The 72,089-nt window shown below is 45.9% G+C and overlaps 1 protein-coding gene across 1 annotated transcript; it reads right to left on the bottom strand.

Moving 5' to 3' along the window:
* Positions 1-42,005: 42,005 nt before the first annotated feature.
* On the bottom strand, positions 42,006-43,531 carry LOC149465138 (vomeronasal type-2 receptor 26-like). The gene has a single exon (XM_089673626.1). The coding sequence runs from the start codon at positions 43,502-43,504 to the stop codon at positions 42,512-42,514; it is 993 nt and encodes a 330-aa protein (XP_089529752.1). The 5' UTR covers positions 43,505-43,531; the 3' UTR covers positions 42,006-42,511.
* Positions 43,532-72,089: the final 28,558 nt, after the last annotated feature.

Consider the following 72,089-nt stretch of genomic DNA (forward strand, 5'->3'; position numbering starts at 1 on the left):
CAGTTTGGCCACAGCCCACAAAACTAAAGCTCCGTATACACAATGAGAATATTGGACGAACGATCGTCTGGTTTTTTGGGGGGTTGCGTCCTAGTCTCATATCGAAAGTGAAGAGGCTGCCAACGTTACGAACATTCTTGTACAACAGAAAGAAAATTCGGGAGTGATGTCATGTATTTGTATTGTATTTTCGGATGAAAACTGTACCAATTAAATCTTACGATCTGATATCATATGAGACACATTTTGCCCCTTCATATAGCTGTGTACGGACAATCAGATTATCGTACGATCGCTTAAAAAGCGGGAATTTCCGTACGATTTTCTGATCATGTGTGCTAGGCTTAGCACTTCTTAGACAACCATAAAAAAAGTAACTTGATAGGCAACTGCAGATCGCATAAATGACACAGCAGACTGCTGAGGATATCCGGTAAACATGTTCTGGTTCCCTGGAGGTGCAGAGTTGAAAAGTGCTGGAAGAGGGGTGCAGAGGTGGAAGGGGAGAGCAGGGTTGCAAAACGGGTAATTTTGGAAGAGAGTGCATGATGAGCAGTGCTGGATCAGGAGTACTCGAAGAGGATTTGGGGGGGGATGGGATAGTACTGAAGGAGCATTGCAGCTTGTGCAGAGGTGAGAAGCGTTGGAAGAGGATTGCAGGGGGAGCAGTGTGGAATTAGGGTTCCAGGGAGTGCAGAGGTGAGAAGCGTTGGAAGAGGATTGCAGGGGGAGCAGTGTGGAATTAGGGCTCCAGGGAGTGCAGAGGTTAGAAGCGTTGGAAGAGGATTGCAGGGGGAGCAGTGTGCAATTAGGGTTCCAGGGAGTGCAGAGGTGAGAAGCGTTGGAAGAGGATTGCAGGGGGAGCAGTGTGGAATGGTTACTACAACAAGTTCTTCCCTTTTCGTGGTCCCAACATGCTATCCCATACCTAGGCATTAAGTTGACAGCCTCCTTATCTGATCTATATTCTGCTAATTATTTACCAAATGCTCGCTCACCTTACTGGTGTCCCTGCTCACTACTTTTGCACGTTGCAGCGTCGTGCCCACGCATATACCTGGGGTTCTGTCCGCCCTCGAGTTTCCCATACTACCGTCCACATGCCTAAGTTAAGTTATATTTTGCAAAATACTACCAAGCAGCTCACCTAGCAGAGCTCCCTAAATATTATGCATCCCATGAGATCCCACTATGGGTTGTTCTAGAGTCAGTCGATATTGATCCCTTCTCATTAGCCAACCTGGCTTTGTCCTTCAGATCGTTGCGCGATCCAGAACCCAGTCACCTCACACTTTGTTGCCCTTTGGGATAGACTAAACTCCTGATACCCATCCAGTCGCCACACAGTCCCCTTCTTTCCCATCTCCGCAATCTGGCTTTCTCTCCTGCCTGGTCTTCCCCAAGATCCTTCATACTTTGGTCCTCAGCTAATCTCCTTAGGGCCCATCATTTCTTGACCAACACAGGTATCAAATCCTTCCCATCCCTCCGAGAATCTTACTCCCTACCTGCATCAGAAATCTTTCGCTACCTTCAACTTAAGCACTTTTATTCCCCCCTCTCCACTACCTCAAGCTCTGTTAGATCCATGACCCTCTTTGAAAGCGCTTGCAAGAAAGATCCGCACAGGCGGGGCCTCATCTCTGTTCTTTACGCCCTACTTATGACCCCAGAGTCTTCCCCCGGCCCCTCATACGTCACCAAGTTGAGCCCAGAAGAATGGGACCACATTTGGCAGGCAACTAAATCCTCCTCACAGAACGTGGTAGCGGTTGAGACTAATTACAAGGTCCTATCTTGGTGGTACTTAGTCCCGGCTAGGATCGCAAAATATACTCCAAGTTACTCCCCAAACTGCTTTCAGGGCTGTGCGATGACAGGAACGTATCTTCACATTTGGTGGTCCTGCCCAGTAGTCCATACTTTCGGAGATGTGTCTTCCACATGCTATATACCTTCTTTCAAAAGCCACTGTCACCTACTCCAGACACCGCTCTACTCAATCTGCGACCTCCTTCAATCTCTAAGCTCCAGTTTAGGCTTTTCTTGCAGATCACAACCGCAGCCAAACACATTATAGCAAAATCTTGGAAATCTCCATCACTATGTATATTGGTGGTTCGGAATAAGGTGACACAGGCCATGATACATGCCAAAGTGGAAGCTACCATCACAGACACAGTCCCCAAATTTAATGTCAGTCTGGTCTCCTTGGATTGATCACTTTCTCCCTCGGGGTTTTGATGAATAGTTGCTTCTTCCTTAATACCCTTCTTTACCAGAAGATTATCCGGTACCTTGGTCCGGTCCCATATCCCCCTTTCTGTCTTGGAAGTCACACACTCTGCCTGTCCCCCCCCCTACTCTTTTATTCCTCCTCTTCTCCTCTTCTCCCTCCCTCATTATGGTTCTTTTTTTCTACATTTGCAATACCCGTACTACTACTATAGGCCCTAAGGCCTCATGTCTTTATCCGTTATCCATATTGCATTTTGCTGTATGTTCCATACCCTTAAAATCCAATAAAATTGTTTGAACAATAAAAAATTCATATTAGTGGCCCGCGGGATTTAAAATGATGAATTTAGAAAAGGAAAAAAAAAACATTCCCCATAAAGCTCAGTAGTTTATACAGAGCACAGTGCTGTGAAAAAGTATTTGCTCCCTTTTAGATATTTCTTTTTTGCATATTTGTCACACTTAAATTATTCAGATCATCAAACAAATTTTAATATTACACAAAGATAACCCGAGCAAATACAAAATGCAGTTTTTAAATGATGATTTCATTTATTAAGGGAAAAAGGCGTCCAATCCTGCCTGGCCCTTGCCTGTGAAAAAGTAATTGTCAGCCCCCCTCATATTAAACCATGAATGAACTGGGATTCACCAGATGTTTGGAAAGCTGAGTTACATTTGCCACGCCAAGGCCTAATTACTGTCAGACTTGCTGAATCAAGAAATCACTTAAATAAAAGCTATCTGACAAAGTAAAGATCACTAAAAGATCTCAAAAAAGCAACAAATCAAGCCGTGATCTAAAGATATTCAAGAACAGATGAGAAACAAAGTAAATGGCATGTATCAGTCTGGAAAGGGTTATAAAACCATTTCTAAGGCTTTGGGACCCAAGCAAACCACGGTGAGAGCCATTATCATAAATGGAGAAAACTTGCAACACTGGTGACCCTTCCCAGGATTAGCCGGCCTACCAAAATTACTGCAAGTGCACAACGACGAAATATCCAGGAGGTCATAAAAGAACTCAGAACAACATCTAAAGAACTACAGGCCTCACCTTCCTCAGGTAAGGTAAGTGTTCATGATTCAACAATAAGAAAGAGACTGGGCAAAAATGGCCTCCACGGGAGAGTTCCAAGGCCAAAGCCAAGTGCTGACCAAAAAAGAATACAAAGGTTCATCTGACATTTGCCAAAAAGTTGAACTTTTTGGAAGGTGTGCGCCCCGTTACATCTGGAGTAAAACAAGCACAGCGTTTCATAAAAAGAACATCACACCAACAGTCACACGTGGTGGTAGGGTGATGGTCTGGGCCTGCTTTGCAGCTTCAGGGCCTGGAAGACTTGCCATAATTGATGGATCCATGAATTCTGTGCTCTACCAGAAAATCCTGAAGGACAATGACCAGCCATCAGTTCCTGACCTCAAGCGCACTATGCAGTAGGACACGGGTTATGCAGCAGGACAATGATCCGAAACACACCAGCAAGTCCATCTTTGAATGGCTCAAACAAAAACAAAATGAAAGTTTTGGAGTGGCCTAGCCAAAGTACGGGCTTAAATCCGATTGAGATGCTGTGGCTCCACCTTAAAGAGGCCGGTCATGATAGAAAACTCTCCAGTGTGTCTGAACTAAAACAATTGTGCAATGAGGAGTGGGACAAAGTTCCTCCAAAGACTCATCGCCGGGTATCGCAGATGCGCGATTGCAGTTGTTGCCGCCAACGGTGGAACAGCCAGTTATTAGATTTACGGAGCAATTACTTTTCACATAGGGCCAGGTGAATTTGGCAGCTTTTTTATTTTTTATTAAATTAAATCATGATTTAAAACACTGTATTTTGTATTTACTCGGGTTATCTTTGTGTAATATTAAAATCTGTTTGATAATCGGAATCATTTAAGTGTGACAAATATGTTAAAAAAAAAAATCAGGAAGGGGGCACATACTTTTTCACAGCACTGTAGCTGTCACGGTCTAGCCTGTAGTTTCCTGTTTGTGAAATGCTTACAGTTACATAGTTACATAGTTAGTCTGGCTGAAAATAAACAAAAGTCCATCCAGTTCAACCGTTAAAAAAAGGAAAAAAGTTATAATCCTCCACCCACAGCTGATCCAGTGGTCTGCTAAACCTGGGATTTCATTCACATGCTCTGCTGTCTTCCGTGTTGGCCTATGGGCATCGCCTGCTCTGCTGTGGATTAATATCCCCTTCCCTTCTATCACTTCCTGTCCTGCTTCCCCCTGTATATAGGCATGCTCAGTGCAGCTGGCGTTGCCTGAGCGACTTCCTAGTTTCTCTGTGATTCTTATTTTACTTGTATTCTGTGCCTGACTACCCCTGTACCGACCCCAGCTTTGTCTACCATTTTCCTGACTTCAACTTGTCTCCTTGGATCCTCTTCTGTTTCCTTCCATCTGTACTTTGCACATGTGAGTGGTCTCTTCTTCATCAGCTGGGCATACCCGGTTCCAGTTTGCTGCAAGTCCATCCCCACCATCAGGGGCCCTGGTGAAGAAGCAGACTGGGAACCCCGAGTTGGATTTCTACCACTCTACCGCTCACTACCATAGAAACCTGACATTTGCTTTCCAAAATGGGGTAATTTTGTAGGCGTTTCCTCTGTCTTGGTGCTCCAATGCCTCCACAAATGTGAAGGGTAGTCAGGAAATGACATGTGTAGTTTATGTTCCTTTACAGTCCAAAGGTGCTCCTTGGATTTTGAGTGTATTTTTAATAAACAATCTGGTTTTAAGAATTTCAATAGAGAGCACTATGGTTTGTTTGTTTTTTTTTCTTCTGAGTGGCAATGCTGTACATGTTCCCTGGAGCTGGCCCTGATGATAGGGAAGACCTTGTGGAAGATGGATTCAGTTTTTGTTGATGCTGAAGACTTTTAATAGACTAGTGTGTTTTTTTTGCACATCCACGGGCACTATTAATTTGCAATAGTATTTATTTTGTTAGATCCGGCACTCCTCTTTAAGTTTGTTCTATTAGACCGCACCTCATGTGTTTGTTCTACATAACCAGGTATAGTAGAGTAGTGCAGGTTTATGTTTCATACTGATGTACTTCTGCAGAGGACACGATGAGGACCTGTCAGTTAGTAAGAGGCTCACTACCTCATCGTCTGCTTACACAGCTTTCTCTCCTCTTGAAGCCAAGTCAAGGTCAGGCAGACCAAGATTGTCGCCACAACTGCCAGAAGCATTGTTCAGGATAGAAAGAGAATCCCCCCCCCCCCCCCCCCCCCACACAGGTGACCTCAGGAGACGGCTGCTCTCATCATATTGTGCTTCTTGGAACATCTACACTGTCTTTTTCCAGAGCAACCTGTATTTATCCTGAGACTGTAATTCTCACCCAGTGCTGCCCACCACTAAGCCACTGTGCTTCCAACCAGGGGCGAACTGACCATTTGAAAACTCGGGCACTGCCCGAGGGCCCGGGGTCAGTAGGGGGCCCCATGAGATGCCCCTGGTACCTTTTTCAGAGGCTTTTTTGAGTTTGGGCAAGGACACAGGGGCCCCATGATCCCCTATTGCCCGGGGGCCCCATGAGTTGTCAGCCCGCCCCTGCTTCCAACCACTAAGCCACTGTGCTTCCCACCACTAAGCCACTGTGCTGCCCACCACTAAGCCACTGTCCTGCCACCCACTAAGCCATTGTGCTGCCACCCACTAAGCCACTGTGCCGCCCACCACTAAGTCACTGTGCTGTCCATCACTAAGCCACTGTGCTTCCAACCACTAAGCCACTGTGCTGCCCACCACTAAGCCACTGTGCTTCCAACCACTAAGCCACTGTGCTGCCCACCACTAAGCCACTGTGCTTCCAACCACTAAGCCACTGTGCTGTCCACCACTAAGCCACTGTGCTTCCAACCACTAAGCCACTGTGCTGTCCACCACTAAGCCTGTGTGTTGCCCACCACTAAGCCACTGTGCTTCCCCCCACTAAGCCACTGTGCTGTCCACCATTAAACTACTGTGCTTCCCCCCACTAAGCCACTGTGCTGTCCACCATTAAGCTCCTCGGCGGTATGATTATTTCAGATTTTTGGTGCTGAAAGCGGTACATTATATTGCATGGAAATATGTATTTTTTTATTGTAGGCTTGTCATTTTTAGGAATAACTCACTGAAATCTGTCCAAACAAGAGTCTAGTAAAACTTTCCGGATATGATAAAACTTGAAACACGAAATCATAAATTATAATTTAATAATCATAAAAAATAATAATATACTAATAATAAATGTATTTCAATAATATAATCAAACCAAAAACACTGAAATGTGAAATATAGCGCCAAGTTGGCACATCGTTGAGCTCAGTCGCAGAATCGTTTTCAGTGTCTGATGATGAATTTCCCCCACCAATCATTATCACTCAATTCTGCAAGTGGTTCTGATTTACTATCGCTGTTCTCTAGCCGGTCTAAAACCGCGTCTGACCTAAAGGGACGCTTTTTGGACTCCATGGACGTTTCTCAGTTTCCAGGCAGAAAGAGCAGTAATAATGCAGGCAGGGGACAGGACAAAGCACTCGGGACACAATGTATGTGAAATGGTTTGAAACAGCAATGTTATACGATGTAATATTCGTTTACAAAAAAATGACAGTTTTTGCCATTTTTAAATCTGCCACCGGTTCTGGCCCCCGTACATCCCGACATCACAGGGACCGGAACATGGAAACCGGATGCCGGCATTGGCTGGAGGAGATGGCCGGGGACGCTGCAGGGAATCCCTGAGCAACTCCGCATGGTAAGCCCGAGTGTAGCTGGAGGGGGGGGGGGGGTTACCGCTTGTGGTACTGAAACTTTACCCCGAGCTACACTCAGGAATACTGCCAGGGAGGTTAAACTACTGCGCTTCCCACCACTAATCCATTGTGTTGCCCACCACTAATCCATTGTGTTGCCCACAACTAATCCATTGTGTTGCCCACAACTAATCCATTGTGCTGCCCACCACTAATCCATTGTTCTGCCCACCATTAAACTACTGTGCTGCCCACCACTAATCCACTGTGCTGCCCACCACTAAGCCACTATGTTGCCCATGTTATAGCAAAATATAAAAATGGTTAGATGGTTATTATAATATGTTTGCATACTTATAGACTTCCTCTGTGGCCTTTGGTTCATGAAACACATTGGGCAGTGGCAGGGGCAGTGACGTCAAGACGCACACGGGAACCGGAAGTTGACCGGCGGCCATTTTGGAAAAGGGGAAAAGACTGTGTGTTTGTCCCTGGACATTTTCCTGGATGTCTGATCCTGGAAGGAGGGATGGAACTTATTCTGTGAAATTCTGGTAAGTAAATGGTAGAGCCCTGAATGAAAGTTTAGAAGAGATATAAGACAACGTGGGGAAAACTATGTTTGGAAAACGTCTTTTTTATTTAACACTTGTTGTCACCCCTGAATTTCGCTCTGCAATACAAAAATTGCTGATCTCCATGGGAAACAATACCTATATCTGTTGTGGTAAGATCTGTTACCCTTGGATACCGAGTAATGTCCAGGGCTGGTGCTATGTAGCCAAATTAGTGCCAATTATGGCAGCTATAGACCAGAAGGAACACCAGGTAAAAGCCAGTACATACCCAAAACACCAACTAACTCTGAGACAGAGAAGGGAAACCAAACAAGAAAAGGTAGATCTATTCTCTACGGGGGATAAGGGTTGGTCATGGTTCCCTACCTACACGGGATGGGGAATAACACTCATGAACAAAATAAATAATTACACAAACATTATTGATGATATACTGGAGAGGAACTCTAAGGACATGGGGTTGCTAAATACCGAGACCAGAGCTATTAGAGAACAGCCGGAGATGCAAGAATTAGCTATTGAAAGCATGAGTGCTGCTCTGACAGGTCTGTGTGAGATGACAGAGGATTCTGAATGTTGTACTTGGATATATAATACCACAATGACTGTTCCAGATTATTATGAAATAATAAAGCAACACAAGGAACAGGTAGATGGTTTAATGCAGTGGTCGGCAAGCCGCGGCTCGCGAGCCACATGCGGCTCTTTACAAACTTAAATGCGGCTCTCCTGTGTGCCGGGCGCCCGCTCCCCTCCCTCCTCTCGGGCGGGCGGGCGGCCGGGCACCCCCCCCCCTCCTCCTCTCCTCCTCTCCCCCTCTCCCCTCCCCTCCTCTCGGATGGCCGCCCCCCTCCCTCCTCTCGGGCGTCAGGACTCTGCAGCTGTCAGGATGTAGGCGGGGCAGCCAGGATGTAGGCGGGGCAGCGTGACGAACTCTTCTCCTCTCACAGTCCTCCCTGAAGACCGGAACGACGCGGGAATACGAGAGGAACGCGCGGAGCAAAGGTAAGTGAATTGACACAGGGGGGACTTGGGGACTTAATATGGGGGATGAATTAATATGGGGAATGAATTACTATATGGGGGATGAATTACTATGGGGGATGAATTACTATATGGGGGATGAATTACTATATGGGGGATGAATTACTATATGGGGGATGAATTACTATGGGGGATGAATTACTATATGGGGGATGAATTACTATATGGGGAATGAATTAATATGGGGAATGAATTAATATGGGGAATGAATTACTATATGGGGGATGAATTACTATATGGGGAATGAATTACTATATGGGGGATGAATTACTATATGGGGAATGAATTACTATATGGAGGACTTACTATATGGGGAATGAATTACTATATGGAGGACTTACTATATGGGGAATGAATTACTATATGGAGGACTTACTATATGGGGGATGAATTACTATATGGAGGACTTACTATATGGGGGATGAATTACTATATGGAGGACTTACTATATGGGGAATGAATTACTATATGGAGGACTTACTATATGGGGAATGAATTACTATATGGAGGACTTACTATATGGGGAATGAATTACTATATGGAGGACTTACTATATGGGGGATGAATTACTATATGGAGGACTTACTATATGGGGAATGAATTACTATATGGAGGACTTACTATATGGGGAATGAATTACTATATGGAGGACTTACTATATGGGGAATGAATTACTATATGGGGGACTTACTATATGGGGAATGAATTACTATATGGAGGACTTACTATATGGGGAATGAATTACTATATGGGGGACTTACTATATGGGGGACTTACTATATGGGGGATGAATTACTATATGGGGGACTTACTATATGGGGAATGAATTACTATATGGGGGACTTACTATATGGGGGATGAATTACTATATGGGGGACTTACTATATGGGGGATGAATTACTATATGGGGGACTTACTATATGGGGGACTTACTATATGGGGAATGAATTACTATATGGGGGACTTACTATATGGGGGATGAATTACTATATGGGGAATGAATTACTATGGGGGACTTACTATATGGGGGATTAATTACTATATGGGGGATGAATTACTATATGGGGGATGAATTACTATGGGGGATGAATTACTATATGGGGGATGAATTACTATATGGGGGATGAATTACTATATGGGGGATGAATTACTATGGGGGATGAATTACTATATGGGGGATTAATTACTATATGGGGGATGAATTACTATATGGGGGATGAATTACTATATGGGGGAAGAATTACTATGGGGGATGAATTACTATATGGGGGATGTATTTTCAGTTTTAAAAATGTGGCTCTCAAAATAAATTTCAATCGTGGTTTTGGCGAGATTTGGCTCAGTTGAAAAAAAAGGTTGCCCACCACTGGTTTAATGGAAGAAGCTAGAGCTATAGGAAAAGATGGATGGACTCCTTTTGATTGGCTAGGATCAGGATTTGGTTCCGTCTTTTCATGGCTGAAAGGTATCGCTGTAAGCATAGTCATGATATTGCTTTTTGTTTTATTTTTATACCTATGTTTTAAATGCTTATTATTATTTTGCATTGCTTGAATTACCAAGCCGTAAAATACAAATGAAGGTTTGTACAAAAAGATGAATGAGGTAAAGAATTGAGATCATGTTCATGATCTAAGAGGGGATTGAAAGGATCTAGATAACCTCAGTTTTGTTGATGTACGCCATTTTAAGTATTAAGTTAGCTTTTTGCAGATATATTATTATTATTATATCGAGTTTATATAGCGCCAAAGGGTTTGCTCAGCGCTGTACAATAGATTAGAAGTTTAATGAAACTGTTTTAGTTGCTCAAGGATGTATAAACAAAAGATAACATGACCATGAAACTTTCTTTGTTCAACTAATTCTCAGAAAGCTAGCAAAAACAATTTATACCAAGAAATGTATATGTCATGTTTCATGTAGTTAGCTCATGATGGAAATTTATATTTAAGTATTTTTTATTGAGAAATTTTGAAACATACAACATAACAGAGAACAACGGTATAAAGGGTTCACAATTAATACAAACATTGTATGGATAGGAAAAGATGGAGTGGAGGTACCCCGCCAGTTGGCCGGGGTAGATTGTAAAGTCTTGTCTTGGTTACATGAAAGGTATGCTCTAATTTTGTGAACCTTGCTAAAACTTTGGTAGATATATATATGGGGGAATTAGAAGGGGAAAAGGGGGGAAAGGGGGAGGTGAGGGCACCTAAATTATCAGAATCGTGTAACGTGGATGTTATAAAATCATTTTATTGAGCAGGGTATGTCCGCTCGTGACTTCCTTGCTTCTTTAGATAGTAGTGATTGTTTATATGGTGAGTTTAGGCCTCGTACGTTTAATGATGTAAGATTAATCATTAGTAAGCATGGTTCCAAGCTTTTCCGTAAACTGGTGTGGTATTTGAGAGAAGCGTATGATTTTGTATTTTTCAAGAAAATAGGTATTCATGTGGGGGTGATAGGATTGTAGATCAATCGGAGCATTGAGGGGAGTGTTCCATGATGTGTCGAGGTAATTAACACTTGGGTCCTGAGTGGGTGTCCAGTGGTGCCAAGGTAAGGGAAGGGTAAGGATATAGAGAACAATAAAAAAACATTTGCGAAAAATGCAAATATGTTGAGTAGCCAACATTGCTACTTCAAAATTGGGGGATTCGAATGGACTTGACCACCAGGGGGGGTCAAGCCAATTGTAAACACGTAGTACGAACTTCAATGGGTCTAGGCCGAACGCCAGAGATATCGAATTAAGGAATGGCTCCTGGGAGAAAGTGTGAGCATGTTTCAGTAGGAAATATGTCTTGTAAAGACTATGTTGCTTCCATAGAGCTATGCGCGGGTTCCTGTGATTCCGCAGGGAGGATATTCCAGGTTTTTAGTAAATCCAGGCCTGCCTCCAGTGTTTTAATAGTAAAAATCCTACCATGTTGCTGCACCGTTAATTTGGTGGGGAACCCCCATTGGTAGGCTATGCCGTGGTTTCTGAGGGCCTTGGTGATGGATATCATTCTTTTTCTGTTGAGGAGGGTAGCTTTAGATAGATCAGCATATAGGCGGAGATTTGTATGTGAAGGCGGGAGTGGCGGTGGATTTCGGGCCGCCGACATAATTTTGTCTTTTACATGGTAGAAATGAATGCGGGCTAATACATCTCTAGGGATGGATGCTGGTAAGAAGGAGGGTTTTGGTAGGCGGTGCGCACGGTCAATTGCGATCTCTATGTCAGAGAGTGATGGAAGGAGAATTTTGATGTAGTGCTGTATGTATGGTAGTAAGTCGTCGTTGGCGACAGATTCAGGAATCCCTCTGAACTTAATGTTGTTGCGGCGTGATCTGTCTTCCAAGTCGGCTAGTTTTTGGTTGATTTGCTCAATATCAGTTGAGTGATCTGCATGTGCGTCAATCAAGTTGTTGTGCGCCGTGATTATGTCTCCCATGCTATTTTCAATGTGGCTTATTCTGTGTTCCTGTTGTTGTACTATAGTTGATAGCTGATTGAGTGACGTAAAAATATCGCTGTGTAAAGCTTGGCGCAAAGATGTAAGCATGCTTTTCATGCATATCTCCGTCAGAGGTAGGTCAGACGCAGGGAATGCATCTATGTCAGGCATGGCTGTATGAGCAGGTTGTGATGAAGGATTTGAGGCCTGATATACTGTACTGGGGTCCTGATCTAGCCGTGGCCTGGATTTAGCTGGGCTGAGTGATGTAGGGGACAGTGGGGGTGACAACTCACCAGGGTCCCCAAGGTAGAGCGAGTGCTGCAGCCTGGAATCTTGTTGCTGGGACATGTAGTCCTCCTGCTGGGCGCTGCTGATGTCTCCCTGCTTACAGCCGTGGGCGCCATCTTGGATTCTCGGCCCGACGGCCGGGAAGAATTGGGTCAGTTTCCTGGGCTGATCGGAGGTTTTTTTCCTCCGTGGCATAGCTGAGGAGGTGCGGGCACCTTATATTAGTGCAGCGGAGCCTGTGTGGAGTCCCAGGGCCGGTGTGAGCCGCTCAGGTACTGGCGGGTGGACGGCGCTGCTTTCAAAGCACGTCCACCATCAGAGCCGGCCGCGCATGCGCCCCCCTCATGATGGAAATTTAGAAGTTACAGTTTGAAACTCGCTCCCCCCTCCCTTATTTTTTTAAGTATCATATATAATCTTAGTAATGTCAAATAAACTTTAAACATATTTCTGCCGTTATTTCTGTGTTCAAAGGGTGTTCCCAGAATTCTGCTGATAAACCAGGAATCTCTCCACAGACCGGGGATCTCTGAGGGGATAAAGAAAATCATCCTTTCACCACCCCTCTGAGGATTGCAGTAATCTATTGGCCTCCTGGACCCGTATCCCACTTCCTCGACGATTTTTCCACCTGGCTACCCTTCTTCCTCTCCTCTAAGCTACCCACCATCATCCTTGGTGACTTCAATATCCCTATCAACGTCAACAACCCAGCTACATCCCAACCCCTCCACCTAACCTCTTCTTTTGCACTCACACAGTGTACACAGTCCCCCACCCACATCGATGGGAACACCCTGAACCTTGTTTTCTCTCATCTCTGCACCCCCCACAACCTCCCAAACACCCCTTTCCCTCTCTCTGACTACAACCTCATTACGTTCTCCATCTCCCTGTCCTCAAACACCTCCCCCCCAAACGTCAAACCATCACCAGCCGTAACCTCCTTAACCTGAACCCGGCCCCTCTCCACTCTGCAGCTGACCGACTTTATGACAGTATCCTTCCACTGTCCTGCCCTGACCTGGCCGCTACTGCGTATAACAACTCGTTGTCAGCTGCCTTAGACTCCCTAGCACCCCTAATCACACGTAGCATTAGACCACGACCACTTCAACCCTGGCAGAATGACCACACCAAAAATCTTAAACAACACAGTCGTGTGCTGGAGCGATTATGGCACAAAACCAGATCCCCTCAAGCGTTCACCCTTTACAAATCCGCCTTCCTCACCTACACCTCCTCCCTCCATGCGCCAAACAAGCCTACTTCGTAACCCTCATCAACACCCTCTCCTCCTGTCCTCGCCGGTTCTTCTACACTTTCAACTCCCTACTCGCTCCCTCCCACCTCTACCCAGTACCTCACTCACCGCCCACGAGATTGCCAACCACTTCCAAAACAAGATTGACACAATCACCAATGCTCAACCTACCTCCCCACCTAGCCTCCCTCCCACGATAACCCCCTCAACTCTCCCCTCCTCTGACCCCACAACCACCCTGACCCCCACCACACCTAACATCCCGCACACTAAAACCCCCCCAACACTCCACTCCTTCGGCCTTGCTACCACTGAAGAGGTCACTAAGATCTTCTCAAACCCATCTCCCTGCTGCCATTTACATCCAAACTCCTCGAGTGCTTAATCTATAATCACCTAAGCTCCCACCTCAACAACAACAACCTCCTTGATCCCCTACAGTCTGGCTTCCGTCCCCTATACTCCACTGAAAGCACCCTACTCAAAATCACCAACGACCTGCTAACCGGCAAAGCTAATGGCCATTACTCAGTCCTCCTACTCCTCGACCTCTCCGCGGCCTTTGACACAGTTGACCGCCCCCTCCTTCTTAATAAACTACACTCCCTTGGCATCAGAGACTCCGCTCTCTCCTGGCTCTCCTCCTATCTATCCCACGCTCCTTCAGCATTACCTATAACCTCCCTCTCTCTCCCCCTCTCTGTTGAGGTCCCCCAAGGCTCTGTCCTCGGACCCTTTCTCTTCTCCATCTACACCTCCTCCCTTGGCCAACTGATACACTCCCACGGCTTCAACTACCACCTCTACGCCGACGACATGCAAATCTACCTCTCTACCCCTCGCCTCACCCCTTCAGTCTCCGCCCAAATCACCAGCCTACTGAACGACATATCAGACTGGATGTCACTCCACTTCCTCAAATTGAACCTTTCCAAAACCGAGCTCCTAGTTTTCACCCCAGCCCACACCCCCCCCCCCACCTTCTCTATTAAGACCAATAACGGCACCATCAGTCCCACCCTGCAAGCCAAAGTCCTAGGTGTCACTCTAGACTCAAATCTGACCTTCCAACCCCATGTCCAATCGCTGGCAAATTCATGCAGGCTCCACCTCTGCAACATTTCTAAAATACGTTCGTTCCTGACCCCAGAGACCACTAAACAACTCATACACTCCATTATTATCTCACGACTCGACTACTGCAACTCCTTCCTCACCGGCCTACCTCATCACAGACTATCCCCGCTTCAGTCTATCCTGAACTCAGCGGCCAGACTCATCCACCTTACCAACTGCTCTGCTTATGCCACCCCCCTCTGTCATTCCCTCCACTGGCCTCCACTCAGTGTCCTCCACCCCCCTCTGTCATTCCCTCCACTGGCCTCCACTCAGTGTCCTCCACCCCCCTCTGTCATTCCCTCCACTGGCCTCCACTCAGTGTCCTCCACCCCCCTCTGTCATTCCCTCCACTGGCTCCCGATTGCCCAACGCATAAAATTCAAACTTCTAACACTGACATACAAAGCTATTCATAACACTGCCCCAAACTACCTCACCGACCTGATACCCAAATACCACCCAACCCGAACTCTTCGCTCCTCACAAGACCTCCTACTTTCTAGCTCCCTGGTCTCCTCCTCCCATGCCCGACTACAGGACTTCTCCAGGACTTCCCCCATCCTCTGGAACTCACTAACCCAATCCATCCGTCTGTCATCTACCCTCCTCGCCTTTGGGTGAACCCTGAAAACCCATCTCTTCAGGGAAGCCTACACCACCCTCACCTAACAGCTGATCTCCTCCACTCCTCCTACCACTCCATCCACCCACAGCCACTTCCTCCTGTACCACTATCCCCCCTCCTAGATTGTAAGTTTGAAAGAGCAGGGCCCTCGAACCCCTCGTGTATTGTTTTGTTACTGTATTGTCTCATGTTCTGTCCCCCACTATAATGTACATTCCAGTACATCCCATACACCCCCTACATCCCCGTACATCCCCATATATCCCATACATCCCCTACATCCCCTACATCCCCATACACCCCATACATCCCCTACATCCCCTACATCGTGTACACCCCACACATCCTGTACATCCCATACACCTCCTGCATACCATACACCCCCATACATCCTGTACACCTCATACAGCTCATACATCCCATACACCTTTTACATCCCAGTACACCTTGTACATCCCATACACCTCATAAATCTCCGTACAACCCCATACATCCCATACTTTCTGTACACCCCGTACAATTCGTACATCCCTGTATACCTCATACATCACATACACCTCATACATCCTGTGCACCTTAACCTCCGCAACCTTAACCCTGCCCCCCTCCACTCTGCAGCTGATCAACTCCATGACAGCATCCTCCCCCCGTCCTGCCCCGACTTGGCTATGACTGCCTACAACAATGCGCTGTCAACAGCCCTTGACTCACTAGCGCCTTTAACCACATGCAACATCAGACCCCGACCGCTCCAGCCCTGGCAGACTGATCACACCAAAACCCTCAAATGACACAGTCGTGCCCTGGAGCGACTATGGAGCAAAACCAAATCCCAACAAGCCTTCACCCGCTACAAATCTTCCTTTCACACCTACACCTCCTCCCTCCATACTGCCAAACAAGCCTACTTCCTGACCCTCATCAAGGCCCTCTCCTCCAATCCTCGCCGACTCTTCTCCACCTTCAACTCTCTACTCTCTGCACCCCCACTCCCACCCAGCACCTCACTCACTGCCCTTGAGGTTGCCAATCACTTCAAAAACAAGATTGACACAATTTGCAAGGACATCGCCGCAACTCACACGCTCTCTCAACCCGTCCCCTCTCACACAGCTACCCCCTCATCCATCCTCTCCCTCGACATAACCTGCAGGGACGTCATCGCTGCTCAAACTCCCTCCAAACCAGTTCCCCCTCACTCAGCTACCCCCTCATCACCCCTCTCCCACGGCCCCACCACTGCTCTGACCTCCACTTCCACCCCACCCTACATTCCTCATACTGAAGGCCCCCCAACACTTTCCACACCTTTGACCTTACTACCATCGAGGAAGTCTCCAAGATCCTCTCTGATGCCCGCCTCACCACCTGCCCCCTCGACCCTATCCCCTCAAAACTCCTACGACCTCCCTCCCTCTCCATCCTACGCTCCCTCACCCACATCTTTAATCTCTCCCTCTCCTCCGGCACTTTCCCCTCCCCTCTGAAACATGCACACATCACCCCCATACTTAAAAAGCCCTCCCTGGACCCCAATGACCCAAACAACCTCAGACCCATCTCCCTGCTCCCATTTATATCTAAACTCCTAGAGCGCCTAGTCTACACCCGCCTAAGCTCTCACCTCAACGACAACAACCTCCTCGATCCCCTACAGTCCGGGTTCCGTCCCCTACACTCCACCGAAACTCCCTTTCTCAAACTCTCCAACGACCTGCTAACCGCCAAAGCTAATGGCCACTATTCAGTGCTCCTACTCCTTGACCTCTCTGCGGCCTTCGACACAGTCCACCACCCCCTCCTCCTCAAAAAACTACACTCCCTCGGCCTCAGAGATTCTGCTCTCTCCTGGCTCTCATCCTACCTGTCACAACGCTCCTTCAGCGTTACCTATAATGCTACCACCTCCCCCTCACTCCCCCTCTTTGTTGGGGTCCCTCAAGGCTCCGTCCTTGGGCCCCTTCTCTTCTCCATCTACACCTCCTCCCTTGGCCAACTCATACACTCTCATGGCTTCAACTACCACCTCTATGCCGACAACACACAAATCTATCTCTCAACCCCCCACCTCACCCCCTCGGTCTCCGCCTGAATCACACACCTACTGAGCGACATATCAGACTGGATGTCGCTCCACTTCCTTAAACTGAACCTCTCCAAGACCGAGTTTCTTGTCTTCTTCCCAGCCCAGACACCACCCCCCCTTGACTTCTCCATCACATCCAACAAAGCCACCATCAAACCCACCCCGCAGGCCAGAGTACTTGGTGTCATTCTGGACTCCAACCTATCCTTCCAGCCCCAAGTCCAATCTTTAACAAACTCGTGCAGACTCCACCTCCGCAACATCGCCAAAATCCGCACGTTCCTAACCCCAGAAACCACTAAACAGCTCATCCACTCCCTCATCATATCATGACTTGACTACTGCAACTCCCTCCTCACTGGCCTACCTCTCCGCTGGCTATCCCCGCTTCAGTCCATCCTGAATACGGCTGCCAGACTCATTCACCTTTCCAACTGCTCCATTTCCGCCACCCCCCTCTGCCAATCCCTCCGATGGCTTCCGATTGCGCAACGGATCAAATTCAAAATCCTAACACTGACGTACAAAGCCGTCCACCATACTGCCCCGAACTACATCACCGACCTAATATCCAAGTACCGCCCAACACGCACGCTCCGCTCCTCACAAGACCTCCTTCTCTCTAGTTCCCTGGTCTCCTCCTCCCATGCCCGCCTCCAGGACTTCTCCAGGGTGTCACCCATCCTCTGGAACTCCAACCCATCAGATTATCACCTACTCTCCTCTCCTTTAGGCGCACCCTGAAAACCCACCTCTTCAGGGAAGCCTACCCCACCCTCTGCTAACTTGCCGACCTCCTCCACTCTTCCTACCACTCCATCCCCCACAGCTATCTCCTCCTGTACCACCATCCCCTCCCTCCTAGATTGTAAGCTCCAAGGAGCAGGGCCCTCGATCTCCTCATGTTTTGCATTGTATTGGTATTGTTCTGTCACATGTTCTGTCCCCCTTTGTAATGTACAGCGCTGAGCGAACTATTGGCGCTTTATAAATATTGTATAATAATAATAATGCACCTCATACATCCTGTACATCCCATACACCCCCTACATCGGCCTACAGCACCCACAGACGCCAGCTTACATCCTACACATCCTTGTAGATCCCATACATCCTCGTACACCCCTACATCCCCATACATCGTGTACACCCCCATACATCCCCATACATCCTCATACACCCTGTACATCCCCATACACCCCCATACATCGTGTACACCCCCATACATCCCCATACATCCCCATACATCGTGTACACCCCCATACATCCCCATACATCGTGTACACCCCCATACATCCCCATACATCCCCATACATCGTGTACACCCCCATACATCCCCATACATCCCCATACATCGTGTACACCCCCATACACCCTGTACATCCCCATACATTGTGTACATCCCTGTACAGGCAAACAAATAACACTGGCAGATCTGCATGAGACCTGCACCACCATGGTGTAATGCTTTCCAGGCTCCTGCAGACAGCAATAATAAATGCACATTTTTTTTACCTGCAAAAAAATGCATTTATTATTTTTCACTAAAAGTTGAACTTTTCCTTTACAATTGCTGGCAAATTACATTTCATTTTCAGCTTCTTAAAATAAAAAAGCACAAAACCCATACAAAGGCATAATCTAAAAGAATGTGGCGCTACCAATATATCCCAAAAACACTAAAGTGAAAATAAGTGCCTTAACAACCTTCATAAAAAATAATATATGCAATAAACCACGTGAATCAACAATAAATATAATAATCATCAAATGGTCACGGTGATCAAAATAAAACTAATAATACATATATACCACAACACAACATAGTATATGAATTCTGTGTATTAATAATATAGTGAATAATTCTTAATGATAAAACCCACACATGGATATAATTTAAAATAAATTATTATAATAATAAAAAATAAAAACTGTGGTAACATGTGCAAATACAGTGCAAATACCACTCTAAAGAACAACCAAATAAATATATTGTGTAAAAAATGTCCGATAAGTGGGTGACACCACTACTGCAATTCCAAACAAACGTGACCATATAATAAAGTGACTCCAGGTGCAGAAACTCCAACACACGGCTAGATTAGCCTCTCACCTCCAGGCTTCGACCCGTAAGGGTCAAAGCGTATAGTGGGATCAAACCCTCAGATCCTTTCAGCATACACTGGTGTCCACTGGTCCGCTCTCCCCATACTCAGATCTCCTTCTCTAGGGACGACAATCAAGCAGTGGCTCCTCTTATGGGGTATGAGGATGTGCCAGTACAGACATAAACACAATCTCCTGTCTTAATTTGAGGACACAGAAATCTTGGGGGTCCACACCCATTCAGAAGAGAAAATTCCTGTTTGAAAAACCGCACATGCACAGTGCACTCTTTCCTGTTGCTGCAGACTCTCCAGCCACACATCAGAGGCATGCTATGTATTTTGTAGACCTTTGGAAATGTCTTAAAAAAAAAGTCAGAATCAGAACGTCATCAACCTGCAATTTAACCTTTTTCTTTTTTAGCTTTGTAGCGCACCCTACACAGTGTTTGAGTCTGGTGTGGATTTTAAGGGGGACCTCACACCTAAAAAAAATGATTGGGTTTACCCCTAAAAATCCATTTCAAAACCCTAATCATGCAGCCTGGTTGGCCAGGAAAGGTGGTGGGAGCCCTCCTGAACCATACAAAAGAGAGTGGGCCAGAACCATACCACCACCTGGCAAAGCATCTTGTCACCATGTTGATGAGGACAGGGCCAACGGTTCCTAGGAAGGTGGCAGGAGCCAGCACCCACTGCTTCCTTAGTGACCATTAACAGAGAGAAGCGGCCATATAGAAGCAATAGAAATACCACGTCTGTGTATGATGCTTGGCTCCAGCTGAACAGGGGGCTGACCAGTCTGAACCTAGATTTGCTCTGTGACTTTGCCAATCTTTCACTGCTGGTGAATCAATCACTGTCATTTAAAGCAAATTCAGCAGAAAATCACCTGCAGTGAATATTTGTTGAATGTCATATTCATTGCTTTATACGTACAGGTGAAACTCAAAAGATTAGAATATGGTGCAAAACTTCATTTATTTCAGTAATGCAACTTAAAAAGTGAAACTAATATATGCGATAGACCAGGGGCAGACTGATAACTCATGGGGCCCCTGGGCAATAGGGGATTATGGGGCCCCTGTGTCCTTGCCCAAACTCATAAAAGCCTATGAAAAAGGTACCAGGGGCATCTCATGGGGCCCCCTACTGACCCCGGGCCCTTGGGCAGTGCCCGAGTTTCCAAATGATCAGTCCGCCCCTGCGATAGACTCATTACATGAAAAGCAAGATAGTTCACTGCAGCGCCGCATTTCTTCCTATGTTTGGGGCAATACTCGTCCTCGTATACTCCGCTCCACCTTATATCGCCCTAAGCTCCATGGAGATCTAGGCTTACCTGATATCGGCAAATACTACCAAGCAGCACATCTAGCACAGTTGCCTCAATCCCATGCGACCTTTGAAATCCCTCAATGGGTTGCCCTTGAATCAATAGAGTGCAACCCCCTTTCTACCGCTAACTTACTTTGGTTAAAGCCAATGGACCGCCGTTCTATAACCAACCCCATTACCTCCCACTTCTTATCTTTATGGGACAAACTGAAAACCTGCTATCTCCTCCAATCGCTACATAATCCTCTGCTCTCGTTTCTTCGAAACCCAGCTTTTCCCCTGGCCTGGCAGACACCTCTTTCATTCAAGGCATGGACCTCTGCTAACCTGCTCCGTACACATCATTTTCTACAGAGGAATAGGTTTAAGTCCTTTGCCTTGCTACGGGAAACGCAGTCTTCCAGCTTCCGAAATATTTAGATACTTACAGCTACAACACTTCTATGCCCCTTACGCAACAATAACCAATCAACCAGCCGCCATGTCTCTCTTTGAATGAGCGTGTTACAAAGACCCACACAGACGTGGTCTCATTTCAAGCCTATACTCCCTCCTCGCGACTTCGGCTGTCACATCCCCCCCTCCTTATACCCATAGATTGGGGGGACTGATTTAGATAAGCAATTAGATTCATCTGAGTGGGACCACATCTGGGCCAACACAAAATCCTCTTCGCAGAACATAGTTGCACTAGAAACAAATTATAAAGTCTTAACACGCTGGTATCTGGTCCCAGCGAGAATTGCAAAATATACCCCTGATTACTCGCCCAACTGTTTTAGAGGCTGTAAGGACCCAGGAACATACTACCATATGTGGTGGGATTGCCCGGTAGCCCGTACCTTCTGGGTTGAAATTTTCACTATGTTATCCACACTTAGTGCTACCACACTGCGACCCGACAACAGCTTTACTCAATCAACGCCCTCCTGGCATCTCCAATTCGCAATTCAAACTCCTTATGCAAGTCAGTACGGCAACCAAGCAGGTTATAGCGAAATCCTGGAAATCCCCCTCCCTAAGCGTCACAGCCGTTAAAACCAGAATAATACAAGCTATGATACACGCAAAGGTGGAAGCCACAATTCTTCATGCGATCCCTAAATTCTTACATATATGGAGCCCCTGGGTAGAGCGTTTCCTCCCGCCTAACTTTGATGAATCACTCCTTCTCCCTTGATCTGTATACTGTGCACCCTAGGTATTGTCATTGACCTTCCTTACGCAGTGCATAGGTGTTGCAGTACACTTAATTAACATTCATGGAGTCATCGTTGCTGTTCCTCCCTCCCCCCCCCCCTTTCCCACCCCTGTTTGTCCCTCCTCTTAATTTCTCCAACCTTCTTTAATGCCCCAGTGAGCCATTACCCCGATTGGCCGAAACTACAACGTCTTTTGTTAGCAACTTCTAACCACTTGTTTTTATTAGATATGTAATGACATTGGTACTGTGACCTTTATTCCTTATGTCTTGTTGTCACCACAATGTCCACTGTACATTGGTAATGTCTCCTTGTCCTTGTCATTTTGCTTTACTGTTAATAAAATGTTTGAACAAGAAAAGCAAGATAGTTCCAGCCGTGATTTGTCATCATTGTGATGATTATGGCTTACAGCTCATGAAAACCCCAAATCCACAATCTCAGAAAATGAGAATATTCCATGCAATCAATAAAACACGGATTGTACATAGAACAATATCGGACCTCTGAAAAGTAGAAGCTGCATATGTACTCAGTACTTGGTTGGGGCCCCTTTTGCAGCAATTACTGCCTCAATGCGGCGTGGCATGGAAGCTATCAGCCTGTGGCACTGCTGAGGTGTTATGGAAGACCAGGATGCTTCAATAGCGTGTAATGAGTCTATCTCATATGTTACTTTCACCTTTTAAGTTGCATTACTGAACTGACTTACTGCTGTGTTGTGAATAGGCTTGACTGTGACCATGTCAGACAACAAAAAAGACAAATTCCTGGCTCTAACTTGCCAGCCAGCCTGCAAACAAACCAAATTAACCTGTCTAGCAGTATGTGTTAAAAACAGGGATTGTTAGTACACATTTGCACACATTTGCAAGCTACAGAGCCTCATTATGGCACCCAGTATTCTGTAGTTCCTAACTCTCCAATTTTAAGAGCCCCCATAGTAGAGGGACATGTATTTAATGGATAGACCAAGGACAGATGGACCTGAGGGAGCCCACCCCACCTTAAAGGTACAGGAGCGCACTGGACACCCAGCATGTAGCACAATGGCAGCCAAGGTGTCCAGTGCACCCCATCCCCAACAATTCAACAGTACAAACAGTAAGCTACAGAGCCTCGTCACGGCACCCCAGTACACCTGCCCTTGGTCTATCCATTAAATACATGTGCCTCTACTATGGGGGCTCTTAAAATTGGAGAGTTAGGAACTACAGAATATCGGGGTGCCGTGACGAGGCTCTGCAGCTTACGCATGTATTTGCAAACATATGCTAACTAAACCCCTGTTTTTAACACATACTGCTAGACAGGTTAATTCGGTTTGTTTGCAGGCTGGCTGGCAAGTTAGAGCCGGGAATTGTTCTGTTGTGTTGTTTGACATGCGTCGCCCTTCCATGTGCTCCTTGCTGTGAAGGCCAGTTATAGACTGGGGCTGCGGCCATTTGTTGTACTGTTGACTGTGACCATCCCTGAATAGTAGGAGACTATACAAATAAGCTATTAAATGACAGCACACCTCATTCCCTCCTGGCAGAAAGAGAGACATCAAGATTTTCATTCTGCAGGAGCCATCAATAGGCACATGATATGACCAGGGGTGGACTGACAACTCATGGGACACCCGGGCAATAGGGGATCATGGGGCCCCTGTGTCAAAGCACACCCTAAAAAGTTTATAAAAAAGGTAACGGGGCATTTCATGGGGCCCCCTACTGACCCCGGGACCTCGGGCAGAGCCTGAGTGCTCGAATGGTCAGTCCGTCCCTGGACATGACTATCTATCAGAAATCCCAGCACGGCCTGAAGACAAAGTATTATGCAAGTCATAGTTATTAAATGTATTTTTTGGTGAAACACAGACTGGAATCAAGTAATCAGAAAATGTATAAAACATCATTAGAAACATTTGTACATTTTCATAAAATATTACAGTGAAAATGAAGACAAAGCATTATTTTTTCTCTTTGTTGAGTCAGACAGACAGAGCAAAGATGATGAAAAGAGACTTACAGGTAACAATAATAGAAGCTTAAAGATGAATTAGACAAACTGCCTTCATCTAAATGTTTAAAAAATTGACTACTAAAGTGAGCAGAAATCAGTCCTCCGATAATCACGTCTCCCTTCTGGTAATATTCAGACTCAAACAATGACTTTTGCATGTTAAGTCTACAGCGAGGTGCTGATCTCCAGGTCAATACGATGCCATAGTATGTGATGTGAAGGATGAGGATTAGCAGGTAACAGACACAGAAGAGCGGAGAACATCTCATGGCACACAGCAGATCCTCTCAGTCACCGGCAGATCTGCCCAGGAGGAGACACAATCACCAGAACTTTATACACATCGACTGAGACCGATTTACACTACAGAACAAAGAACGGAAGAATAGAAACATCGACTGAGACCGATTTACACTACAGAACAAAGAAGGGAAAAATAGAAACATCGACTGAGACCGATTTACACTACAGAACAAAGAAGGGAAGAATAGAAACATCGACTGAGACCGATTTACTCTACAGAACAAAGAAGGGAAGAATAGAAACATGGACTGAGACCGATTTACACTACAGAACAAAGAAGGGAAGAAAAGAAACATCGACTGAGACCGATTTACACTACAGAACAAAGAATGGAAGAATAGAAACATCGACTGAGACCGATTTACACTACAGAACAAAGAACGGTAACAGTAACATCAATCTGAAAATATGAAATCTATATCCAGCAGTGTAGCTGATCTAACAAAGTTGGTTTATTCTTATATTTCTTACTCAGTACACCTTCAGTAGTTCAGAATTACAATTATTCAATTATAAGATATATTTCCCTAAATATATATATTTTTTCTAGTAAAATATTTTACATCCCAGGGTGGGGATGTCCAATAGGGGCGAATGAGTCATATATGATTTGATGTGTTGGGTGTTTGGACACAAGACCCACTCTTCTAGGGAAAATTCACAACAAAAATTGGTCAGTAGAATGAGCTATGGTGTTTAATGAGTTGGAGGGACATGCTGATTAGGATCTGTATTGGTACAGAATTATTGAACCCCTTAGCACTCCGTTGTACAGGATTGGTAGATCCTTTCTGCAGTCTTTCTAGCTGTTTCAAAATGTTCTCACCAATTTACCTTTACTCTCTATTTCATTAGCAATGCTTATCGGAACACAATATTCAGAAAACTCCCCAACAGGGGCAAAGCACTAAAACATTTCACGATTGTCTACACCAGCCTTTCTCAACCTTTTCAACATAGAAGAACTCTTGAAGTAACTTTCCGGTCTCAGGGAACCCCGGCTAAAAATGGCTATATCTATATTATTATACAGTATTTATATAGCGCCAAAAGGTTTGCTCAGCGCTGTACATTATAGTGGGGGACAGTACATGAGACAATACAGTAACAAAACAAAAACACGAGGGGTTCAAGGGCCCTGCCCTTTCGAGCTTGCAATCTAGGAGGGAGGGGATAGTGGTACAGGAGGAAGTGGCTGTGGGGGATGGAGTGGTAGGAGGAGTGGAGGAGATCGGCTGTTAGGTGAGGGTGGGGTAGGCTTCCCTGAAGAGATGGGTTTTCAGGGTGCGCTTAAAGGTGAGGAGGGTAGGTGACAGTCTGATGGATTGGGGTAGTGAGTTCCAGAGGATGGGGGAAGTCCTGGAGAAGTCCTGCAGTCGGGCGTGGGAGGAGGAGACCAGGGAGCTAGAGAGTAGGAGGTCTTGCGAGGAGCGAAGATTACGGGTTGGGTGGTATTTGGGTATCAGGTCGGTGAGGTAGTTTGGGGCAGCGTTATGAATGGCTTTGTATGTCTGTGTTAGTAATTTGAATTTAATGCGTTGGGCAATCGGAAACCAGTGGAGGGAATGACAGAGGGGGATGGGGGATACGGAGCGGTTGGTAAGGTGGATGAGTCTGGCCGCTGAGTTCAGGATAGACTGAAGCGGGGATAGTCTATGATGAGGTAGGCCCGGAGAGAAGGGAGTTGCAATAGTCCAGACATGAGATAATAAGGGAGTGAACAAGTAGTTTAGTGGTGTCTGGGGTTAGGAACGAATGTATTTTGGAGATGTTGCGGAGGTGGAGCCTGCATGAGTCTGCCAACGATTGGACATGGGGTTGGAAGGACAGGTCTGAGTTTAGAGTGACACCTAGGACTTTGGCTTGCGGGGTGAGACTGATGGTGGCGTTGTTGGTCATGATGGAGAGTGTGGGGAGGACGTGGGCTGGGGGGAAGATTAGGAGATCAGTTTTGGAAAGGTTCAAATTGAGGAAATGGAGCGACATCCAGTCTGATATTTCGTTCAGTAGGTGGGTGATACGGGCAGAGACTGAAGGGGTGAGGCGAGGGGTGGAGACGTAAATTTGCGTGTCATCGGCGTAGTTGAAGCCGTGGGAGTGTATCAGTTTGCCGAGGGAGGAGGTGTAGATGGAGAAGAGAAGGGGCCTGAGGACAGAGCCTTGGGGGACCCCAGCAGAGAGGGGGAGGTGGTAGCGTTATAGGTAACGCTGAAGGAGCGCTGGGATAGATAGGAGGAGAGCCAGGAGAGAGCGGAGTCTCTGATGCCGAGGGAGTGTAGTTTATTAAGGAGGAGGGGGTGGTCAACTGTGTCGAAGGCCGCGGAAAGGTCGAGGAGTAAGAGGACTGAGTAGTGGCCAATAGCTATCACAAGCTTTTAGCATCAGAGCAGGAGTTTAATACCGTTGTGGAACAAGAGGACGGGTCCAAGTGGAGAGCTAGAATGCCTTAAAACAGTCCCTGGTGGAAGCAAAACATTTTCTCTAAATGGTGACTGGTACCAACTAAACTGGGGAAATATTTCCTGACTCCTCCCTCAGTTGCAAATGAGAGTGCGACTAAAAGGGGATGTGTTAAATGTATGGGGATGTAACAGCAAGTAATGTTACTGGCGCTGCAGGACTCCCTTTCATCCACAACATGGCAGCAGCAGGTGTGCTTTTTAGCTTGTGATTGTCTTTAGGCTGCGGCATTCTGGGATATGTAGTTTGGAGGAGGATTAGAATCATTGCCGTTGACTAGAGCATCCAGTGATGCCTGAGATCAGGAGAAGTCTTAAGAATAGAAAAGCCCATGAAAGAGCTGGGCAGTTGTGGAGAACACCAACCAGTGGCTGAGAGAAAAAGGTGCTGTGCTGAGTCTCGCTGGGAGTGGCAAGAGCCGCTGATCTGCAGTATGCTGATCGCTGATGTACCCTGACCCAGCAAGCTAGGCTTTGTTTTGCCATCAGCTGCTCCAGTACCCTTTCTGGATCAAAAGTCTGTGAACCAGGCTGCTGCTATTCAGACCCACTTAAGGAATCCCAAAGATGAGCTGCCAGAGTGTTGTCATCTTTCCTGCCACAAGTAATAGTCAGCAAATAAAGGAGGGCCCTCCCAACATTCAGCCAACGGATACAGGAGGATTCCAGACAGAGAGAGTGGTGAGTGGGTCACAGACCTACAGTTAGTCTGAGCCTTTGATGGTGTCCACTTGCAAGAAGTTGACATGTCCTTCTCCCAATGTCTTCAAGGGCCCCAACCTAGCCGGTAGAAGATTCACTTTAAGGACTATAGTTAGACAACTTTATCCTGAAGGCATAAAGTTTAACTTTAAATTCTTCTCCTCAGGACTAACCCTAGTCCCTTGTCTGAGAGCTCTCAAGTGGCATAGCCTGATCTCTGTTATTACTTTTGTGGTCTCTTGTGGCAAATCATCTCATATAGAGAACTACTGTTTATGCCGTTGGGGATCACAGTATATGCTGGAATTTAAAATCTCTGCAAGGGACCCTGTGAATCTAATTGTATAACATTCTATTATTCTTTCATAGAGTTGTAAGTCTAATTCTTGTGTGCTTGTCAAGGTCCACAGAAAGATAAACTGGTGGTATCAGTGGGACTGAGGCCTCACATAGGGCTAAACAAGAGCAGAGCACCAAAATCAACCATTGGCTCCTGAGGGTGAGGCACTACATGTGGGGGCTGGTCCAGGATTCCTCTGCTGTATGTGCCAGTAAGTCATTTAATGAGCCAGAAGATAACATGGAGCCCACAGCAGCTGATAAGTGGTACCAAGAACAAAAACTGGAACTGTGTGGTGATTGGTATAGTGTACCTGGGGGCACATGGTCTGAAGAACAGGTGTGACAGACACCAGTAGCGTTGGTCCCTGACCAACAAGTATTCATCCTTAAATGTGAAGACAAATCCATACACTCGTCACACCTGTGTCCTGGCAGAATGGAAGAAAGGGATTCCTGCTGTGCTGCAAGGGGGAAGACTCCAACTGGCTGATTCAATTGAAGTCCAGTTAATCCAATTAGGCAGACCAAGAGCAAATTCAGAAAGCTCTGGGTGAGCCACATCTGACCCAAAAGTAGTCACCTCCACTGCTGCCTTTATTAAAGGACTCTCAGTTTCTCTTGTGGCTGAGTTTGGTAAGCCATTAGAAGGTCTTCAATTCAAGCCATCGAGGAGTGGTAAGGGGCTGACAATGTCAAGAGTCAGAGAGTAATCAAGAGGCTACGGGGTCCATATTTAGACACAATCTAGAATCTAAAGAACGATAAGAAGCACAGCACCTGAATGCCTGGAGGCTCTTTGAGAAATCTATGTGAGAGTCAAAAATTGTACTGAGTTTATATATCTCTCCAAGCATACTTGACAACAAGAGAATGAGAAGCTGTCAGACTATGTCAGGTGACTAGGCAAAATTCTTCACCAAGTTATAGTGAAAGGTGGTATGGAAGTGGAAGCTGCCATTAAGGCCTTTTATAGCACGTTCAGAAAGGGGCCCAGCCTTTAGATCCCATTCAGTCCCAGCTTAGGGCTAGAGATCCAAATGACTTACTAATGTACTTTAAATTAATAAAGACTATCAGGGAGGAAGAAGTTCTCATTGCCACTGAGTCAGAGACCCCCAAAAGATATAAATCTTGTGCCACTACTAATTTCTCTCAAGTTAGCTTGAACACTGGTCCCAGAAAAGGGGTATCTGCACTTACAGACATGATGACTTTGGCCATAGCCCAAATGTCGCAGAAGAAAACTACTCTACAGCAGGATTTATGTAAAATCCAAAAGACTGTAGACAAGTGGTGGAAGCTCATACTAATATGCAACAGTCACTGACTGAAGTGAAGCAGATAGTGATGACATTGGCTCAGACAGAGAGGAACCTAGTCTATGCCCAGTTAGAAAGTGCTATCATTGCTGAGAAAAGAGATACATCTAGAGCCCAATGCACTAGCGGGAAGACCATGGCCGAACTTACAGCTGAAGTTGTGAAAGTACTATTGAAACTATCCCTTGGTTTGGAGGAGGGAAACTCCAAAGAAGCTAGCTGAGGCTTGGAAACTGTCAAAAGCTCCATATCCCAAGAAACTTAAAAAAAGGGGCTGGGGACAATGGAGACAGTCCCCAGTGACCCTCCTGGAGAGCAGGGCAATCCTGCTTACTGGCACCCAGGCACAGGGAGTTGGTGCACACCCTCATTCCAGAATTACTAATACATCTCAAGAGAAAGCAGCACCAAAGAAGAAAGGTAGCCATATTTGTACTACCGAACCTGGCCCAAACAAACTTCTTGATGATCTAGGGCAGGGGTAGGCAACCTGAGAGCCGCAGGACTACACGTTCCATCATGCTTCTGCAAGTCATAGCTGTAACTGTTAGTTTTTTAATCTTTGCAATGCCTCATGGGAAATGCAGTTCCACAACAGCTAGAGAGCCACAGGTTGCCTACCCCTGACCTAGGAGGTCCTGTTATCTCTATCCAAGTAGAAGGAGTCTACACTAAGGCACTGATGAATACTGGAACTCAAGTGACCCTATTCTATCTAGACTTCTACGAAAAGTAATTGAAGCCTATATCACTCCAGTAATTGGATGAATTAAATGTCTGGGGAATCAGGACTCAAACGTTCCTGTATGATGGGCATGTCTCTATCAGGTAAGGTCTCGATCAGGTAAGGTCTCTATCAGGTAAGTCCTTTATTAAAAATAATAAAAAATCCCCTGAAGTAGATCCAACGTCAATCACAATGCCTGCCACCACCACCGACCCGGAAAAAAAAAAATCTGCTCTGCCACCGCTGCTGGAAAAAAGAAGAGGATAGATATGATTTGGGGACAGCACCCACGTTATTTTGAGTTGTACAATGAGAAGGAGTGATTGTGGTAATACCAGGTTGTGCCCAACTCATTGCCACGTTACCCTTTGTCCCTCCACCAGAATGACGCCCTCCGTGTGTCCCAGCCAAATTGTGGATGCCCTCATGTGTTGTTACCACCCTCAATTGATTCTAAAAGGTAGGTGGTTTCTTGTCCTACGTATGTGTAAGTGGCCCATCACCCTAATGACATATTGCTTTTCCTTGTATTTTTGTTGGCAGAAAAAAATATGAGAAGATCGATAAAGAAATGACAAATATGAGGTATTAATAACATTATTATTATTCTTCTTTAGGATTTATATAAAACCAACTATTTGCGTAGTGCTTTACGAAATGAAGGCGGACATTACAGTTACAATACAATTTGGTAGAAGAGGAAACAGAGGCCCTGATCATTACAGCTTACAATCTAGGAGGAAGGGTTGAGTGATACAAAAGGTAATAGATTACAATTACAATACAGTTTAATACAAAAGTAATAGGAGGGCCCTATTCATGAATCTTACAATCTAAAGGGGAGTGGGGGGTTACAAAAGGTAATTTACGCAGTAGCTGATCTGATAGTATATATTTTTAGGTAGAGGTGGGTTAGGTTTTCCCAAATAAATGAATTTTCAAGGATCAGTCATGGTAGGGGCTAACTGGACATAACTGAAATAGGTAGGAATGGAATCAGGAGAGAGCAGAGTCATGGAGGCCAAGGGAGTGGAGTTTATTGAGGAGGAGTGGGTGGTCAACTGTGCCAAAGGCAGCAGAGAGTCTAAAAGTATAAGTATGGAGTAATGGTGTCATTAGTCCATTGGTTTTAGCAACTAGTAGGTCATTAGTAAGATTTACAAACAAAGGATTTCCCAGCAACACTTACCAGCCAGCCTGAAAAACAACCAATTAGGCCCTTTCTTACAGTTTGTGTTAAAGCAGAGCTCCACCCAAAAGGGGAAGTTCCGCTTTATGGATTGCTCCCACACTCCCCATTAAGGATTGACACCTTTGGGGGGAGGGTACCCGAATTTGACAGGCACCCGCTCCCAATTCCGGTCCTCCCTCCCTGTAGTCTTTTTGGACACGTGACAGGTCCCAGAAGACTGCAGGACCATTCATAAAGCACAGCGCTACTTGCGCACGTGCAGTGGGTACCCGGCTGTGAAGCCGCAAGCTGCACAGCCGGGTGCCCACACTGAAGATGCCAACCTCCTGGAATACAGGACAGCCAGTGAAACGGGCTGCGGGGGACACACCACGGGACCGAGGGACAGGTAAGTGGCTGTTTTTTAAAAGTCAGCAGCTACAGCTTTTGTAGCTGCTGACTTTTATTTTTTTGACAGCGTGAGTGGAACTCTGCTTTAAAAACAGAGGGTTGTGTTTGCACACATTTGCAAATACATGTGTAAGCCGCAGTCCTCTGTATACTGTGGATCTAACTTCAAAATTTCCAAAGCCGCCATAGTAGGAGCACATATATCAATGTGATTGTAGTCATAAAGGCAGTCAGTAGAAGAGTGAAGAAGGGAAGGGTTGAGTCTGTAAAGGTTTTTATGGGTAACTGTTTGCTGGTTGGTGACATTGGCAGTTGGAGACAGGGAGAGTGTAAAGCAGATAAGATTGTGATAAGAGAGAGGGAAAGGGGTATTAGAGAGGTTGCAGGAAGTGCACAGGGGAAGAACACAAGATCAAGGGTGTTGTCATTGGAGTGAGTGGTGGTTTGTGTCCATTTAGTTAGGTTAAAAGTCGAGGTTAAGTTGAGTAGCTGAGAGGAGGCTGAGGTGTTAGCATTGACTGGAATGTTAAAGTCACCAAGGATGATGGAGGGCACTTCAGAAGAAAGAAAGTAGGTTAGAGCAGCACAGTGGCTAAATGGTTAGCACTTCCACCTGGCAGTACTAGGATCGCTGGTTCAAATCCTGACCACGGCACCACCTGCCTGGAGTTTACATGTTTAAGCCGTGTACCGGGGAGGGCTCCCCAGGATACAGTGAAGTCACAATTGAGGAAAGCAACCCCAACACCAGCTTTTTCCACAACAGAATTTTACTTAGATGTGGCAAATAAACACAACCCCAAATGCTGGGAACATACAACAGATTTACATACACCCAGCCCAGAGGCTGAGACCCTTGTGCTGCACGGCACCTTCTGATGGATGAAGGTAGAAGGTGTAGTAATTTACCTACTGGGGGCACAACTAAGCTGCCACACCTTACCTGTTATTACCCTACAGAGCAGGAATCAGTGTATGGGGGTACGGTATGGGCTAGCCTGCGGTGCAGCACAACAGCTTACAATCTTACACAAATCTACAGTATTCCCCCTCCCATAACTGGTCCTGTAGCACATGCCTGAGTATTCCTTCTGAGCAAAACGCCAGTCTGGCTTGAGTTTGTGGGATTTTATCAGCTCTCCAATGTGAAACTTTAAGTTGTGGAGTCCTTCCAATGATCAGTAACAACACGTGTGGCCTGACACAGACAGAGACCCTAACTAACTAACTATAGGCCTGGACTCAGTCCTATGGGCACCATCACTGAAATGAGGTGCGTGCACAATCTTACCGACCCGGGTCTGCTTCACATCCGCTGGTGACTCTGAACAGAACAATGTCTCTCCACCGAGCATGCAACACTATCAGCAATGTATGTTGCTTTGCTCCTCTGTCCTCATCAGCTTCTTGGCAGCAAATCTTCCCCTCTTTGAACAGGATTAGCGTCTTGAACACCATCAGCTTCACTCAATGGGATTTCTGATTACGGAGGGCTTTCTCCACAGCTGGATGGCAACGGATTATCCCATCACTCGGCCTTCTCTCTCTCTCTCCAGTATGGATTCTCCTTTTTCTCTCCCTGTACACTTCTCCTTGAGAAAACCCCGCCCCTTATTGAATACAGAAATATCTATGCAGTCTGAAGCTGTGTTAAAAACAGTGACATCTTGTGGCTAAACTGCAGAATGTCAGTGTTCAAACAATGAAAGCTGTTTCCCCATCTCACACATGTTCTCCCTATGTCTGCGTGGGTTTCCTCCCACTCTCAAGACATGCGGGTAGGTTAATTGGCTCCTGTCTAAATTGGCCCTAATACAGTCAGGTCCATAAATATTGGGATATGGATACAATTCTAACATTTTTGGCTCTATACACCACCACAATGGATTTGAAATGAAACAAACAAGATGTGCTTTAACTGCAAACTGTCAGCTTTAATTTGAGGGTATTTACATCCAAATCAGGTGAACGGTGTAGGAATTACAACAGTTTGCATATGTGCCTCCCACTTGTTTAGGGACCAAAAGTAATGGGACAGAATAATAATCATAAATCAAACTTTCACTTTTTAATACTTAGTTGCAAATCAGGAGCCAGGTTTCAGTAACAGCAAATTAGTTGAGGGAGTTGGAGAGGAAAAGGTCACTGACAGAGAAGGGTTTGTTAGAGACTGACAGAGCATTCCAAAGGACTCATAAAGGAGGGACTAGCTTATATAGTTACATAGTTAGTCTGGCTGAAAAAAGACAAAAGTCCATCCAGTTCAACCAACTGAAAGCAGGGGAATTGTGGGTGAGGATTGTGGCTGCTGCCAGAGAGGAAACACAGCCAGTTCTGGGCAGTGAGACGTTTATGGTGGAGGACCAGGGTCTGGGGTGATATCCCTGGAAGTTAGGAATATTGTGGGAGGGAGTGAGGGAGGCGAGAGGAGAAATATGAGGGCAAATTCCCCAGTGATTTGGAAGAGATGACATTATCTGGGCTCAGAAAGAGCAGGAGATGACAAGTGCATCCATTTTGAATGTGCAGAAGTGAGGGTGATATGTATAGGTTGCGGGGTGGAGGAGAGGGGTAAAGAAACGAGAGTCTGAGGAGAGTGGACATTATTACAAAAAAGAAGGTCAGTGAGAGCATGTTAGAGGGGAAAGAGAGGGGAAAAGCAGGATGAGGAAGAGAGATACTGTAAGAGATGAAAGGACACTTGCAGACTGTTTGGAGTGGAGCATGAATGCTTCTACTTGTGTTTATTGATGCGCCTTTGTCAAAGTACTGTATTAAATGTTCCAAACACTTAAGGCAGAAAATGGCCCTTTACACAAAAATGGCCGTGCTTACCCCTCATCTGCCGCCCCAAAGAGTTTTATTGAATTTATCATTAGATGGGGGTGGGGGAGGTTTGAATAATTAATACATTAAGAGCTAATAAAAAGTACACATTGGTGAAAGTGGAGGTTTTCTACCCTAAACAAATTGCAAAGCAGGATGAAGACAACAAGATAAGGGTCTGGAGAAAGGAAAATACGAAAGTATCAGGTAAGGAATCATTACGCACATGTCTGTCTATTGCTTCTGTAGCACCCCCCTAGGTATGTAGGGGGAGCTGGCTGATTGTTTTTAGCTAGAACAGCCCGGTCAAATTTTGGTCAGAGCTGAGAAGCTCTCCAGACCAGCGCTCTGGAACTTCCCCCTGATCTGGAGAAGTCTCTAGAAGTCAGTGGGCGCGGGGGTGAGGAGTGGCTGGTCTGCACTCTCAAGGGATCCTGGCCAATTTGCAAGAACGAGGCTTGGCATGGGGTCAGGACATCCCTTAAGAGTGATCAAGTCTACACAGCAGCAGAAGAGTTTAGGTGGAAGATGGAGTGAGCAGGATGGAGTGTGGAGCCTGGGAGGGGGTCAATGCAGAGGGGCTACCTACAGGCAGAGGAGTTGAAAGGGAGGATCTCTCAGCCTCACCGTCCCCTGAGAGAGGACAGCCTGGGAAGCAGGGAAGGAGCCAGCCCAGCAAAAGGCCTTGAAGGTAGCCACCAACCCAAAAGCTTGCAGGACAGACTGAGTTTGTAACCCCACACCCCCTGGGTGGCATAGGGGAAAGGAAATTTGGGAAACCTGACTATCCCATATATGGGACTGCTTTCATTTAAGATAGCAGCTTCTGGGACCTCTTGGCCAGGGATTCCCTCTGGCAGCTGGGTGAAGAGGACATTTCATCTGAGGTCTGAGGAGATGCACCAGGAGAGGCTGGATGGCTCTCCACAGAAGAGAAAACATGTAAGGGATTTCCGGCAAGACGAATCGTGATTAGAAATGCGCATGCGCACAGGAACTCCTGGAGAAGAGTTGTTGGTTGTGCACATGCGCGCAGAAATGCGTGATCGCGCACACACACACGGCAAAGATTGGCACCAGATGGCCTATTTAAAGAGAGTCTCTGCCCATGTTAGATGCTGACTGGTCTTCAGCTCCCCCATGTCCTGCTTGTTCCTGTGTGATTCCTTTGTTGCTGACCCGGCTTGTTCCTCACCTGACTCTGATTGCTCTCCTGATTGATACTGGTTCCTGACTTCGGCTCTGTTCCTGACCTTGGCTTTCCTTCTGATTCTATACCACGCTGCAAGACTGTTGATGACCCCGGCTATTCCCATGACACTGCTCCTGTCTCTTACCCTCACTACCTGCCTTGCTCTGGTGCACGCCTGGCAATCTACAAGACCCGCTCTGCTTGTTACTACTGTGCCTGAATCAAAGGATCATCGGTCTTCCAGAGTCATCATCTGCAAGAGCTGCAAACAAAAACTACTGGCGTTCTTGTCCCCCTGGGTCCTAGACTCTCTCTGTTCCAACTCCGATGGGGTCAGGGCTAGTGACACAAGTGAGGCCAACCTCGTCATTTCAGTCTCCCATCAGTTACGTGACACAACCATTATTACTGAATGAAACCGATTCATTTAGTCTTTTGTTGTGAATAACTGTGACTGGGCAAAGCTCATCACATGATACAGATGGGCTGTGATTGGTCCTGTCTGTACCATGTGACCGTGTAGCATGTGACCAAAACCAAATGTTTTTTTCAAAATTTTTCATTTTTATTAAATTTTTTTCTTTTTTTTATACTATTTTTTTTTTCAACACACTGTGACCAGAGCAATACAGTGTTACCATAGTGAGATTGTACTACTCTGGGCAAGTGATCAGGATTTTTTTTTACACATTATAATTGCCAATACCAATGTATTTAATTGATATTAGCAATCATTGTTACTGAATGAAACCGATTCATTCAGTCTTTTGTTGTAATTAGCTGTGATTGGGCAAAGCTCATCACATGATACAGATGGGCTGTGATTGGCTCTGTCTGTACCCTATGATCATGTACCATGTAACCTTTGTGACCAAAACCAAACTTTTTTTTTTTTAAGTTTTCTACTTTTATTTAATTTGTATTAAATTTTTTTACCATGTGAGGCCTGAAAAGCCAGGATAGTACAAGTACCCCCCACATGACTCATTTGTGGACGATTCAAACGATTTTTGTTTTTACATATTGTCACCAGTCCAGTACAGTGTTATCATATCACTGGTGTGGTGGTGATCAGGGGCACTGACTGGGGTGTAAAAAAAAACAAAAGATGAAGAAGAATTTAATTTAATTTTTTTAAATTTTTTTTATTATTTTTATCTTTTTTATTAAACTATTTTTCTACAAATTTTTTTCAATACACTGTAACCGGAGCAATACAATGTTACCATAGTAACATTGTACTGCTCTGGGCGAGTGATCAGGATTTTTTTTTTACACATTATGATTGCTAAGATCGATGTATTTAATTGATATTTGCAACCATTGTTACTGAATGAAACCGATTCATTCAGTCTTTGGTTGTGATTAGCTGTGATTGGACAAAGCTCATCACATGATACAGATGGGTGTGATTAGCCCTGTCTGTACCATGTGACCGTTGTGACCAAAACCAAATGGTTTTTTCACATTTTTCTTTTTTTTATTACATTTTTTCTTTTTTTTTTTTACAATTTTATTTTTTCAACACACTGTGACCAGAGTAATAGAGTGTTACCATAGTAAGATTGTACTACTCTGTGCGGCTCCGTGGCCACATGGGCGGCACCTTCTGATGGGACATCATATGACGTTCACTCAGCAGGAGGGCCGTCCCACCCGGCTGTCAATCTGCTATAGGGCAGGCGGGAGGGTGGTAAAGATTATTGGGCAAATTTGGGGCCAACATCAAATACATTGGCCATGAAATTCTTACAGACTCCCTTTCATAACACTTTTTTTTTCTTTTTTTAATTATCACTGGTCAATTATTTTTTTTTTTTTGTAATATTATCAGTGGTCAAACTTAAGTATTTTTTTGCTTCTTTTGCCTTTTAAATATACAAATAATTAGTTCACTCTTGTCAGACAATATCACCAAATGAAAGCATTGCTCCCCCAATAACTAAATAAATAAATGACTCCGATTTGTATCATAACTAATAAAATGTATCGTCGAGTTATTAGGTCTGTAAATGAAATGTGAAACTTTAATTGTAACTGTGTAATGGCATTCCTATAAATTTGATCAGAAATGTCATTTTCTATAAACTTTTTTTTTTGTTTTATCTCATAGGGATGTCTACTGTAAGCCATCTGTATATTCTGGGAAAAGAATTGTGTTAGCATCTGCCAGACTGCGCTCCCCCTCCCGTCATCCTCCCCCTCCCTCCATCCTCACCTGGCTCTATCAGTATACAGTAGTTGTATCCATACACAGAGGACGTTGTCACCTGGAGACATAATTACAGAGGGGGACACATTCATAGAAAGACAGATCACAGCTGCTGAACCTCCTCACACCCCTCCCTGCAGAGACGCCCCTACCAGCTAAGTGATGATTATTGATTACAGTGATGGCAATGTGATGGTTTTCATAGCTATACTGACCTGCAGAAGATTTTATTATAACTTTATCTGTACCTTCCTGGGGGACACCGACACTGAACAGACTCACAACACACGAGAGACACAAGAAAAGTATCTGAAACAAGGGAAACGTTTTACACAAGTTATGTCTCATCAAATCATTCACTAAAATAGATTCATATAGATAGATAGATAGATAGATAGATAGATAGATAGATAGATAGATAATAGATAGATAGATAGATAGATAATAGATAGATAGATAGATAGATAGATAGATAGATAGATAGATAGATAATAGATAGATAGATAGATAGATAGATAGATAGATAATAGATAGATAGATAGATAGATAGATAATAGATAGATAGATAGATAGATAGATAGATGGATAGATAGATAGATAGATAGATAGATAGATAGATAGATAGATAGATAGATAATAGATAGATAGATGATAGATAGATAGATAGATAGATAGATAGATAGATAGATAGATAATAGATAGATAGATGATAGATAGATAGATAGATAGATAGATAGATAGATAGATAGATAGATAGATAGATAGATAGATAATAGATAGATAGATAGATAATAGATAATAGATAGATAGATAGATAGATAGATAGATAGATAGATAATAGATAGATAGATAGATAGATAGATAGATAGATAGATAGATAGATAGATAATAGATAGATAGATAATAGATAGATAGATAGATAATAGATAATAGATAGATAGATAGATAGATAGATAGATAGATAGATAGATAGATAGATAGATAATAGATAGATAGATAGATAGATAGATAGATAGATAGATAGATAATAGATAGATAGATAGATAGATAGATAGATAATAGATAGATAGATAGATAGATAGATAGATAGATAGATAATAGATAGATAGATAGATAGATAGATAGATAATAGATAGATAGATAGATAGATAGATAGATAGATAATAGATAGATAGATAGATAGATAGATAGATAGATAGATAGATAGATAGATAATAGATAGATAGATAGATAGATAGATAGATAGATGATAGATAGATAGATAGATAGATAGATAGATAGATAGATAATAGATAGATAGATAGATAGATAGATAGATAGATAGATAGATAGATAATAGATAGATAGATAGATAATAGATAGATAGATAGATAATAGATAGATAATAGATAGATAGATAATAGATAGATAATAGATAGATAGATAGATAGATAGATAGATAGATAGATAGATAATAGATAGATAGATAGATAGATAGATAGATAGATAGATAGATAATAGATAGATAGATAGATAATAGATAGATAGATAGATAGATAGATAGATAGATAGATAGATAGATAGATAATAGATAGATAATAGATAGATAATAGATAGATAGATAGATAGATAATAGATAGATAATAGATAGATAATAGATAGATAGATAGATAATAGATAGATAGATAGATAGATAGATAGATAGATAGATAGACAGATAATAGATAATAGATAGATAGATAGATAGATAGATAGATAGATAGATAGATAATAGATAGATAGATAGATAGATAGATAGATAGATAGATAGATAATAGATAGATAATAGATAGATAATAGATAGATAATAGATAGATAATAGAGAGATAGATAGATAGATAGATAGATAGATAGATAGATAGATAATAGATAGATAATAGATAGATAATAGATAGATAATAGATAGATAATAGATAGATAGATAGATAGATAGATAGATAGATAATAGATAGATAGATAGATAGATAGATAGATAGATAGATAGATAGATAGATAGACAGATAATAGATAATAGATAGATAGATAGATAGATAGATAGATAGATAGATAATAGATAGATAGATAGATAGATAGATAATAGATAGATAGATAGATAGATAATAGATAGATAGATAGATAGATAAATAGATAGATAGATAGATAGATAGATAATAGATAAATAGATAGATAGATAATAGATAGATAGATAGATAGATAGATAGATAGATAGATAGATAGATAGACAGATAATAGATAGATAGATAGATAGATAGATAGATAGATAATAGATAGATAGATAGATCGATAGATAGATAGATAGATAATAGAGAGATAGATAGATAATAGATAGATAATAGATAGATAGATAGATAGATAGATAGATAGATAGATAATAGATAGATAGATAGATAGATAGATAGATAGATAGATAGATAGACAGATAATAGATAATAGATAGATAGATGATAGATAGATAGATAGATAGATAGATAGATAGATAGATAGATAATAGATAGATAGATAGATAATAGATAGATAGATAGATAGATAATAGATAGATAGATAGATAGATAGATAGATAGATAGATAGATAATAGATAAATAGATAGATAGATAATAGATAGATAGATAGATAGATAGATAGATAGATAGATAGATAGATAATAGAGAGATAGATAGATAATAGATAGATAATAGATAGATAGATAGATAGATAGATAGATAGATAATAGATAATAGATAGATAATAGATAGATAGATAGATAGATAGATAGATAGATAGATAATAGATAGATAGATAATAGATAGATATTGTGGCATTTTTCTATCATTTTGTATGAATATGTACGTTTGCCTAGGATGTTTCCAGTCCCAGCTGGTAGTTACTACATCACCCACCATTGATGAGCCGTACTTCCAAGAATGTGTGCGAGGGGAACATAGATAAAGTCCTCACCAAGGCGAGCTGGAAAGCCGCACTCTCCACTATATATAAGCTCTACTGTTTCAGTCTCCGGGAACTTGGCCAAAAAACACTCCATCATTGGTATTCTACCCCCTTCATGTTACCTAAATTATACCTGACATGGTCCCCTAGGTGCTGGTGACTATGTGGAGAAACGGGATTTTCCCCATATTTTATGCACCCTTACTGGAATGCTATCTACTTCCTAGCCTCTAATATTATAGGGCACTTAGATCTTACCTGACACTGTCCTTACATTACTGAATTTAGGTACTTTACAAATACCCCCTAATGTTACATTTTGTGGTTCTCTACCTACTTTGTGCAGCTGAACGCACCATTGTTAGAATATGGAATTCCCTTTCACAGCCCAGTATGGTCAACACTCTTAGAGATTTAAACTACCAATGTGAAATGGAAAAAATACCAGAATTAAATAAAAATTATTAGCAGAAAAAATTCATTCTAATTTGGTCCATATGGCTAAATAACGCAGATTGTACTTTATAAGATTGATGACATGTACTTACATTGCCTTGTATTGCTGACTGGAACTATTTCCTTGTATTGTTAGTCCACTCCCGTGTTTGATTACCCTCCTCCAATATTTCTCCTCCTTCTACCCTGCCTTAACCGTAAAAAAAACTGTAGCTGCTGACTTTTAAAATACGGCCACTTACCTGTCCCTGGGTCCAGAGGTGTCCTCACCACCACCGCTGATTTCACCGGCCGTATTCTCTCCCTGGCGCCGGCATCTTCAGTGTGGGCACCCGGCTGTGACAAATTGAGGCTTCACAGCCAGGTGCCCACTGAGCATGTGCGAGAAGCTTTGCACTTTCCTGAATTGCCCCATAGTCTTCTGGGACTTGTCACGTGACACAAAAGACTACGGGGAGGGAGGGGGGGAGGACAACTTCCACTTCCGATTGCCCAGGCGATTGCAGGGGAAGTGGGAGCGGGTACCTGTCAAATTCGGGTACCCGCTCCCCAAAGGTGCCAATCCTTAATGAGGAGCGAGGGACAAAGGCTTCAAGCGGAACTTCCCCTTTTGGGTGGAGCTCCACTTTAACTTCCCTCTCTATACTCCCTTTTCCTTCCCTCTTACATCCCCAAGATGAAGACATTTGTTCTCCACCATTACTACTGGCTGTAAACTTCCTTTCAGTCTACTAATTCTATGTGACCTGCTGTTTGCATTACTGTTTTTCTTCGTGTCATTTATGTTCCTGTAATTTGTATGACTTCATTCTTCTGTACACCTTTACTGCTTTATGAATTTATTGATATAGTCGGATACATCTACATACAATGATAAATATAATGAATGTGACACTGACAAATGACATCACAATCATCTTCTAAGAGAACGTGTTTAATATTTACCTTTATGGAAGGTGATGACAGAAATCTTCCCTCTCTTGAGTGATGGAGGGTTTTGGCATCTGACGGTTTAGGATGTTTTTGATACTTTGTCCCCCTCTGGTCACTGTGGTTCCTCCTCAATAAGAGACTACATTGTTCTGTAGTGATGTAACGGCTGATGGGAGGAATCACTACACCCAGCAGGGGACAAGGTTTCCAAACAACCCAAAGTATCTGATACTAGTGGCATCCATAGCTCTTCAAGAGAGACTCAGTTAGACTCACCATCTACCGAAGAGGTAAGTATTAAATATTTAAATTCCCAAACACGAGTACAATACTAAAATAAATAATAATAGAGATAATGCCATAACTACAGGTAGCCCAGTGTTGCTCCATACATATCAGCGGATAACTGTCTTTGTATTCAGGTCAGGTCTGAACAGAATTATGTAACATTTTGGGAAGAATATACAGCCAAGAAGTCCAGAACTTGATGCTATTATAGCAAAGACCTCCACAGCCACCATGTATTTCCCTCTGGTGCTCAGATAGGCCGGGATCATGGCAATCCAGACACTGCAGAACACCAGCATGCTGAAGGTGATGTACTTGGCCTCATTAAAACTGTCCGGTAATGTCCTGGCCATAAAAGCGATAATGAAGCTCACAGCTGCCAGAAGCCCCAAATATCCCAGGACAGAGTAGAAGCCAATAACTGAACCCTCATTACACTGAATGATGATCTTCCCCTGATAAGAGTGAGTGTCTCGATCCTGGAAGGGGGGAGAAATAGACAACCAAGTGACACAGATTATGACTTGGACCAGTGAGAAGACACAAATGATACAATTGGGCAGTTTGGTTCCCATCCATTTCCTCCAGGGACTCCCAGGTTTGGTGGCCTTAAAGGCAATACACACCATGATACTTTTGGCAAGTAGAGAAGAGACGGCAACTGAGAAGATGACACCAAAAGAGGTGACACGCAGCATGCAGGTCACATCTACTGGATGGCCGAGGAACAAGAAGACACAGAGGAAGCTCAGCATGATGGAGACCAGGAGAAGATAGCTCAGGTTCCGGTTATTGGCTTTAACAATAGGGGTGTCCCGGTAATATATAAATATCCCCAATATTAAACCAGTCAGAAGGCAACAGAGGATGGAGATGGCTGAAAATACGGCAACAATGGTGTCATCAGTGTAGGAGAGAAATTCCACCACTCTTGGAACACACCGATCCTTCTTCTCATTTGGCCATTCATCATCAGGACATTTCATGCAGTTTTCACTGTCTGCAGGAAGAACAATACAAACACAATGAGCATCGGGGTCAGAGCTTCTGAGGAAATGAACTGTCTTGTGTTGTCTCACAGCTAGCAATGGGATTTCCATCAGTTAATTGTGGGAGAAAGATAGATAGATAGATAGATAGATAGATAGATAGATAGATAGATAGATAGATAGATAATAGATAGATAGATAGATAGATAGATAGATAGATAGATAGATAGATAGATAGATAGATAATAGATAGATAGATAGATAGATAGATAGATAGATAATAGATAGATAGATAGATAGATAGATTTGAGATAGATAGATAGATAGATAGATAGATAGATAATAGATAGATAGATAATAGATAATAGATAGATAGATAATAGATAGATAGATAGATAGATAGATAGATTTGAGATAGATAGATAGATAGATAGATAGATAGATAATAGATAGATAGATAATAGATAGATAGATAGATAATAGATAGATAGATAGATAGATAGATAGATAGATAGATAATAGATAGATAATAGATGGATAGATAAAAGATAGATAGATAGATAGATAGATAGATAGATAATAGATAGATAGATAGATAGATAATAGACAGATAGATAGATAGATAGATAGATAGATAGATAGATAGATAGATAGATTTGAGATAGATAGATAGATAATAGATAGATAGATAGATAATAGATAGATAGATAGATAGATAGATAGATAGATAGATAGATAATAGATAATAGATAGATAATAGATGGATAGATAATAGATAGATAATAGATAGATAATAGATGGATAGATAAAAGATAGATAGATAGATAGATAGATAATAGATAGATAGATAGATAGATAGATAGATAGATAGATAGATAGATAATAGATAGATAGATAGATAGATAGATAGATAGATAGATAATAGATGGATAGATAATAGATAGATAGATAGATAGATAGATAATAGATAGATAGATAGATAGATAGATAGATAGATAGATAGATAATAGATAGATAGATAGATAGATAGATAGATAGATAGATAATAGATAGATAGATAGATAGATAGATAGATAGATAGATAATAGATAGATAGATAGATAGATAGATAGATAGATAGATAGATGATAGATAGATAGATAGATAGATAGATAGATAGATAATAGATAGATAGATAATAGATAGATAGATAATAGATAGATAGATAGATAGATAGATAGATAGATAGATAGATAGATAGATAATAGATAGATAGATAGATAATAGATAGATAGATAGATAATAGATAGATAGATAGATAGATAGATAGATAGATAGATAGACAGATAGATAATAGATAGATAGATAATAGATAGATAGATAGATAATAGATAGATAGATAGATAGATAGATAGATAGATAGATAGATAATAGATAGATAGATAGATAGATAGATAGATAGATAGATAGATAGATAGACAGATAGATAATAGATAGATAATAGATAGATAGATAGATAGATAGATAATAGATAGATAGATAGATAATAGATAATAGATAGATAGATAGATAGATAGATAATAGATAGATAGATAGATAGATAATAGATAGATATATAGATAATAGATAGATAGATAGATAGATAGATAGATAGATAGATAGATAATAGATAGATAGATAGATAGATAGATAGATAGATAGATAGATAGATAATAGATAGATAGATAGATAGATAGATAGATAGATAATAGATAATAGATAGATAGATAGATAGATAGATAGATAGATAGATAGATAATAGATATCACACAGTTGAACTCCTATGTGTAGAGGCTGCACATTATGCACATTGGTATGTGCTTCAAAAAAACGCAAAAAGCAAAAAAAAAGATATGTAAAATAAATAGGCAAAAAGTGATAATGGGGATTTTCAATTTAATTGTCTGAAAACCCTGAAAATGAACATCTCTTTTTTCTTACCATTTGGCCCGTTAAATATACCATTGTAAATATTTTGTTTTAATAATGAATGCAAATAAAAAAATAATAGCTGTTGATTATGTCAGAAATTCAGAGCTGTCCTGTTATTATTATACAGGATTTATATAGAGCCAACAGATTGCACAGATCTTTACATTATAAAGGGAGACAATACAGTTACAATGCAATACAAACCAGAGTATTAAGAGGGCCCGGCACATAAGAGCTCACAATCTAATAGGGTCGGGCAAGTGGTACAAAGGGTTATAACTGAGGGGGTAGAGCTGATGGAAGTGATCAATGTGTGATTGGAGTGGTATAGTTACATAGTTACATAATTAGTCTGGCTGAAAAAAGACAAAAGTCCATCTAGTTCCACCATAGAAGAAATAAAGAAAAGAAAAAGTTATAATCCTATACCCACAGTTGATCCAGTGGGAAAAAAAACCCAGCAAAGTACGATCCAATTTGCTCCTGTAAGGGAAAAAATTCCTTCCTGATCCCCCGAGAGGCAATCGGGTATTCCCTGGATCAACTTTCTCTATAAATGTTATATCCAGTTATATTCTGTGTATCCAAGAAAGGATCCAGGACTTTCCTACAGCAATCCACTGAGCTGGCCACAACCAACTCTGGAGGGAGTCTATTCCACATTCTCACAGCTCTTACTGTGAAGAAACCTTTCCGTGTTTGGAGATGACATTTCTTTTCTTCCAGAGGTAAAGAGCGCCCCCTTGTCCTCTGTGATGACCTCAGGGGGAATAACTACACCGAGTTCACTATATGAACCACTGATCGATTTTTACATGGAGATCATATCCCCCTTATGTATTATACATGGAGATCATATCCCCCTTATGTATTATACATGGAGATCATATCCAACCCTTATGTATTATACATGGAGATCATATCCCCCTTATGTATTACACATGGAGATCATATCCCCCCTTATGTATTATACATGGAGATCATATCCCCCCTTATGTATTATACATGGAGATAATATCCCCCCTTATGTATTATACATGGAGATCATATCCCCCCATGTATTATACATGGAGATCATATCCCCCTTATGTATTATACATGGAGATCATATCCCCCCCTTATGTATTATACATGGAGATCATATCCCCCCTTATGTATTATACATGGAGATCATATTCCCCCTTATGTATTATACATGGAGATCATATCCCCCCTTATGTATTATACATGGAGATCATATCCCCCCTTATGTATTATACATGGAGATCATATCCCCCCTTATGTATTATACATGGAGATCATATTCCCCCTTATGTATTATACATGGAGATCATATCCCCCCTTATGTATTATACATGGAGATCATATCCCCCTTATGTATTATACATGGAGATCATATCCCCCCTTAGGTATTATACATGGAGATCATATCCCCCCTTATGTATTATACATGGAGATCATATCCCCCTTATGTATTATACATGGAGATCATATCCCCCTTATGTATTATACATGGAGATCATATCCCCCCTTATGTATTATACATGGAGATCATATCCCCTTATGTAGTATACATGGAGATCATATCCCCCTTATGTATTATACATGGAGATCATATCCCCCCTTATGTATTATACATGGAGATCATATCCCCCCTTATGTATTATACATGGAGATCATATCCCCCCCTTATGTATTATACATGGTGATCATAACCCCCCTTATGTATTATACATGGAGATTATATCCCCCCTTATGTATTATACATGGAGATCATATCCCCCCTTATGTATTATACATGGAGATCATATCCCCCCTTATGTATTATACATGGAGATCATATCCCCCCCTTATGTATTATACATGGAGATCATATCCCCCCTTATGTATTATACATGGAGATCATATCCCCCCTTATGTATTTTACATGGAGATCATATCCCCCTTATGTATTATACATGGAGATCATATCCCCCCCTTATGTATTATACATGGAGATCATATCCCCCTTATGTATTATACATGGAGATCATATCCCCCCTTATGTATTATACATGGAGATCATATCCCCCCTTATGTATTATACATGGAGATCATATCCCCCTTATGTATTATACATGGAGATCATATCCCCCCTTAGGTATTATACATGGAGATCATATCCCCCCTTATGTATTATACATGGAGATCATATCCCCCTTATGTATTATACATGGAGATCATATCCCCCTTATGTATTATACATGGAGATCATATCCCCCTTATGTAGTATACATGGAGATCATATCCCCCTTATGTATTATACATGGAGATCATATCCCCCCTTATGTATTATACATGGAGATCATATCCCCCCTTATGTATTATACATGGTGATCATAACCCCCCTTATGTATTATACATGGAGATTATATCCCCCCTTATGTATTATACATGGAGATCATATCCCCCCTTATGTATTATACATGGAGATCATATCCCCCCTTATGTATTATACATGGAGATCATATCCCCCCCTTATGTATTATACATGGAGATCATATCCCCCCTTATGTATTATACATGGAGATCATATCCCCCCTTATGTATTTTACATGGAGATCATATCCCCCTTATGTATTATACATGGAGATCATATCCCCCCCTTATGTATTATACATGGAGATCATATCCCCCTTCTGTATTATACATGGTGATCATATCCCCCCTTATGTATTATACATGGAGATCATATCCCCCCCTTATGTATTATACATGGAGATCATATCCCCCCCTTATGTATTATACATGGTGATCATCTTCCCCCTTATGTATTATACATGGACATCATATCCCCCTTATGTATTATACATGGAGATCATACCCCCCCTTATGTATTATACATGGCGATCATATCCCCCCTTATGTATTATACATGGAGATCATACCCCCCCCCCCTTATGTATTATACATGGAGATCATATCCCCCCTTATGTATTATACATGGAGATCATATCCCCCCTTATGTACTATACATGGAGATCATACCCCCCCCCTATGTATTATACATGGAGATCATATCCCCCCTTATGTACTATACATGGAGATCATATCCCCCCTTAATCTCCTCTTTTAAGTAGAGGATACATTCAGTTCCTCTAATCTTTCCTCGTAGCTGAGCTCCTCCATGTCTCGTATCAGTTTGGTTTCCCTTCACTTTTTTTTCCTCCAGTTCCCCAATGTTCTTTTTGTGAATTGGAGCCCAAAACTGAACTGCATATTCTAGTTGAGGTCTTAATAATGATAATAATACAAGAGAGGATTTTGCTCGCTTTAGAACCCGCAGCTTGCATGTCATTATTAAGCTTGTGATCTACCAGAACCCCTAAATACTGCTCCATCATTGACCACCCCAGATCCTTCTCCACCATTGACCCCCCCAGATCCTTCTCCACCATTGACCCCCCCAGATCCTTCTCCACCATTGACCCCCCAGTTGTACCCCCCCAGTATGTATGATGCATGCATATTCTTAGCCCCCAAGTGCAGAACATTACATTTATCAACATTAGCCCTCATTGGCCCCATAGTCCCCCAATTACACAGAGCATTGAGGTCGGCTTGTAAGTTGGAGACATCCTGTAAGGACGTTATTCCCCGGCACAGCTTGGTGTCATCTGCAAAGAATGAAATGGGATTTATAATCCCAAATCCTACATTGTTTATAAATCTATTAAAAAGTAAGGGTCCCAACACTGAACCTTGGGGTACCCCACTAATCACACTGAACCTTGGGGGACCCCACTAATAACACTGAACCCTGGGGTACCCCACTAATAACACTGAACCTTGGGGTACCCCACTAATCACACTGAACCTCGGGGTACCCCACTAATAACACTGAACCTCGGGGTACCCCACTAATCACACTGAACCTTGGGGAACCCCACTAATGACACTGAACCTTGGGGTACCCCACTAATAACACTGAACCTTGGGGTACCCCACTAATAACACTGAACCTTGGAGTACACCACTAATAACACTGAACCTTGGGGTACACCACTAATAACACTGAACCTCGGGGTACCCCACTAATCACACTGAACCTCGGGGTACCCCACTAATAACACTGAACCTCGGGGTACCCCACTAATCACACTGAACCTTGGGGAACCCCACTAATCACACTGAACCTTGGAGTACACCACTAATAACACTGAACCTTGGGGTACCCCAATAATAACACTGAACCTTGGGGAACCCCACTAATCACACTGACAACCCTAGGCCATTCAGAGTATGAATCATTAACCACTACTCTCTGAATACCATCTTTTAGCCAGTTTTCTATTCATTTATATTCAGATTTTTCCAGCCCCTAGACTTTACCTTACACATTAGCCGTGTGTGGGGAACTCTTTTGCAAAATTCAAGTATACCACGTCCACTGCCACCTCTCTGTACAAGTATACCACGTCCACCGCCACCCCTCTGTCCAAGTATACCACGTCCACTGCCACCTCTCTGTACAAGTATACCACATCCACAGCCACCCCTCTGTCCAAGTATACCACGTCCACCGCCACCCCTCTGTACAAGTATACCACGTCCACCGCCACCCCTCTGTCCAAGTATACCACGTCCACCGCCACCCCTCTGTACAAGTATACCACATCCACCGCCACCCCTCTGTCCAAGTATACCATGTCCACAGCCACTCCTCTGTCCCAGTATACCACATCCACCACCACCCCTCTGTCCAAGTATACCACATCCACCTCCACCCCTCTGTCCAAGTATACCACATCCACCACCACCCCTCTGTCCAAGTATACCACATCCACCTCCACCCCTCTGTCCAAGTATACCACATCCACCACCACTCCTCTGTCCCAGTATACCACATCTACCGCCACCCCTTTTTAAAGGTTTTGCTCACCTCCTCATAAAAATAAATCAGATTTGTGTGACAACTTCTGTCTTTCATGAATCCATGCTGTCTGTTGCTTAAAATATTTTTTTCCAGCAAGAACTCATCTATGTGTCTTTTATTAAACTCTCCAGTATGTTTCCAACTATAGAAGTTACACTAACAGGTCTATGATTACTTGGTAAAGATTTTGTCCCCTTTTTAAATATTGGCCCCACATTGGCCTTACGCCAATCCAGTGGTACTATGCCAGTCATTAAAGGGGCCCTAAAAATGAGAAACAATGGCTGTGAAATGACAGAGCTCAATTCTGTAAGGCCCCGTGGGTGTATGCCATCCGGTCCAGGGGCTTTAATCACCTTTATTCTGTCTAAATATTTATGGATCATATCAATTGTGAGCCAATGTGAATCATCTGGAGCTGTGTCAGTACCATCCCCCATTATGGACAAGAGCCCCCCCATGCTTCTTTGTACACACAGAGCTGAAGAAGGGATTTCATACATTGTCCTTCTCTTTGTCCCCAGTCACCCCCTCTAGATGATTCTGTAAAGGGCCTACATGCTCGGACCGGACCTTTCTACTATTCATATATTTGAAAAGTTTTTGGAGGTTTGTTCTGCAATTTTTTGCCTCCCTGAACAGATGAGTTTTCAGGGATCACCTAAAGGCATCTAGAGTAGGGGATAGCCAGACAAATTGAGGTCAAGAATTCCAGAGGATGGGAGAGGAGGAGGCAAGGGATCTTGAGAGCAGGAGATCATGAGAGGAGCGGAGAGGATGGTTTGGGAGATATCTCTATACAAGACTGGTGATGTAGCTGGGGGTAGAGTTGTGAATAGCTTTGTATGTTGTTGTTGTTAGCATTTTGAATTTAATTCACTGGGCAATCGGAAGCCAGTGGAGGGATTAGCAGAGAGAGGTGGCAAACAGTGAGCAGTTGGTAAGGTAGTTGATTCTGGCAGCAGCATTCATGATAGACTGGAGAGGGAATAGCCTATGGAGAGATCGGTATATGAGAAGTCAAGGCAAGATATAATAAGGGAGTGAATGAGTAGCTTGGTGGTTTCATTAGTCATTTCATTAGTTAGAGGATCAAGTGCATCCACTGAAGATGAGAGTGAACTGTTGTAGACAGAGGTGGCCGGGTTAGGACAGGAAATGGGAGAGATTTTGTCATAGAGGTGGCCAGTAGCAGAATAGAAAAGAGAAGGGTGAAGGTTTCTACAAGTAATCATTTGCTGCTTGGGGGGATAGGTGGTTGAAAACAAGTATACTGTGAAACTGATGAGGTTGTGATCAGAGAAAGGACAGGGGGTGTTGGTGAAGTTGCCAGGAGTGCAGAGATGGGGTTATACAAGGCCAAGCGTATTACCATCAGAGTGAATGTCCATTGTGTTAGGTCACAAGATGAGGTTAAGTTGAGAAGTTGAGCTGTAGCCAGGCTGTTAACACTAACAGGGATGGTAAAGTCACCAAGAATGATAATGTGTAATTCAGAGGAGAGAAAATAAGGTAGCCAAGTCCAAGGTGCCCTGTGGGGATAGAAGGAATGCAACTCCACCTCCTTTCCATCCACTAGGTCTGGGTGAGTGAGTCCAGTGGAGACCACCATAGGAGAGGGCAGCAGGAGAAGCCTTTAGTTACCTCAGCGCAGTCTAATTAGCCCTCCTAGTTCTTATCTGAAGACTACAAACTGATTAGTCTTTATTTTGTAGAGAACAGGATGGGGGATTCTTTCAGTAGATTAGCAAAAGAGAACTGGACAGAGCTGACACCATTAAGTCCACAAAAGTGCTGGGTATTGTCAGCCCACAATAGGACTTAAGAAGTCAGAGCATTTCTAGCAGGTCAACAAGTAATTTATTATTGGGCCTTTAAAAAGGACAAAATGCTGAGAAATGTTCATGTCCCGCACATGTTTTTTGCTATGATATACACTTCAAGAATTCAGTTTGTCAAATTTTGACAACAAATTTAACATTCTCTGGGCATGTCCAGAACATGGCCGAGTGAGCTCAGACGCAGGCCACCCCCTGACATGGATGGTGTATGCTGTTTCTGGCCAGCTCTGTGCTTCACCGGAGGCTCTCCTTCCCTGGCCAGCCCCAACCAAGCTGCCCTGAGTTCCTCCTGCAGCCCCTTCTGGCCATTTTGGGAACCTGGAGTTGATGCCAATTGAACCAGGCGCTGTCCAACCCATCCCACCGGGTGAGCAGTGAGTACCTGAAGGAGAACTTCAGCCTGGGATGGGGGGCAGGAGGAGGCAGGGAAGCAGGAAAGTGGGAGGGGGCCAAGTCACTGCACCATGGGCTTCTGGGTTGTACTTGTCCCCTGGGCCAAAAGCTTTCACGCTTGCGATGGTCACAAAGGCTGTCCGAACCTGTACTTTTTTCATCTGCACAGAATACTGTGAATGAGTGACATGGCCGGGCGGACAGAGCCCGCATTTTTTAAAATTGTTACAGCTAGTGGAGGGGGGCGGTCCGTTCATTACATACTACATGTTGCACCCTGAATATAGCTGTGACATGTAACTTGCTACAAAAGGTGAGCTTATCCTTTGAGTATATTTGAGTTCTAGATAACGCTAAAGCCACTCTTGTTAAATGCAGACATAATTTCTACAAATATGGAAACCAATGTGGTCAATCTCTTGTTAGAGTGCTTAGACAGCGGAAATCCAAAGCATATCTACTGGTAGTACGCCACTAGAGTAACCCACCTGTTCATGCCCTCTGAGATAATGTAAGCATTTAGGGAGTATTTTGTTTCCTTATACGTTGTCACTCCAGCCCAGAATAAATAAATGTGCTTGGTGATATACTCAGAGAGAGGATTCTGGATTATGGTCAGAGCTCCAGAATGCCTTCTGGAAACAATCTATAGCCTTGCTCAACCAATAAATTCTCTGGATTTTTCCCAGGTCATCAAGCAAATGAAAACTGGCAAAGCCACAGACTCAGATGGCTTCTCCCTGGCCTAGTAAAAGTGCTTTCAGGAAAAGCCTGCTCAATACCCTTTCTCATGAACACACTGTACACCCAGAAACATTAACAGCCCATATCTCAGTGATCACCAAAGAAAGGAAAGATCCCACTCGATGCGCCAACTAAAGGCCTATTTCTCTGCTCAAGCTTGATCCGAACTATTCACTAAAATCTTAGCTACCCATCTGATTCCTTATCTTAATAACATTATCCATTATGACTGGGTGGGCTTTATGCCAGACAGAGAGGCATGTGATGGTATGATCCGAAGACTTAATGTTATACATTCTGTCCTGCCAGGGACTACTCCAACTCTCCTTCATTCTACTTAGAGATGAGCGAATCGAAGTAGGCGAAGTGGAATTCGAGTCGAATATCGGAAAAATTTCGATTCGCGCCGAATCCGAAAAATAGCCTACTTCGGACGTGCGAATCAAAATTTTTCCGAAAATGGCGGCGGACATGTGCGGCGACGGAGCGGGGATGTCTGGGAAGGCGCGCAGACAAGGCGCGCTGACCCATAATGCATTCCTCAATGACATGTGATCGCATCAGCCAATCAGCAGCCAGCCAGCACTGTGTAATGGTCGAGCTATAAATAGCAGCCATTTTGGAATTCTTCATTTGCCTCCAGTCATTGAACAGAGGCAGACCGCTCTGTATTAGGGACAGAGTTAGGGCCACAGAAACGTTACTTGAGGACAGAGAAACGTTACTTAGGGACAGAGAACCATTAGTCAGGGACACAGAATTGTTAATGAGGGCCACAGAATCGTTACTTAGGGACAAAGAAACGCTAGTTAGGGCCACAGAATTCTTACTCAGGGACAGACAGAATTGTTACTGAGTGCCAGAGAATTGTTACTTAGGGCCACAGAAACTTTAGTTAGGGCCACAGAATTGTTACTCAGGGACAGACACAGAATTGTTACTGAGGGCCACAGAACTGTTACTTAGGGCCACAGAAACGTTATTAGGGCCACAGAATTGTTACTCAGGGACAGACAGAATTGTTACTGAGTGCCAGAGAATTGTTACTTAGGGCCACAGAAACTTTAGTTAGGGCCACAGAATTGTTACTCAGGGACAGACACAGAATTGTTACTGAGGGCCACAGAACTGTTACTTAGGGCCACAGAAACGTTATTAGGGCCACAGAATTGTTACTCAGGGACAGACAGAATTGTTACTGAGTGCCAGAGAATTGTTACTTAGGGCCACAGAAACTTTAGTTAGGGCCACAGAATTGTTACTCAGGGACAGACACAGAATTGTTACTGAGGGCCACAGAACTGTTAGTTAGGGCCACAGAATTGTTACTCAGGGACAGACACAGAATTGTTACTGAGGGCCACAGAACTGTTACTTAGGGCCACAGAATTGTTACTCGCACAGACACAGAATTGTTACTCAGGGACACAGAATTGTTACTGAGGGCCACAGAACTGTTACTTAGGGCCACAGAATTGTTACTCGCACAGACACAGAATTGTTAAACAGGGACACAGAATTGTTACTGAGGGCCACAGAACCGTTACTTAGGGCCACAGAATTGTTACTGAGGGCCACAGAACTGTTACTTAGGGCCACAGAATTGTTACTCGCACAGACACAGAATTGTTACTCAGGGACACAGAATTGTTACTGAGGGCCACAGAACTGTTACTTAGGGCCACAGAATTGTTACTCGCACAGACACAGAATTGTTACTCAGGGACACAGAATTGTTACTGAAGGCCACATAACTGTTACTTAGGGCCACAGAATTGTTACTCGCACAGACACAGAATTGTTACACAGGGACACAGAATTGTTACTGAGGGCCACAGAACCGTTACTTAGGGCCACAGAATTGTTACTCAGGGACACAGAATTGTTACTGAGGGCCACAGAACTGTTACTTAGGGCCACAGAATTGTTACTCGCACAGACACAGAATTGTTACTCAGGGACACAGAATTGTTACTGAGGGCCACAGAACTGTTACTTAGGGCCACAGAATTGTTACTCGCACAGACACAGAATTGTTACTCAGGGACACAGAATTGTTACTGAGGGCCACAGAACTGTTACTTAGGGCCACAGAAAAGTTACTCGCACAGACACAGAATTGTTACACAGGGACACAGAATTGTTACTGAGGGCCACAGAACCGTTACTTAGGGCCACAGAATTGTTACTCAGGGACACAGAATTGTTACTGAGGGCCACAGAACTGTTACTTAGGGCCACAGAATTGTTACTCGCACAGACACAGAATTGTTACTCAGGGACACAGAACTGTTACTGAGGGCCACAGAACTGTTACTTAGGGCCACAGAATTGTTACTCGCACAGACACAGAATTGTTACACAGGGACACAGAATTGTTACTGAGGGCCACAGAACCGTTACTTAGGGCCACAGAATTGTTACTCAGGGACACAGAATTGTTACTGAGGGCCACAGAACTGTTACTTAGGGCCACAGAATTGTTACTCGCACAGACACAGAATTGTTACTCAGGGACACAGAACTGTTACTGAGGGCCACAGAACTGTTACTTAGGGCCACAGAATTGTTACTCGCACAGACACAGAATTGTTACTCAGGGACACAGAATTGTTACTGAGGGCCACAGAACCGTTACTTAGGGCCACATAAACGTTAATCAGGGACACAGAATTGTTACTGAGGGCCACAGAACCGTTACTTGGGGCCACAGAAACGTTAATCAGGGACACAGAATTGTTACTGAGGGCCACAGAACCGTTACTTAGGGCCACAGAATTGTTACTCAGGGACAGACACAGAATTGTTTCTTGAGGGACACAGAATTGTTACTGAGGGCAACAGAACCGTTACTTAGGGCCACATAAACGTTAATCAGGGACACAGAATTGTTACTGAGGACCACAGAACCGTTAATTAGGGCCACAGAATTGTTACTCAGGGACACAGAATTGTTACTGAGGGCCACAGAACTGTTACTTATGGCCACAGAATTGTTACTCGGACAGACACAGAATTGTTACTCAGGGACACAGAATTGTTACTGAGGGCCACAGAACCGTTACTTGGGGCCACAGAAACATTAATCAGGGACACAGAATTGTTACTGAGGGCCACAGAACCGTTACTTAGGGCCACAGAATTGTTACTCAGGGACAGACACAGAATTGTTTCTTGAGGGACACAGAATTGTTACTGAGGGCCACAGAATCGTTACTTAGGGCCACATAAACGTTAATCAGGGACACAGAATTGTTACTGAGGGCCACAGAACCGTTACTTAGGGCCACAGAAACGTTAATCAGGGACACAGAATTGTTACTGAGGGCCACAGAACTGTTACTTAGAGCCACAGAATTGTTACTCGGACAGACACAGAATTGTTACTCAGGGACACAGAATTGTTACTGAGGGCCACAGAACTGTTACTTAGGGCCACAGAATTGTTACTCGCACAGACACAGAATTGTTACTCAGGGACACAGAATTGTTACTGAGGGCCACAGAACTGTTACTAAGGGCCACAGAATTGTTACTCGCACAGACACAGAATTGTTACACAGGGACACAGAATTGTTACTGAGGGCCACAGAACCGTTACTTAGGGCCACAGAATTGTTACTCAGGGACACAGAATTGTTACTGAGGGCCACAGAACCGTTACTTAGGGCCACAGAAACGTTAATCAGGGACACAGAATTGTTACTGAGGGCCACAGAACTGTTACTTAGGGCCACAGAATTGTTACTCGCACAGACACAGAATTGTTACTCAGGGACACAGAATTGTTACTGAGGGCCACAGAACCGTTACTTAGGGCCACATAAACGTTAATCAGGGACACAGAATTGTTACTGAGGGCCACAGAACCGTTACTTAGGGCCGCAGAATTGTTACTCAGGGACACAGAATTGTTACTGAGGGCCACAGAACTGTTACTTAGGGCCACAGAATTGTTACTCGGACAGACACAGAATTGTTACTCAGGGACACAGAATTGTTACTCAGGGACACATAATCGTTGAATTAAAGAGTATGTCAGACAACATGCAGAGGAGTGGCAGAGGAGGCAATGTTTTAGGAGCGAGCAGACGTGGCAGCAGAGGAAGGGGTCGAGGCAGCACTATTCGCAGCCAGAGGCCAGTGCTCCCGGTGTCATCCAGCGGTCGTGTCTCCACCGACAACCCTGCCGTCATCGATTGGTTGGCTCGGTCATCTTCCTCTTCCCAGGTCACCTCTGACACCTACAGCCAACGGTCGGTGGGTACGTCAGACACAACCGTTAGTTGGCATGGCCCGGGAGCAAGCCCACTGAAATCACGTGTCCTCTACCTGCCCCTGTCCTTTGCTGTTCCCTCACCAAGCGAAGTATCTCATGCTGTGGGCTCAGCCCCACTGTACAGTGACGAAGAGCTAACAGAGGGCGGTCAGGAACGGGGGGAGACATCCGCCTTTTCAGCAGCCAGGCGAAGAAGTACTGGCGAGGAGAGTGGCTCGGTAGCCGGTCTAGAGACAGGTCTGTCTCCTGACCCAGACGCAGCCGAGGGGGCTAGTAGTGAGGCGGAGACCCTACTTGATGATGAGGAGGTTGATCGCACTTGGCTGCCTCGTCGTCATCAGGCAATTTCTTCCGCATCATCAGGAGAAGAGGGTGGCAGCTTGGCAGCGAGCGAAACAGTCGGTGGGTTGCCCAGGAGGCAGCAGGGTCGCATCAGTGTCAGTGGAGCCAAACGGCCACGGAGTAGAGCACCAGCTCCACTGCAGCCTACCACCACGGCCAGTAGTGGTGCCGGTGCGCACGGAGGAAGTAGCAGTCAGCCAGTGAGGAGTAGCGGGGGCAAAGTTTCCTACTCGGATGTGTGGCAATTTTTCGTCAAGCCGCCCGAGGAAGTAAACGTAGCCGTATGTCGACTATGTGGCCAGAAATGCAAGCGTGGCCAGGGGGCCCATGTTGGGACTACAGCGTTGCGTCAGCATATGCAGCGTCACCATTCGGTGGCCTGGGAAAACCGTGATAAAGATACGGCGGTTCTGCCTGCCCCAGCCCCCGCTCCATCACCCGCTCCGTTACTTGCTCCGTCACCCGACGTCGTCAATCACCCTCTATCAGCCAGTCAAGGCTCCAACACCTCTGCTGAGGGGAGTTGTCGCTCGTTGGCATCTTCCGCTCGTTCAGATGCTCCTTCTCCTGCTACTCCTCTTCTCGGATTCCGTCAACAGTCTTTCTTGGAATCCGTTTCCAAGAGACAACAGTTTGCGAGCACGCACCCGACGGTGCAAAAGCTGAACGTCCTCCTGTCCAAGTTGCTGGTGCTGCAGTCCCTCCCTTTCCAACTGGTGGACTCAGCACCTTTCCGAGAAATGATGGCTTGTGCCGCGCCGCGGTGGAGAGTGCCAAGCCGTCATTTCTTCGCCATAAAGGCAGTGCCAGCCCTGCATTCACATGTAGAAGAGATGGTGGGCCAGTCTTTGAGCATGTCGGTCTCTGCCAAAGTGCACGGCAGCGCCGACGTGTGGAGCTGTAACTACGGTCAGGGACAGTACATGTCATTTACGGCCCACTGGGTGAACGTGGTGCCGTCACAGCCGCACCAGCAACTTGGACAGGTCACGACGCTTTTGCCTCCACGTTTGCACGTCCTTGGTCCAGCAAACATGTCCGCCTCTACCACCTCTTTTTCCGCCGTGTCCTCAGCCGCCACCCCCGTGCCAAGTCCCATTACCCGACCGGCATATCACATGTGCAGGGCGCAACGGTGTCACGCTGTGCTGCACCTGGTATGCCTTGGCGAACGTAGTCACACAGGGGAGGAACTTCTGAGTGTAATGAACAGAGAAATCGACAGATGGCTGTCTCCGCGCAAACTGAAAATCGGAACTATGTTGACCGACAACGGAAAGAACATGGTGTCTGCTCTGCGTCAAGGAAGGTTGTGCCATGCGCCATGCATGGCTCACGTGTTCAATCTGGTTGTCAAGCGGTTCCTAAAATCCACCATCCCACTGCAAGACATCCTTAAAATGTCACGTAAACTTTGCATGCATTTCAGCCATTCCTACACCGCAAAGAACACCCTCATTGAGCTGCAGCGGCAGAACGGAATTCCACAGCATCGCCTGATCTGCGACGTTGCAACAAGGTGGAATTCAACCCTACACATGTTAGACCGCCTTTACGAGCAGCGAAAGGCCATCACCGATTTCCTGATGTTACAAGCGGATAAAGGTACTCCCCTGTGTAACTTCGATGTCAGCCATTGGCAGCTCATGCGTGACACCTGCCGCTTGCTCAGGCCCTTTGAGGAGGCCACGCTATTCGTGAGTCGGCAGGACTATGGGATGAACGACGTCATTCCTCTGTTGCACGTCCTGGAACAAATGCTGTTAACAATGGCTGGTCAGGGTGCGGTAGACGTGGCGCACAGATCTCAACGCCACATGACCCCTGTGGGGCCAGGACAGGAAGAAGAGGAGGAGGTAGAGGAGGACATTTGTGCTCAGGAATTATTGAGTGAAATGGGTGGTTTTTCCACTCAGCGGACAGGAGTGGAGGAGCAGGAGCATCTGGTAGAGGAGGAGGAGGAGGAGACAGAGGAACCAGACGCACCGTGGCAGTATGCTGTGGAGATGGAGGCAGGGAGTCCCTCGCATTCCTTGGCGCAAATGGCCCATAGCATGCTCGGTTGCTTGCGTAGCGACAGCCGAATAATAACCATCAGACAGAGGGATGACTTTTGGCTGTCCACCTTGTTGGACCCTCGCTATCGTTCCAAAATGGTGGACTTTTTCACACCTGCTGAGAGGGAGGCCAAAATTACGTACTATAAAAACCACCTATGTAGTCAGTTGGTCTCTGCCTTTGTGCGCCAACGTCCATCCTCAGACACTGTGGGCCCTGTGCGCTCGCGTTCCGCTGCCATGGCAGCAGGGGAGGGGTGGGGTGGTAGGAGCAGTGGCATCTCCACCAGCAGCGGCTGCCTCAGTCTGCAGTCGACGATGAGTAGCTTTCTTCACCAGCGCAGTGAGGAAACTACTAACCAGCCGCAGCAGCAGCAGCAGCAGCATCAGGTGGACCTGGAGCAGGAGCTCAAACAACAGGCTTGGGCCTACTTGGACAGCACCCTGCCAACCGAGGTAGACAATCCCCTTGACTACTGGGCAACGAAACTTGACCTTTGGCACCAACTAGCTGAATTTGCCCTTGAAAGGCTGTCATGCCCGGCCAGTAGCGTGGCATCGGAGCGCGTGTTTAGTGCGGCAGGAGGTATTGTAACTCCGCGGAGGACACGACTGTCCACCCAAAGTGTGGAGAGACTCACGTTTGTGAAAATGAATCAGGCGTGGATTAGTCTGGATTTCAAACCACCAGTTCCTGACACAACTGACTAAATCCGCCATGAATCATGCCCCTGCCATGTGCCACTTTCAGGTCTCCTCACACACTGCTGGTGTGTTCCATTTTTTGTCATAGGGTGCTGGCAGATTACGGGCCTCCCATTGCTGCTGTCTCCATCGCCACACTCTGCCATGTGCCACATTCAGGTCTCTTCACACTGCTGTTGTGTTGAATTTTTTGACATAGGGTGCTGGCAGATTACGGGCCTCCCATAGCTGCTGCCAGGCCCCTAATCTGCCATGGGCCCCTATATACCGCCTCCTCATGCTGCTGCCAAGTCCAGAGTCTCTCATGGGTCCCTGTACGGCCTCCCATTGCTGCTGTCTCCATCGCCACACTCTGCCATGTGCCACTTTCAGGTCTCCTCACACACTGCTGTTGTGTTGAATTTTTTGACATAGGGTGCTGGCAGATTACGGGCCTCCCATAGCTGCTGCCAGGCCCCTAATCTGCCATGGGCCCCTATATACCGCCTCCTCATGCTGCTGCCAAGTCCAGAGTCTCTCATGGGTCCCTGTACGGCCTCCCATTGCTGCTGTCTCCATCGCCACACTCTGCCATGTGCCACTTTCAGGTCTCCTCACACACTGCTGTTGTGTTGAATTTTTTGACATAGGGTGCTGGCAGATTACGGGCCTCCCATAGCTGCTGCCAGGCCCCTAATCTGCCATGGGCCCCTATATACCGCCTCCTCATGCTGCTGCCAAGTCCAGAGTCTCTCATGGGTCCCTGTACGGCCTCCCATTGCTGCTGTTTCCATCGCCACACTCTGCCATGTGCCACATTCAGGTCTCTTCACACTGCTGTTGTGTTGAATTTTTTGACATAGGGTGCTGGCAGATTACGGGCCTCCCATAGCTGCTGCCAGGCCCCTAATCTGCCATGGGCCCCTATATACCGCCTCCTCATGCTGCTGCCAAGTCCAGAGTCTCTCATGGGTCCCTGTACGGCCTCCCATTGCTGCTGTCTCCATCGCCACACTCTGCCATGTGCCGCTTTCAGGTCTCCTCACACACTGCTGTTGTGTTGAATTTTTTGACATAGGGTGCTGGCAGATTACGGGCCTCCCATTGCTGCTGCCAGGCCCGTAATCTGCCATGGGCCCCTGTACCGCCTCTTCATGCTGCTGCCAGGTCCAGAGTGTCTCATGGGTCCCTGTACGGCCTCCCATTGCTGCTGCCAGGAGGCAGCAGGGTCGCAGCAGTGTCAGTGGAGGCAAACGGCCACGGAGTAGAGCACCAGCTCCACTGCAGCCTACCACCACGGCCAGTAGTGGTACCGGTGTGCACGGAGGAAGTAGCAGTCAGCCAGTGAGGAGTAGCGGAGGCAAAGTTTCCTACTCTGCGGTGTGGCAATTTTTCGTCAAGCCGCCCGAGGAAGTAAACGTAGCCGTATGTCGACTATGTGGCCAGAAAGTCAAGCGTGGCCAGGGGGCCCATGTTGGGACTACAGCGTTGCGTCAGCATATGCAGCGTCGCCATTCGGTGGCCTGGGAAAACCGTGATAAAGATACGGCGGTTCTGCCTGCCCCAGCCCAGGGTTCCATTTTGTCATAGGGTGCTGGCAGATTACAGGCCTCCCATAGGTGCCGCCAGGCCCCAAATCGGCCATGGGCCCCCGTACCGCCTGGTCACGCTGCTGCTGAGCCCACAGTGTGACCTGGGTCCCTGTACGGCCTCCCATTGCTCCCACTCTACCATGTGCCACTTTGAGGTCTCCTCACACTCCTGCGGTTTTCCATTTTGTCATAGGTTGCTGGCAGATTAAAGGCCTCCCATAGGTGCCGCCAGGCCCCAAATCGGCCATGGGCCCCCGTACCGCCTGGTCACGCTGCTGCTGAGCCCACAGTGTGACCTGGGTCCCTGTACGGCCTCCCATTGCTCCCACTCTGACATGTGCCACTTTGAGGTCTCCTCACACTCCTGTACTTTTCCATTTTGTCATAGGTTGGTGGCAGATTACAGGCCTTCCATAGGTGCCGCCAGGCCCCAAATCGGCCATGGGCCCCCGTACCGCCTGGTCACGCTGCTGCTGGTCCCACAGTGTGACCTGGGTCCCTGTACGGCCTCCCATTGCTCCCACTCTGCCATGTGCCACTTTGAGGTCTCCTCACACTCCTGCGGTTTTCTATTTTGTCATAGGTTGCTGGCAGATTAGCGGCCTTCCATAGGTGCCGTCAGGCCCCATATCGGCCATGGGCCCCCGTACCGCCTGGTCACGCTGCTGCTGAGCCCACAGTGTGACCTGGGTCCCTGTACGGCCTCCCATTGCTTCCACTCTGCCATGTGCCACTTTGAAATCTCCTCACACTCCTGCGGTTGTCCATTTTGTCATAGGTTGCTGGCAGATTACAGGCCTTCCATAGGTGCCGCCAGGCCCCAAATCGGCCATGGGCCCCCGTACCGCCTGGTCACGCTGCTGCTGGTCCCACAGTGTGACCTGGGTCCCTGTACGGCCTCCCATTGCTTCCACTCTGCCATGTGCCACTTTGAGGTCTCCTCACACTCCTGTGCTTTTCCATTTTGACATAGGTTGCTGGCAGATTACAGGCCTTCCATAGGTGCCGCCAGGCCCCAAATCGGCCATGGGCCCCCGTACCTCCTGGTCACGCTGCTGCTGGTCCCACAGTGTGACCTGGGTCCCTGTACGGCCTCCCATTGCTCCCACTCTGCCATGTGCCACTTTGAGGTCTCCTCACACTCCTGCGGTTTTCCATTTTGTCATAGGTTGCTGGCAGATTAGCGGCCTTCCATAGGTGCCGCCAGGCCCCATATCGGCCATGGGCCCCCGTACCGCCTGGTCACGCTGCTGCTGAGCCCACAGTGTGACCTGGGTCCCTGTACCGCCTCCCATTGCTCCCACTCTGCCATGTGCCACTTTGAGGTCTCCTCACACTCCTGCGGTTTTCCATTTTGTCATAGGTTGCTGGCAGATTAGCGGCCTTCCATAGGTGCCGCCAGGCCCCATATCGGCCATGGGCCCCCGTACCGCCTGGTCACGCTGCTGCTGAGCCCACAGTGTGACCTGGGTCCCTGTACCGCCTCCCATTGCTCCCACTCTGCCATGTGCCACTTTGATGTCTCCTCACACTCCTGCGGTTTTCCATGTTGTCATAGGTTGCTGGCAGATTAGCGGCCTTCCATAGGTGCCGCCAGGCCCCATATCGGCCATGGGCCCCCGTACCGCCTGGTCACGCTGCTGCTGGTCCCACAGTGTGACCTGGGTCCCTGTACGGCCTCCCATTGCTTCCACTCTGCCATGTGCCACTTTGAAATCTCCTCACACTCCTGCGGTTGTCCATTTTGTCATAGGTTGCTGGCAGATTACAGGCCTTCCATAGGTGCCACCAGGCCCCAAATCGGCCATGGGCCCCCATACCGCCTGGTCACGCTGCTGCTGGTCCCACAGTGTGACCTGGGTCCCTGTACCGCCTCCCATTGCTTCCACTCTGCCATGTGCCACTTTGAAATCTCCTCACACTCCTGCGGTTGTCCATTTTGTCATAGGTTGCTGGCAGATTACAGGCCTTCCATAGGTGCCACCAGGCCCCAAATCGGCAATGGGCCCCCGTACCGCCTGGTCACGCTGCTGCTGGGCCCACAGTGTGACCTGGGTCCCTGTACGGCCTCCCATTGCTGCTGCCAGGAGGCAGCAGGGTCGCAGCAGTGTCAGTGGAGGCAAACGGCCATGGAGTAGAGCAGCAGCTCCACTGCAGCCTACCACCACAGCCAGTAGTGGTGCCGGTGTGCACGGAGGAAGTAGCAGTCAGCCAGTGAGGAGTAGCGGGTGCAAAGTTTCCTACTCGGCGGTGTGGCAAGTTTTCGTCAAGCCGCCCGAGGAAGTAAACGTAGCCTAATGTCGACTATGTGGCCAGAAAGTCAAGCGTGGCCAGGGGGCCCATGTTGGCACTACAGCGTTGCGTCAGCATATGCAGCGTCGCCATTCGGTGGCCTGGGAAAACCGTGATAAAGATACTTCGGTTCTGCCTGCCCCAGCCCAGGGTTCCATTTTGTCATAGGGTGCTGGCAGATTACGGGCCTCCCATAGGTGCCGCCAGGCCCCAAATCGGCCATGGGCCCCCGTACCGCCTGGTCACGCTGCTGCTGGTCCCACAGTGTGACCTGGGTCCCTGTATGGCCTCCCATTGCTTCCACTCTGCCATGTGCCACTTTGAGGTCTCCTCACACTCCTGTGCTTTTCCATTTTGTCATAGGTTGCTGGCAGATTACAGGCCTTCCATAGGTGCCGCCAGGCCCCAAATCGGCCATGGGCCCCCGTACCGCCTTTTCACACTGCTGCTGGTCCCACAGTGTGACCTGGGTCCCTGTACGGCCTCCCATTGCTTCCACTCTGCCATGTGTCACTTTGAGGTTTCCTCACACTCCTGTGGTTTTCCATTTTGACATAGGTTGCTGGCAGATTACAGGCCTCCCATAGGTGCCGCTAGGCCCCAAATCGGCCATGGGCCCCCGTACCGCCTGGTCACGCTGCTGCTGGTCCCACAGTGTGACCTGGGTCCCTGTACCGCCTCCCATTGCTCCCACTCTGCCATGTGCCACTTTGAGGTCTCCTCACACTCCTGCGGTTTTCCATTTTGTCATAGGTTGCTGGCAGATTACAGGCCTTCCATAGGTGCCGCCAGGCCCCAAATCAGCCATGGGCCCCCGTACCGCCTGGTCACGCTGCTGCTGAGCCCACAGTGTGACCTGGGTCCCTGTACCGCCTCCCATTGCTCCCACTCTGCCATGTGCCACTTTGATGTCTCCTCACACTCCTGCGGTTTTCCATGTTGTCATAGGTTGCTGGCAGATTAGCGGCCTTCCATAGGTGCCGCCAGGCCCCATATCGGCCATGGGCCCCCGTACCGCCTGGTCACGCTGCTGCTGGTCCCACAGTGTGACCTGGGTCCCTGTACGGCCTTCCATTGCTTCCACTCTGCCATGTGCCACTTTGAAATCTCCTCACACTCCTGCGGTTGTCCATTTTGTCATAGGTTGCTGGCAGATTACAGGCCTTCCATAGGTGCCACCAGGCCCCAAATCGGCCATGGGCCCCCGTACCGCCTGGTCACGCTGCTGCTGGGCCCACAGTGTGACCTGGGTCCCTGTACGGCCTCCCATTGCTGCTGCCAGGAGGCAGCAGGGTCGCAGCAGTGTCAGTGGAGGCAAACGGCCACGGAGTAGAGCAGCAGCTCCACTGCAGCCTACCACCACAGCCAGTAGTGGTGCCGGTGTGCACGGAGGAAGTAGCAGTCAGCCAGTGAGGAGTAGCGGGTGCAAAGTTTCCTACTCGGCGGTGTGGCAAGTTTTCGTCAAGCCGCCCGAGGAAGTAAACGTAGCCTAATGTCGACTATGTGGCCAGAAAGTCAAGCGTGGCCAGGGGGCCCATGTTGGGACTACAGCGTTGCGTCAGCATATGCAGCGTCGCCATTCGGTGGCCTGGGAAAACCGTGATAAAGATACGGCGGTTCTGCCTGCCCCAGCCCAGGGTTCCATTTTGTCATAGGGTGCTGGCAGATTACGGGCCACCCATAGGTGCCGCCAGGCCCCAAATCGGCCATGGGCCCCCGTACCGCCTGGTCACGCTGCTGCTGGGCCCATAGTGTGACCTGGGTCCCTGTACGGCCTCCCATTGCTTCCACTCTGCCATGTGCCACTTTGAAATCTCCTCACACTCCTGCGGTTGTCCATTTTGTCATAGGTTGCTGGCAGATTACAGGCCTTCCATAGGTGCCGCCAGGCCCCAAATCGGCCATGGGCCCCCGTACCGCCTGGTCACGCTGCTGCTGGTCCCACAGTGTGACCTGGGTCCCTGTACGGCCTCCCATTGCTTCCACTCTGCCATGTGCCACTTTGAGGTCTCCTCACACTCCTGTGCTTTTCCATTTTGACATAGGTTGCTGGCAGATTACAGGCCTTCCATAGGTGCCGCCAGGCCCCAAATCGGCCATGGGCCCCCGTACCTCCTGGTCACGCTGCTGCTGGTCCCACAGTGTGACCTGGGTCCCTGTACGGCCTCCCATTGCTCCCACTCTGCCATGTGCCACTTTGAGGTCTCCTCACACTCCTGCGGTTTTCCATTTTGTCATAGGTTGCTGGCAGATTAGCGGCCTTCCATAGGTGCCGCCAGGCCCCATATCGGCCATGGGCCCCCGTACCGCCTGGTCACGCTGCTGCTGAGCCCACAGTGTGACCTGGGTCCCTGTACCGCCTCCCATTGCTCCCACTCTGCCATGTGCCACTTTGAGGTCTCCTCACACTCCTGCGGTTTTCCATTTTGTCATAGGTTGCTGGCAGATTAGCGGCCTTCCATAGGTGCCGCCAGGCCCCATATCGGCCATGGGCCCCCGTACCGCCTGGTCACGCTGCTGCTGGTCCCACAGTGTGACCTGGGTCCCTGTACGGCCTCCCATTGCTTCCACTCTGCCATGTGCCACTTTGAAATCTCCTCACACTCCTGCGGTTGTCCATTTTGTCATAGGTTGCTGGCAGATTACAGGCCTTCCATAGGTGCCGCCAGGCCCCAAATCGGCCATGGGCCCCCGTACCGCCTGGTCACGCTGCTGCTGGTCCCACAGTGTGACCTGGGTCCCTGTACGGCCTCCCATTGCTTCCACTCTGCCATGTGCCACTTTGAGGTCTCCTCACACTCCTGTGCTTTTCCATTTTGACATAGGTTGCTGGCAGATTACAGGCCTTCCATAGGTGCCGCCAAGCCCCATATCGGCCATGGGCCCCCGTACCGCCTGATCACGCTGCTGCTGGTCCCACAGTGTGACCTGGGTCCCTGTACGGCCTCCCATTGCTCCCACTCTGCCATGTGCCACTTTGAGGTCTCCTCACACTCCTGCGGTTTTCCATTTTGTCATAGGTTGCTGGCAGATTAGCGGCCTTCCATAGGTGCCGCCAGGCCCCATATCGGCCATGGGCCCCCGTACCGCCTGGTCACGCTGATGCTGAGCCCACAGTGTGACCTGGGTCCCTGTACGGCCTCCCATTGCTTCCACTCTGCCATGTGCCACTTTGAAATCTCCTCACACTCCTGCGGTTGTCCATTTTGTCATAGGTTGCTGGCAGATTACAGGCCTTCCATCGGTGCCGCCAGGCCCCAAATCGGCCATGGGCCCCCGTACCGCCTGGTCACGCTGCTGCTGGTCCCACAGTGTGACCTGGGTCCCTGTACCGCCTCCCATTGCTCCCACTCTGCCATGTGCCACTTTGAGGTCTCCTCACACTGCTGGTGTGTTCAATTTTTTGACATAGGGTGCTGGCAGATTACGGGCCTCCCATTGCTGCTGCCAGGCACGTAATCTGCCATGGGCCCCCGTACTGACTCCTCATGCTGTGACGTTGCAACAAGGTGGAATTCAACCCTACATATGTTAGACCGCCTTTACGAACAGCGAAAGGCCATCACAGATTTCCTGATGTTAAAAGCGGATACAGGTACTCCCTGTGTAACTTAGATGTCAGCCATTGTCAGCTCATGCGTGACACCTGCGCTTGCTCAGGCCCTTTGAGGAGGCCACGCTATTCGTGAGTCGGCAGGACTATGGGATGAACGAGGTCAAATCGGCCATGGGCCCCGTACCGCCTGTTCACGCTGATGCTGGTCCCACAGTGTGACCTGGGTCCCTGTACCGCCTCCCATTGCTCCCACTCTGCCATGTGCCACTTTGAGGTCTCCTCACACTCCTGCGGTTTTCCATTTTGTCATAGGTTGCTGGCAGGTTACAGGCCTCCCATAGGTGCTGCCAGGCCCCAAATCTGCCATGGGCCCCCGTACCGCCTGGTCACGCTGCTGCTGGGCCCACAGTGTGACCTGGGTCCCTGTACCGCCTCCCATTGCTCCCACTCTGCCATGTGCCACTTTCAGGTCTCCTCACACTCCTGCTGGTTTCCATTTTGTCATAGGTTGCTGTATGGCCTCCCATTGCTGCTGCCTCCACCGCCACACTGTGGCTCCAAACACTGGTTTTGGCCCCGTGACTGGCCAAATGAGTGAAGTGTGCGGTGATTCTAAGATCGACGGCACTCATCTGCATGTCATACTGAGTGACAGTATTATTTCTCTTCCCCAGCAGACTCCAAGGGCATTTAAATTAAAGGTACAGTGTTCTGCACTAATATTAAGTCTCTCTGAAGCCTAGAAACACCCTTTTTTAAGTTAAATTCACAGCGAATTTATTCGACTCGAATCGAATATTGTCCACAAATTCGCCGAATCAGTCGAATCGAATTTTTCAATTCTTCGCTCATCTCTAATTCTACTGATGTGAAAAGGCCTTTGACAGGGTGACTTTGTCCTTCATCGGGGTCACACTGGAAGACACAGGCCTTAGTCCAACTATGAGAACGTGGACTGAGTCACAGCACAGGTGCTAATGGATTGCTCTTGTCTCCTTTCCCTGTTACAAATGGTACAAGACACGGTTGTGCCTTTTCACCTCTCATTTTCCTTTTAATGTGTGAACCATTTCTACACTATGTTAGGCGTAAGCAGAACATTCATAATATCATGACTGGGCATAAATGCCATAAGGTCTCTACCTATGCAGATGATCTGCTCTTTTTTAGCAGTTAACTGGATGTCACCATTCCCAACTTGATGGCTGAATTTAGACGTTATGGTGAATTATCTAATTTTCAAATAAATTATCAGAAGTCTGAGGCACTCAGCTTGAACCTGTCGGAGGTCCTACTACAGAGACTCAAATCCTTTGCTTTTAGGTGGCCATCTTCCAGAGGATGGGAGAGGCTCTAGAGAAGATCTGGAGGCGAGTGTAGGAGGAGGTAAATGGAGAGCAGGAGGTCTTGGGAGGAGAGGACGATATTTGCAGATGAGGTTGGTGATGTAGCTGAGGGCGATGTTGTGGATGGCCTTGCATGTTGTGGTTAGTATTTTGAATGTATATGTTGGGTTAGTTGAAGCCAGTGAAGAGATAGGCAGAGGGGCAGTAGTCATGGATTGGTTAGTAAGGTGCATTAGTCTGGCAGCAGCATTCATAACAGACTGAAGGGGGGATAGCCAGTGTAAGGGTAGGCCAGTGAGCAGGAAGTTGTAGTCAAGTTGGGAAATAACCAAGGAGTGAATAAGCTGTTGTGTGGTGTCTTTAGTCAGGAAGGGGCAAATTCTGGAAATGTTCCTGTGTTTTAGGTGGCAAAATTTAGCCAGATATTGGATGTGGGGCTGAAGGAGAGGTCAGAGTCTAGGATTACACCTTCCACCATTAAGATTACACCTGGCATGTGTGGAGGGACCATTGGTTGTGCCGTTGATCTCAATGGTAAAGTCTTGGGGAGGGGATACAAAAGGAGGAACTATTACAAGCTCAGTTTTAGAAAGATTGAGTTTGAGGTAGTGGTGTGACATCCATACTGATATGTCACTTAGTAAATTTGTGATCTGTAAGGGGTTTGAGGTGGTGAATTGAGGAGTTGAGAGATAGATCTTGGTGTCATCAGCATAGAGGTGGGATTGGAAGCCATGGGAGGTTATCAACTGGCCTATACAAGAGATATAGAGAGAGAAGAGGAGGAGCCCAAGGACAGAGCCTTGGGGGACCCCAACAGAAAGAGGAAGAGGAGCAGAGTAGATGGTATTGTATGTGACACTAAAAGTGCACAGAGATAGGTACCAGAATACCCAAGAAAGAGCAGAGTCATGGAGGCCAAGGGAGTGGAGTTTTTGAGGACGAGTGGGTGGTCAACTGTGTCAAAGGCATCAGAAAGGTCTAAGAGTATAAGTATGGAGTACTGGCCGTTGGTTTTAGCAGTTAGCAGGTCATTGGTGAGTTTTAATAGAGCATTTTCAGTGTAACATTGCAAGAGGAAGCAGAACTGTAGGGGATTGAGAAGGTTGTTGTCAAGGAGGTAGCAACTCATACGACTGTGGATAAGGCATTCATAAGGAAGGATAAGGAAGCTTGGAGGCAAATGGAAGCAGGGAGATGGGTCTTAGGTTATTCAAACAGGTGGGGTCCAGTGAGGATTTTTTAAGTATGGGGGTGGTCAGTACATGTTTGAGCGTGGAGGGAAATGTACTTGAAGAGAGGGAAAGGTTGAAGATGTGGGTTTGAGAGTTTAGGATGGAGCAGGAAGGTGGTCATAGTAATTGAGAGAGGACAGGTCCAGGGGAAAGGTGGTGAGGTGGAAAGAGGAAAGGAGTTTGGCAACTTCCTCAGTGGTAACAGTGTTGAAAGTGTTGAGTTTGGGTTTTGGACTTGGTGAGTTGGTTGGGAGAGAAAGCTGGATGCTGGCTATCTCATGATGAATTGTGTTGATTTTGTTATTGAAATGATTGGCAATATCCTGGGCAGTAAGCAAGTTGGTGGCTGGAGGCAGTGTGGGGTGAAGTAAGGAATTAAAGGTAGAAAAGAGTTGACAGGATTTGGATGAGAGGGTTTTGATGAGACTCGTGTAGTAGGTTTGTTTAGCAGTATGGAGGCAGGAGCTGTATTTGAGAAGGAGGGATTTGTAGAGGGTGAAGTCTTTCAGGGATTTAGTTTTACTCTATACTCGCTCAAGAGCACGGCTGTATCTCTTGAGACTTCTGGTGTCTTCTGTTTGCCAGGGTTGTGACAGGTGAGGCCTGGTTCTGCGTGTAGTGAGAGAAGCATGGTGTCCAGGAAGGATGACAGAATGTTGTTGTAGGCAGAAGAGCCCAGGTCTGGGAAGGACAGGGGAGTGATTTTATCATAAAGGCAGTCAGTAGCAGGATGAAGAAGGGAAGGGTTGAGGTGGCCAAGTTTCCTGCGGGAACCATTTGATGGTTGGAGGCATGGGAGGTAGGAGACAGGGAAAGTGTGAAACTGAGAAGGTTGTGGTCAGAGAGAGGAAAAGGGATGTTGGAGAGGTTACAGGGAGTGCATAAGTGGGAGAATGCGAGGTTGAGGGTGTTGCCATTGGAGTAAGTGGTGGCTTGTGTCCATTGTATTCGGTTAAAAGAGGAGGTTAAGTTGAGTAGTTGAGAAGTAGCTGAGGTGTTAACATTGACTGGAAAGAGATGCCTGTAGCAAAAATCAAGAAAAAGAAAATAGCGCAGGGTAGACATGACTTAAGAGGGGGGTAGGAAAGACAAGAAAGGGTTAAGAGAAAAGTAGGTGGGAGTTAGAAAATGGGCAGGTTATCTGATTGGTGACGGGAGTGCAGGGTGGGGTCTTCGGCACCTTTGGGTGTGGTTTTGGGGGGTCATCCTATTCAGTCCAGGATATGGCATCGGTGGAGCGACCTTTCCTCCCACCCTCCCTGGGGGGATGTGGGTGTTTTTTTTATTCTCGGTTTGTTCTGGCTCCGGGGCAGTTGTTGGTCTTTGGAGGCGGCACATACTTTTAAGCTAAAGCGAATGGTAATCAAAGGGTTACCTGTGTGCTGTGTTTGTGTTTCACTGTAAGCATGCTGCTCTGCAGAGCCATACAAAGCAGTGTGCAAGAGCTGACAGGCGAGAGATCCGTTTTGT

This window comes from Staurois parvus, unplaced genomic scaffold, assembly GCF_062004578.1.
Source record: "Staurois parvus isolate SC_StPar_1 unplaced genomic scaffold, SC_StPar_1.0 ptg000143l, whole genome shotgun sequence".
NCBI lineage: Eukaryota > Metazoa > Chordata > Amphibia > Anura > Ranidae > Staurois > Staurois parvus.

What these genes read in the sequence shown, in the direction of transcription:
- LOC149465138 (XM_089673626.1), bottom strand. Translation starts at nt 43,504, where the DNA reads ATGGAAATCCCATTGCTAGCTGTGAGACAACACAAGACAGTTCATTTC.